Source organism: Colletes gigas, unplaced genomic scaffold (genome assembly GCF_013123115.1).
Source record: "Colletes gigas isolate AHSC1104 unplaced genomic scaffold, ASM1312311v1 Colletes_gigas_Sc00045, whole genome shotgun sequence".
Lineage (NCBI taxonomy): Eukaryota > Metazoa > Arthropoda > Insecta > Hymenoptera > Colletidae > Colletes > Colletes gigas.
Genome location: NW_025106674.1, coordinates 404,579 through 476,667, shown reverse-complemented (window position 1 = coordinate 476,667; position 72,089 = coordinate 404,579). Strand labels below are relative to the sequence as shown.

The following is a 72,089-nucleotide window of genomic DNA, read 5'->3' as shown; positions in this document are numbered from 1 at the left end:
TTAAATGCCTCGCCCATTATTTGTACATGGGGTTTATTATTGCCCCAGTTCTTAATGAGGGTGTCTATCCACTGTAACTCCCTCAGTTTTCGTTCTTCAAGGTTTTCATTGGCTTGAATAATCGGTAACTCTTGTGACGTTTCTAACTCCGTTACTGCTTCTTCTTCTCGATGCTGCTCTTCTTCCTCATCTTCTCCATGCCGTTCGTCTCCTCCTTCTATTTCTTCTTCTATGTCTGCTTCCCCTTCCTGTTCTGTAATATCCATGTTTTCCACTTGATCCAATAATAAAAAGAAATCGTTTAACAGTTCTTGATTAATTGGTTTGCCATTTATTGTATGGATTAGTTCGCTTATTTCCGAATCTATTGTTGTGTTCAATGCATCTTCCGAAGAATCCTCAGGGTCTTTTGTAAAAATTTTGTTCCAGCCATTCTTAATATCATTGCTGGTAACATCTTCCCAGGCATCGCGAACTAAAAATATACAATCTTTTATTGTGAATCTAGAATAGAATTCATTAAGTCCACCCGGAAATGTCAATACGTGGCGCAACATTTTGTGTCTGTAACGTTTTTTTAATTTTGCAATAATCCCTTGATCCATCGGTTGTATAATAGATGTAGTATTTGGAGGCAGAAAAACAATTTCAAACTGTTCCTCTTCATCGTCTAGTTCAATTATGTGGCCTTGACAATTATCAACCAGCAAAATTGTCTTCCTTTGACATTTATTCTCCAATTGATGCTGTTTGACACTTGATTTAAAGTGGTTCTCATACCAGTCTGCAAAAATTTGTGTATTGACCCAAGCCTGCTTTTGGAACGTATAGACTACTGGTAACGTGCCACAATTTTTTAAGGCTCTCGGATTTTGATATTTATAAATAAACAGTAGTGGCAATTTGTGTGTTCCAGTCGCATTAGCACAGAAGCCAATAGTGACGCGATCTTTTTTCATTTTTTTGCCTTCAATTTTGTGTTCTTCACCATGGACCAAAGTTTTCGAAGGAATAGCCTTCCACATTAAACCACTTTCGTCCATGTTATAAATATTGTGTTCCTCGATGCCTTCTTCCTCTACTTTCTTGGCAAAGTTAATTAAAAACCGTTCTGCACTTTCCTCATCTGCACTTCCTGCTTCCCCATGCACATGAAGTAGACGAATGTTGTGCCGTCTTTTAAATTTTGTCAGCCAGCCTCTACTTGCCGTAAACGACGACGTTCCACCAATTTCGTTGTAAAGCTCCATTGCCTTTTCCTGAAGCAGGAGGTCCGACAGTGGATCTCCTAACGTTCGTCTTTCAAGGAACCACTTATACAAACTGCTATCAAGGTCGTCATGTTTTGGTTTCCTCTGGTTTTTCCATTGTAATATTTGGGACCTCTGATCTGCAAAATTACGGATATTCGTTCCTTCCCTACGAATTCTCCGAACTGTGCTCTTATGAACACCATATTCTTGGGCCAAAAATTTAACCGAAGCACCAAATTCTAAATTTTCTAAAATGTCAGTTTTTTGTTTCAGAGACAAAAAGATTATCTTTTTGTCAGTTTTGTTGGCAGCCATTACCACTGACACGTCAATTCACTCACGCACCAGATAAACACAAAGATATATAAAAATTTGTGTGTTTCGGCCACGAACAAATATTCACAGGTTACAATCGTCAACTGCCTTCCCGTCCTCAATTTCCCCATAAGGAAACCTCGGTTTCCCCTGCCAAGGTGACAACGACGAACATTGTCTACCGGAGGGAGGATTGGTCAAGCCAATCCTCATCATCGTCACCTTGGCAGGGCGGTTCCTAACAATTTGCAACATTCCCGCCCACCCTGCCGTCCAGTATCCAGGTAAACCATGCAGGAGTGAGCGAGAACGCTGCATTATTATTAACTTTTGGGAAATGCCCAATGACCGCGAGACTCCGGTGGTCCGCAGCTGTGCGTCAACGCGGGTTTACGACACGTCAATCGCTATTGCGGCAAGGAAGAGCTCCAAGGATTCCAAGTCCCGTGTAGAGTTTGGAGGTTCCTTAATGACCGTATCCTAATTTATCAAATAAAAATGTCTTGAAGGCCTAATCCTCAAAAATAGCGGAGAAATCACGTCCATATCATAAACCCGCTCGCTGTACCGAGCCTGAACACAAAAATCGGTTTCGCCGAGCAACGAGCAAAAAATCCAGTTCTCGCTGCCCCATCCCCCTTGAGCGCTCGAGCGTGAAATCAAAGAAAGCTGAATAGACTACTCGTCTCTCAAGTTGCGTGCGCCCGGTCCCGACACGCGCGGCTATAGAGAGACAATACTGTACTCTTCTTCCGTCACACTTTGCTAACAATCATTGCAACCTAACTAATCCCGACCGACTTAACAGGGCGTAGGGATATCAGTACTTTTTATTATTCCGGGTGTCGAACTTATTCGAGACGAGGATTTACACACCGCAGACGCGTCTCATCCGCGAATTGTACAAATACATTGCATGCGGGAAACATACTTTTACGTTTTTCACAGTCTTCCACTGGAGTGCGGGTCATGTAAAAGTACGTATTTAGTAGATTTGTGCTAGAGAGCGGGTATTGTATAAATACGATGGGCATTGTACGTATGGTGTTTGTGTTACTAGGCAACGGTTTACATTGTTTCTTCCTAGAAATTTTGTTTGTTGAGTTACTCGGTCTTCTGTTGAATTACGAGCTCCAGAACGTACAAGTCGTGTTTTGTAAATTTGAAGATTGTTTTTTTTATTATTGATTACAACATTGATAAAATGAGCCATTGTGACGAAGATAGTGATCACGAAATATGTGCTGACGGATTATCGGACTTTTCGTATGATAGTAATTCTGAAAGTCAAGATAACGAAGAAAGTGACGATGATTACATTATTCCACGTTCTCGAGTATTCATCCGAAGAACTATTTCTAGTAGTTCTGAAACAAGTTCTGATGAAAAAGCAGATGAATGGTCATCGATTGACAATCCTCCAGTCCTTGAAGAGTTTTTGGGGTCATCCTGGGATAACTGATATGACTAATGTTCCTAAATCCACAGTTGATGCAGTAAAGTTATTTATAGGCAACGACTTTTTTGCATATTTAGTCACGGAATCAAACAGATATTATCATCAAAATATGAACCAGTTTAAAATATCCCAGAAAAGTACGAAATGGAAAGATGAAGAAATTTTTGGGGCTCATTATTTTCATGGGATAAGTTCGTAAAGATACACGAGATGATTATTGGTCAACTGATCCCTGCACAGATCAGACCGTCTTTTTCAAAAACTATGTCAAGGGATAGATTTCGACAAATATGAAAGGTTTGGCATTTCAATAACAATGAAGACATCACAGACGAATTTGGTCGATTATTCAAAGTCAGGCCTGTACTAAATTATTTTCTTGAAAAATTTAATAACATTTACAAACCAAAGCAACAAGTATCGTTAGATGAGGGCATAATACCTTAGAGGGGACGATTGAATTTTAGAGTTTACAATGCTGGAAAACTAATAGAGTACGGCATACTCATTCAATATTATCTGAAAATGACACAGGTTATATTTGCAATTTCATCAAGTTTATGCAGCTCCAGGATTATGGTTAATCGAAACGATACACACAGTAGTTTCGCCATATATGTACTGATGTTTGGCACCATTTGTATATGGGCAATTACTATAACAGTTTCTATAACACGGAAACCCTTTTATAAAAAACAAATACGAATTTGCGGAACCATTAGAAAGAATAGAGGTTTACCAAAGTATCTGAAAAAACTAATTTAAAAAAAGGGGAAACAATCTTTCGCAGAAAATATGATATATTGATACAAGTTTGGCAATCGAAGAAAGAAGTGAGTCTCATCTCTCCAATCCATTCCGCGGAAATGAAAGAAAGCCGTAATGTTAACCGTTCAACGAAACAAAAAATTATAAAGTCAAATGCTTTAATCGACTATAATAAGCACACGAAAGGAGTAGAGTGAAAACTCGATAAATGTCCTCAAGAGCTGTTCCATAAATGATACATTTTTATCCCCACCACTAGGGGGATCCCCCTTGAACCAGTGAGGCGAAGTGTAACCGGAGACGTAGCGGCTTTCTTTAAAAATCTTTATTGCCTTCGTCATCTTAGTTTAAATGTCCCTGTCAGTGTGACCACACTACTGTACAAGAAGAAAGGTTTTTATTTTTTACTTTTTTTTAATAAAAATTTTACTATCATGTGGGGAAGATTTTTCTAATTAAAATGAGACTAAACACGATATATATCGGCCAATATTTGTTACCATAATATTGAATTAAATATTGTGTACTCGTATCTTCGCAAGGTCAGTGGATTGGTACATTTATCGAACAGTGGTAGCTAACGAAACCCCCCTATTTCATAAGTGTTGCAGCTTTTGATCACTTACGAAACGGTGGAACCGTTCCGTTTGAAAATAGCTACCTCCCGTTCGATAAATGTAGCCAGCACCTCGATGCGTCGTTCTTTGATATTTCCGAACATAGAAAAGGACAGCACAAGAAGGATAAATAAAGAGAGAAAGACTCGCAAGTACAATATTTAATTCAATATTATGCTACCAAATATTGACCGATTTATATCGTGTTTAGCCTCATTTTAATCAGAGAAATCTCCCCAACATGATAGTGAAATTTTTATTAACAAAAAGTAAAAAATAAAAAACTTTCTTCTGTGCAGTAGTGTGGTCACACTGACGCGGATATTTAAACTGGGGCGATAAATCCAAGTTTCAGTCCCTCTTTCTTCTTTAGCTACTGACTCTTTCTACGTTCGAAGCGTCGGCAAACTACAATCAAATTCGAAAGACGATTCTCCTATTCCGTAAGTGTTGCTGACCGGACCCGGAGTAGCGACATTTATCGAGTTTTCACTGTATTGGGTTGGCAAGAAAGTGATTTCGGTTTACACCAGTAGATATCGTTATGTTTGTTTCGTTATTCTTTTGTCTATGTTAGAATTTTTTTCTTTTGAGATTTGGTAGTCGATACCTTTAGGTTGCTATAGAAACAAATTCCGTGTAATTTTGTTTACTGTCAGTTACTGTCAGTTTACGGTCAGTTTTAACATGGAGTGCAAAAATAAGCATTTTCAACACATTTTACCTTTTTATTTTCATAAAGGCAAAACAGTGGCTGAGGCTCACAAAGGGATATGTGAAGTTTATGGTGTTGATTGCTTAATAGAACGCACGTGTCAGAATTGATTTAAAAAATTTCGTTCTGGAAATTTCTCACTGAAACGTGACCAACGTTCTGATCGACCATCTGAAGTTGATGATGACAAAATGAAAGCCATAATTAAATTGAACCGTCATATAACTGTGCGAGAGATTGCAAAACAGTTAAATGTATCACACACAACAATTGAAAATCATATAAGACGTCTTGGACTTGTTAAGAAGCTCGATATTTGGGTTCCGCATGAATTGAAAGAAATTCACCTAACACAACGAATCAATATTTGTGACACGCATTTCAAACGTAGTGCTCTGAAACTAGCGCAAAACCCGACGTTCCACTCCCAGACCAAATATATAGACGTCTGGCACCATTTCATACGCGAGGCACTCGAAGACAAGAAGTTGGAGATTTCGCACGTTCCAACGGACGACATGGTAGCCGACGTCCTGACAAAGGTGCTGCCTGGTCCAAAATTCAAGCGGTGCATCGGACTGCTGAGTTTGAAAGGGACTTCGTCGCGGCTGCGGGACTTGTTCGCACCTCGAGGGAAAGTGTGAGCACTAGGTGTGTTTACACCACAGACTTCTATATGTTACATTAGACTGCTAACGTCCATAGCATAGCTTAGCGTAGGAAAAAGTGATGCGAACGGTGGGGTGTGGGGAGGATGTCCGCCATTTACAGTATAGGAAAAACCAGCAGAGTTTGTTGCAGTTAACGGGAGTTTTCGTATATCAATACATTTATTTTTAAATAAAGTGATTTATAATGTAGCGACCGGTCGTGCGCACATGGGAAAGTTTTTCTCTCGTGCAAACGGCCCACGTAATTTACGACTCTCGTTCGTCGAAGCTGTTTTTGAGGAAGATATTTTCCAGACTCGCGTATCGAATGCGTTTAGTAAATTCTTTTCCTAAGTCCCTCAACAGCAAATAGAGACCGTCGTAAATTAGGGATTTCCGGAGGACACTCGACGCGTACCCATCGGAGTTTCGCCAAGTGGGCCCAGCGCGGGTGGTCCGAAGGAAATCTTGCAGTGAGGGCGCAACGTCGTCCCCCTCAATCACCACGCCGTTTCGAAAACAAGCACGCCGTGGGCGTAAGAAATAGGCGGTGATTTGGGAAAAATAAACGGCCCTGATTGGAAAGGCCCAACGCGTGGGGTTAACCAGTCAGGGTTGTTTAACAATTTTGCCAGTGCGACCGAGGGGTCGACATGGAGACGAGCGAAGAATAACTTCACTTGGTTTTGCGCGCTCTAACCGAAAACAACCAGAAAAATAAAGAAAGTTTTGTCACCCCACAAGAAGTGTTTTCCTACAAACAACCTATCCCAACAATAAGTTAAAATTGTAAGAAGTGTACGTGTTTGGACCGTGGGACCGTTGGCGTCGATAATGTTTAGTCTAAGCTAGAGTAGGTATCGAGTGAGGTGTTTAGGTTTAAGCTGAAATTCGTTCGGGGGACTGCGCCTCGAAGACAGGCGCGGCTCCGAACGTGTTAAATGAACGACATCAACGTTGGATAGGCCGGGGCGTAACAATAAATTGGCCGGCAAGGTCACCAGACATTAATCCATTCGATTTCTACTTGTGGAGCCACGTTAAAGAGATCGCGTATGCAGAAACAAGTGCGAATTCTCTTCAGCTGAAGGAAAAAATAATAAATGCTTTTAATCAAATAAAATGTCGAAGTTCATTGGCATCAGTTCATGATTCACTAATAAGACGAGCAATAATATGTACGCGTCAACAAGGACAGCACTTTGAACAGTTTATTCAATAATGTTATGTAATTAACGTTAGTAATGTCAATAAAATTAATAAACATTAACATTTCTTATTTATAATACATATCTAAGCCTAGACGAGATACAGTGCATGCGTACTGGATAAAATTTTCAAACTCGATTTTCTCGAAAACGAAGCGTCAAACGAAAAATGTTATTCCTTTTTTTCGACTTATTTTTACACGTAGTATCACCCCCTGCTCGATTGTACCACCCGTCTGGTCACACCCTGTATATGTAGGTTACTGTGGTTATGGACTGGAATTAAGTTTAGAGGCATCTGATACTATAGCTATAGAAGCATTAGTTTTTATGTTAGTTGGGCTAAATGAAAAATGAAAATGCCCCATTAGTTATTTCTTAATCGCAAAAATTACTGCCACAATGCAAGCCGAACTAATTAAATCCGCACTGAGTTTAACATTTGATGCAGGTTTAAAAACATAGGCCATTGCTTGCATTGGAGCTGTTCCGTCCGGTCATCTCGGGGTTTTCTAGTAGCTGCATACCACGACGGTTAACAGGGCCTTACAACCCCTCAGGTTTGAAAAGAAAAACCACGCGACAACCTGGCCAGTACCGCTGCGACAGTACATTTCAGGAGCAATGGTCGATATTTCAACGTTGCAAATATTAGGCTGTAATATACAAGCAACTACATTTGAAAAAATTAAATGTTCCTTTAAACATCCTAATAAATATTACGATGTTTTTTGCAATTCTGGATCCGTGTCATATCTTAACACTTGCGAGAAACACATTGGCCGATACTAAATTTTTTAATCCTTAGTAACAAAGGAGTAATTCGTTGGAATTTTATAGTAAATTTATACCAAGTACAGAAGGAACTCTCTATAAAATTAAAAAATAAACTAAGTTCAAATTGTATACTGAGGCAAAATAATAAAATGAAAGTGAAATATGCTGCACAAACATTAAGTTCATCAGTAGTTAATGCTTTAGCATTTTTAAAAGGTGAGAGAATTGATGAATTTAAAGATTCTGCAGCCACCACTGAATTTATATTACACGCGGATTGAATTTTTGATTTTTCAAATTCACGAAATCCATTTGGTAAAGGTTTTAAAAAACCAGTAAAACTAAAGGACATTTCTTTTCTCCAAAAAGCCATGGCAGAAGAAATCAATTACTTATTTAACTTAAAGGATGTAAATAGTATGTACATATGTAATGGCCGCCGCGAAACATTTGTATGTGGTCTAGTACTGACTACAAAGTCGGTATTATTAGCAAGTGAACAAATTTTAACAGAAAATTTAAATTTAAAATGCACACTTACCTACAAGTTCTTACAAGATCACATTGAAATTCTTTTTTCCAAAATCAGAAACAGGTATCGTTTTAATAATAATCCAAATGTATTTCAATTTTCGGCAGCTATGAAGCAAATATTACTAAAAAATGCTATTTCTATTTAAACAACGGCTAATTGTATGGCACTTGATAACGATTGTGTAGGATCTATATGTAGGAGACGAGTGTTTTTTGTCGAGTGTTTTCCGTCGTTTCGCATCAATCGTGAAGAACGGCTGAGTGATCTGAATGTGTCGACCCTAATTGAATGATTGAATGTATGAGTGCGTTGACCATAGAGATGGAATGTTTGGAAATGTTAAGAACATTCAGGAAAGATTACTGGATGTGGAACTGGCAAGGATTGAATTGCGTGAATGTGTCGACCCTGAACGATTGCATGATTGCATGTATGAATATATGAAGCATGGTAACGAAACGTTGATGCGAAACGACGGGAATGTTTTGGAAGCTTCTCCGGATATGGAATCGGCGGATGTTCGGGACGAAAAGGGTTAAAAGGACGCGTCGAGAAGGCAACGGGGTCTTTGGCCGGCCGGTTCGGGGACGGTGCACGAAACGATTGTAACGTGACGGTGTGTTAACGATTACGATTACAACGATTAAGTGAATGTTATTTGTTTTGGTGTTTTTCTTGTGTTAATAAAGTTTCTTGTTCTCTGTTCTTAATTATAAATCATCAAGCGTCCTAGTTTCAATCGTTAGAGATCGACCACAGACGCGGGACGGTCCCACATCCATCTCTGATCCAGAAACATCAACCACATAGAAACAACCTTATCCTCTCCATCACCCTATCAGGTCGTGGAGACGCACTCGAGTCGTGGAGAGAAGATTTACAACCTTCGACGATCCGATCGGCCAACGTGACGGTCACTCCACCCTCAGTGCTGAACAACGATTAAGTGAATGTTATTTGTTTTGGTGTTTTTCTTGTGTTAATAAAGTTTCTTGTTCTCTGTTCTTAATTCGCGAGTTCTGTTTTAAGGATTAAATTTCAATTTTAATCCTACATTTGGGGGCTCGTCCGGGATAGACAACGATCAGAATTCGCAACGGTACGAATTAAGGAGCAGTAATTGAAGATTCAGAGTATTACGAAATGGAAGAAAAGGATTTACAAGATCTCACCACGGCACGTTTGAAGGAGATACTCAGAAAACAGTCTCTCTCTACGAGTGGAACAAAGAATGAGTTAATTACAAGATTACTTGATTATGGCATCGGCGCGGCAGCGGTCGTCAACGAGAGTGTAACGGACAAGGGCGACTTAGAAGGCCCACGAACTCATCGCGCTCCGGCTCAGCCCGCTGAGATAGAGCTCCTAAGGCTCCAGCTGGAGCTCGTGGAAAGAGAAAAGGAAGTGGCCATTCGAGAAGCAGATTAGGCAAGACGGGAGCTGCAAATTTTTTGAGCAACACCGAAGAGCAACGTGTCGCGGCCGACGAGCACGGTGTGACGACCGCCACACTTCTATTGCTTTCCCTTTTTGGGGTTTGCACATGGCCCGACGCCGGACCCTTTTTTTCGCCTTGTCGCCTACGCAACTCGAAGGACCTTTCTTCGCCCTTCGGGGGCCTGTATTTTGGAAGGATAGAAACCAGGAAATCTCCCAAGACGAGTCAGTCTTGCTTGTACCGTGAAACTACCCGCTACCCCGGCAGTTATACTGTAATACCGGAAACAATAATAAAACAATAAAAAGGAGTAAAAGAGTTGGGCTGCGGCTCAAACGTTGTTTTTTATCATAAGTATTCCTTTTTTACGTGACATTTTGGCGATCCTGCCAGGATTGTGAAAAGTGCTCGTTGGGAGAACAAGACATCCTACCTACGTGGACATAGGATCAACTTGGACTACGGTCATCCTGAACGACGAATTCGCAATCATCGAATCCTGAGAACACCTGTGAAATAAGGCCATCTACGGAAGTTGAATAACCAAGGTAAAACTGGATTCTTTTATTCAATATAGAACTAGACGTCCTAGCTTTGATAGTCAAGACTCAGACAAGATTTTATTATTTGGAAAAATGTCAAAAGACAAGGCATCAACTAGTAAAGAGGAGGTTAGTTTAAAACAAGTTTTGGATACAATAAATAGACAGAACGAATTACACGCACGAAGTATCACGGAAATCGAGCGTCAAATTCAATTATTAACTAAGCAAGCTAGTGAAGAGAATCAACGACGTGCTAGGGAAATAGAACTATTAGGAAGAGCAGTAGCAGAAATACGGTTAGGAATTGGAAGTCAGGGAACAATAGTAACCGAAGATTTCGAGTCAATTGCTGACATTGCAATGGATAATTCCGGGAGAACGATAAAACAGTGCCGAAATAACGTACCGACCGCGTCCGAAACAATAGATATCGAGAGCAACGAAGACCCCCAAGGTCAAGATAACGCCATGCGTCGACAATTGTTATCAGCTAAAGACGCGGTAAGATATATTCCAGTTTTGAATGGTGATGATGATATCGGAGTGGAGGATTTTATTAAAGAAATTAGCGGCATGAGAATAAGATGTTTTCAACAGGATTTATTATTAAAAGCCATTAAAGTCGATAAAATCGTAGGAAAAGCAGCACAAAGTATTCGGAACATACCCATTGATAATTACGCAGACTTATTTGATGCCTTACGATCAAATGTAGCCGTGCAGGTTACCTCGGACGAATATAGTGAACAACTACGAGACTTAAAACAAGGACGCGACGAATCAATACAATCATTCAATATTAGATTCCGACGCATTTTAAATAAATTAACATATGCTATCACTAATGAAAACCCACAGCTGCTCACAAGACGAATTATGATCGAAGCTACAATGAAGAAAGTAAGCCGAATTTATTTGAAAGGACTCCGACACGACATTGGACGAATCTTACTCTCGAATGAACCAACATCATTGAGTGAAACTGAAAAGAAAGCTGCTGACGTGGAGAGGTACCTGCGAGAAGAACAAAGAGAATGGAAAAGAGGGCCGACTCGACCAGTAACTCATTTCATTGAACGGCGGCCACAGACTACGAGTAGACCGGCACAACCAACAGGGAACATAGTAAGAAGAAACGATGTGTCAACATTCAGCAGAGTGGAACGTGCACCGTTGAACGAACGAATACAAGCAAAATGTTTTAAGTGTGGTAAAATTGGACACATTGCACCCCAATGCAGAAATTTTCAAATACCCAGCCAACGAAACCTACCGCCGCCAAGAGTGAACCAAATCGAGACGGAAACATCGGAAAGTACAGGGAGGATGGAGGAACAGGAGTATCAAGAGGATTATCAGGATTACCCAGAGTCAACACAACAACAGGAAGATTACTTACAATACAATTTAGAAGAGGAACCGAGAATATAATCCATTTGATTGATACTGGAGCCGGAATTAACTTGATGAAAGAAGACAAAATAAATTCACAAATCCATAAAATTAATAAACCCCGAGTATTTTATATGGGTCAAGATAAATACATAACTGATAAATTTGTTAATATCAATTTGTTCGGTAAAACTCATAAATTTTATGTAGTTCCAAAAGAATTCCCATTAGTTGAAGACGGAATAGTAGGGTTACCATGTTTAGAAAAATACCAATACGAAATTTCCAACGATAAACTGAAATTGGATGATAACACTTTGTATTTTCAGAAGCCTAAAACAGTTCAACCAGGAGAAAAACGAGTTCAAACTATCTACCTCGAAGGCAAACCAACGCGAGTATGCTTCTTCAATTCTGGTGAGACAAACCAAGAAATTTCTAATGAAATTGAAAATAGTAAAGACTTGGATCAGATTATTAAACTAAAAACCATAGTGAGAACAAATCATATAGAACCTGAATTTTGTAAACCCATTGAGAAAATTTTAGTTCATTACATTGATGTATTTAATTTAGAAACCGATCTCTTGCCTTGCACAAATTTAGCCAAACACACAATTACACTAAAGCAAAGTAAAATCATCAATACTAAATCGTACAGACCACCTGAATGCCATAAAGCGGAAATTGAGAGACAAATGAACGAAATGTTGAATAAAAATATTATTGAAGAATCAGATTCACCCTATAATTCGCCGGTTTGGGTAGTTCCTAAAAAACCAGATGCATCAGGAAAACAAAAATGGAGGATAGTCATAGATTTCAGAAAACTAAATGAATTAACAGATCAAGATGCATACCCATTACCCGATATTGAAGACATATTAAGTCAATTAGGAAATGCTAAATTTTTCTCAGCATTAGATTTATCATCAGGATTTCATCAAATTCCTATGGATCTTGAATCTAAAAAGTACACAGCATTTTCGACACCTCAAGGACATTTCCACTATAACAGAATGCCATTTGGTCTTAAGAACGCACCCGCTACATTTCAAAGAATGATGGATACAGCATTACGCGGACTAATTAACAAACATTGTTTCGTTTATTTAGACGACATAATAATCTTCGGAGACACAATTCAGAAACATAACGAGAACTTAGCTATAATTTTGCAAAGACTTAGAGAATTAGGACTCAAGATAGAACCGGATAAGTGTGAATTTTTGAAACCGGAGTTAGAATATTTAGGACATTTAGTTACATCTGAAGGAGTAAAACCCAACCCGAAGAAAATCACAGCAGTGAGGGATTTTAGGATTCCAAAGAACCCAACAGAAATCAAATCATTTTTAGGACTCGTAGGATATTACCGTAAATTTATTCGAAACTTTTCAAAAATAGCTAAACCAATGACAGATTTAATAAAGAAAGACATTAGCTTCCACTGAACTGACAAACAACAAGACAGTTTTGACACTTTGAAACAAAAACTATGCGAAGCACCAGTATTAGCATATCCAGATTTTTCTAAGAAATTTATATTAACTACTGACGCTAGTAACGAAGGGCTAGGAGCAGTATTATCTCAAGAAGAACATCCATGTTGTTTTATTTCAAGAACTTTGAATCCACCCGAAAAAAATTATACAACAACCGAAAAAGAATTACTAGCCATCGTGTTGCAGCGTAATAGTAAATTCATAAAGCCAGCGGATATAGAGTCACACCTTTTATAAACAATCAAGGCCTTTGCTTATAACCAAGTGCCCCTAAGGCGGCTATTTAAATAATAAAATCACTTAAAATCTGCATGGCCCTCCAAATCCAGTCGCTCTATGACTTTACTACCTGCAATAACATCGACAACCGGTGCCAGATGTTTTATGAGCAGCCTCAAGTACCGCGCAAAACATCTGGGCACCAAGCAGTGGCCCGAGCCCGTAGCCTCTCGCGGAAAAACCCGGGCACGCAAAAATTATTAAAAACCACCGTTATATGCCGCCTCCCACCGACCAACTTCGCCGCCAAAATGATTGGTCGGCGTATTTACAATAAAAACCAATCAGCAACTAATACCTCCTCCCATGGTCTTGGGTACGCCCATGGCGAGGTTAGCTCTTTGGGCGACCTTGGCCCAAAGAGCAGATTGAGTCCAAACATCAAACAAGCAACACCGAGAATAACACCGAACGATACCAAGCAGACCGAAGACTTCATCTGGCGGATATCATATATTGGAGCCTCCAAGCATATCCCCCTAAATAGTCGCACAATATTAAGTTGGCGTGCGACATTGTGCTACTGCGCAAAACACATCGTATGGGCAGTAAAACGACTAAGACAGTATCTATTAGGTAAAAAGTTTACAATTCGAACAGATCATCAGGCCCTAAAATGGTTAAACAATTGTAAAGATCCCTCATCCAGACTCATGAGATGGAGACTGAAGTTAGAAGAATATGATTATGAAATAGAATACGTTAAAGGTAAAGACAACCCAGTTGCCGATAGTTTATCCCGAATTCACGCTATTACTAAAGTAGAGATACCAGAATGTAACATAATTTTAGATTTCTCACAACATTTTAATGAATGGAAACAAAACGAAGACGCACCAAATCGACTCGACATGAAACCGAACGACAATTCATTTTATCAATTAACAAAGACAGAATTAGGTAATTTTGACGAATCTGAGTGGCTAAAGAAAATTCACGCGATACTACAGAAAAACACTAAGATAGGGATAGGGGACAGTACATTTTCCGAGTTAGAAAAGAATCAAATTAAACTAATACTTCTTTATTTTAATGACATTTATAAACCAATAACTTTTGCTTGGGAACCGGTACAAACATTGACAGACGATGAAATTGATCAAGTAATTCAGGAAAATCATAACGAGACAATAGGACATTTAGGAATACAGAAAACATATCAAAGAATTAAGGAACGTTTTAGAATCCCTAATCTCATGGAGAAAATAGAAAACTTCATCGGGAGTTGTGAAGTTTGTCAAAAGGAAAAATTAACTCGTATTAGACCTAAAGAAATGCCAGTAATTTCAGACACACCTTTACAACCGAATGATAAAATTGCAATGGACATAGTAGGACCAATGACAAAGACAAAACGAGGACATCAATTTATACTATCAATACACGACGAATTAACAAAATATTTGATATTGGTACCTTTGAAAACTCAACAAACAGAATCAATAATCAACGCCTTATTAGAACACTACATTTACATCTTCTCTGCACCAAAGACAATTTTAACTGATCAAGGACAGAATTTTATTAGTGACCTCATGATAAAATTCGATGAAGCGTTTAAAATCAAACATATTAAAACTACTAGTTTTCACCCTCAATCTAACGGCTCCCTAGAACGGACACATGCTGTAGTTAAAGATTTAATAAGAACAAGCTTATATAAAAATGATGACAAAGAATGGGATGAAGTGTTAAACTTTATTTGCCTAGGATATAACACAGCAGTACATGAAGGCACAGGATTTACGCCTTTCGAATTAACTTTTGGTAGAAAAGCAAACCTTCCTTCTGCGGTAGCAAAAACTACGAATTTAAGTTACAATGATATGTTTTCACTTTGGCAAAAGCAATTAAACAAATATTTGGAAATTGCAAGACAAACATTAATAAATAGTAAAAAGCGATACCTTCGAGATCAGAAACGAAAGATTGTTCGGACTCAAACGGTTTTTAAAGAAGGAGATTACGTTTTGATTCATAATGATCACAAGAGGGATAAGATGGATACTGAATGGTTAGGACCATACAGAATCCACAAGGTCAAAACGCCATATTATGAGTTAATGATTAACGACGTAAGTAAGAAAATACATGGTAATAGGTTAAAAAACTTATTATTTTTCAGGACGATCAGCGCGCTAAGCATTCTTAAAATGGTAGTAGGATTAGAAATAACTCCATTAGAAGGCAATGGTATATTTCATGAAAAAGTTAATCAAGCGTATTTATATTCTTCAGAAATTAATATCTTCGTAGGAATAGATATAGAAGAAGTATATCTTAAACTTAAGTTAGTTGAAGCAAATGTACACTTTATTAAGAAAATATGCGATACACATTGTAAATTTCAAAATGAGATCAACTCTTTAGAAAAGCGAATTGAGAAATTAAAAACATTAGCTCAACAATTAAGACTAATAACACATAATCATAGAATGGTTAAGCGAGGATTGTTGAACATAGTAGGATCTATTTCAAAGAGTTTGTTTGGAACATTAGATACCGATGATTTAGACTTAGTTAATGTTAACATTGATAAATTATTCCAAGAAGGAAGCGAATTAAAGACAATAGTTGGAAACCAAACTGCGTTAATTCGGCGAATCATTAGTTCAGACAGTATCAAACAAGTTGAAAAAGTACGTCAGAATTTGGACGAATTTAAGAAAAACATGAGTAAAGAAGACATAATTGTAGATTTAATAATTCGAACAGAAAGTGCAATATTCGACCTACATTTCCAATTCAATGAAATTTTTAATGCAATAAATATGGGTAAAGCAGGAATTTTAAACACTCAGTTAATCGACCACGTAGTTTTCATTGAAAATTATAGTAAAGCATTAGAACATCATATTTTAAATACTGTACTACAGCCGAAATATGAGAATTATCAATTTATCTTAGACATTTCAGAATTAACAGTATTCACTATCAAATCCAAAGTATTCTTCAAAATCACAGTTCCATTATTAACTGACACGGAATGGGATATAGTACGAGTATACCCCATACCGATCAAAAGGGGTAATGCATTTGTTGCACCAGTAGTTGAACATCCTATATTCTTAACTTATAATTTGGTATTGTTGCGCCGGGACGAGGTGTTTCGCGCACAACTCATATTAACACGGAACAGATCAACGTAGAACTGAGAACGTAAACCAACTAACAACAACAAGCTTTATTCAAACAGTGCACAATTCTAATACGTCCGCTCTCTATGAGATCTCACGTAGTTCTGATCTTTCGAATCGTTGCCGGTTCCTCTGGCAACCGGAAGGAACGGGCTCTCGCTTCCGCTCGTTCGGAGGAGCAGGTTTCACATCGTTGCGGAACAGTCTTCACGTTGCCGCAACGATGCATCTTCAGTCCGTCGCAACACTGCTCCCCCTCTTCAAAACGCGGACGTCCCGACCGCGGCAGATTCAGCTCGGACAGGCAACTTCAGTGTGTGCCTCCAACCTCCAAATCTGCCTCGAGTTTAAAACACCTCTGTCTGTAAAGTAAATAAACGAATAGATCGAACGTTTACCTGAGTGGCCTTTACCAGACAGTTAGCGCCTTGACATTCGTCCTCCGTCTCAAGGAAAACCACTCAAAAACCTTGAGCAAGACGCCGGTGCAACTTCCAAAATTCCTCTGCGAGAATGAAGAGAGCCCGACTGCTCCTCGCCCTTCCCCTTGAATACTTGCGACTTGCGCGCTTCTTTCTTGACGTCTTCTCGGATGTGAGTTCCCCCAACTAAACGGAACAGCCCCCCTAGAGATGTTCCCCAATCATCAAGGAGAATTTCCTCGATGAAATGGTTGTCCGGAACATACTACGACTTTGCAGTCCGGCCACCAGAACCCCATCCGGATGGAGCCCCGGCTGTGGGGTAACCCTCCCGGTGAGGATTACGCTTCCACGACCGTTTGCGACACGCAAAGAAGAGAGGCTGTCCGCCGCCAGCAAGTAACCCCCACCCTAGCCTTCTGCGACGAAACGTCCTCTTCTTGGGCGAAGATGTCGGCCATCCTCCTCGATCCTCATCTCCCTGTATCCTTACAGGAAACCTCCCGTGAATCGTACCGAGCGAGTCGATTCACATGTACGACCCTCGGTTTGGACTTCGGTGAACGAGCTATTCGATAAATCAACTCATTAAGCCGATTTTTTACCTCGTAGGGTCCCTCCCAGTCGTACTGGAGCTTCGGGCATCTTCCCTTCGTTCTTCGAGGATTGTACAACCACACCTTCTCTCCAGGAACAAAGGAAATTGATCTCGAGAACGAATCATACCACGTCTTCGTTCTCTCCGAACAAATTCGCATCCGCTGTCGAACGAATTTATGAACTTCTTCTATTCTTTTTCTGGTTTTCTCGATGTAACCATCTTCTTCTTTCCCCTTAGAAGAAACAGCTCCCCTTAGAAGATCCAGAGGAAGGCGCAGCTCCCGTCCCGTGAGGACCATCGACGGCGTATTCTGTGTCACTTCATGTTGCGAAGAACGATAAGCCAGCAAGAACGTTGGAATCCATTCGTCCCAGTCCTTTTGGTGTTCTGCAACAAACTGAGACAGATATCGCAACAAGGTTCTTATCATCCGCTCTACGAGCCCGTCCGACTGAGGGTGTAATGGAGTTGTCCTCGTCTTCTTGATTCCAAGTATCTTCATTAGCTCCTTGAAGATGCTTGACTCAAAACTCCGACCCTGATCGGAGTGCAGCTCGAGCGGAACTCCGTGTCGGCTTATCACTTCCTTCAGCAACGCTGTGGAAATTGTTGTCGCTCGCTGGTTAGGAAGTGGAATCACCTCTGGCCACTTCGAAAAATAATCCATCACAACCAGCGCAAATCTGTTCCCAGCGGAAGACCTCGGCAGGGGACCAACAACGTCGAGCGCTATCCTCTCAAAAGGTGCTCCTACGTTATAAACCTTCATGGTTCCTCTTCCCTTCTCCGCAGGTCCTTTCCTCGCGGAACAGCTATGGCACCGGCGACACCAATCCTCCACATCCCTTCGGTGGTTCGGCCAAAAGAAGCGTTGTCGAATTTTCGCCAAAGTTTTCCTCACCCCGAAGTGACCTCCAGAAGGCGTATCATGGCATTCCTGGAGGGCTTCGGTAATCTTACTCTTCGGTACCACCAATAGCCGACTGGCCTCCTCTCCGCCAGCAGATTCCCACCTCCGGAACAATAAACCATGATGTACCTCCAATGAATCCCAGGTCTTCCAGAAGTACTTCGCTTCAGGGGAAAGTGCTGAAATCTCTTGCCAAGTGGGTTTATTCTCTTCAATCTTCGACTGCCGAATAAATTGCAGATCCTCATCCTCTTCCTGGGCCTTAATCCAATCTTCCGTCTTCGCAGATATACAGATGGTTCTGAAGACAAGATGCTCCTCCTCGCGACCTTGCTCCAGACGAAAACAGCGCTTGCAATCCAAAACTTCACATGGTCTTCTAGAAAGGCTGTCTGCATTCCCGTGGTTCTTTCCCTCACGGTGTTTAATCTCGAAGTCGTACTGTTGAAGACGCTCTATCCATCTTGCAGTCTGTCCCTCAGGATTCTTAAAAGAGAGGAGCCACCTCAAAGAAGCATGATCCGTCCTCACCAAGAACTTCCGGCCATAGAGGTAGTGGTGGAAATGCTCTATGGATTTCACGATAGCTAACAGCTCCCTCCTTGTCACGCAATAATTTCTTTCCGCCTTTCCCAGCACCTTCGAGAAATACGCAATCACCTTCTCCTGGCCATCCTGAAACTGAGAAAGGACTGCTCCAATTGCATTGTTTGAAGCGTCAGTGTCCAGGATGAAATCCGCGTTAGGTAAGGGGTAAGCCAAAACAGGGGACTTCGCAAGATGCGTCTTCAAGTCTTCGAAAACCCCCTGGCATTCTTCTGTCCATTGAAAAGGAACTTTACTCTCCGTCAAGCGATACAAGGGCTTTGCAATTGCTGAAAAGTTTCGAACGAATTTCCTGTAGTAAGTGCAAAGTCCCAGGAAACTTCGCAGCTCCGTCTGATTCTTGGGAACCGGCCAGTCTCGTACCGCCGCTATCTTTTCGGGGTCCGTCCTGACGCCCCGCTCAGAGACCAAGTGACCGAGGTATTTAACCTCTCGGCAAAAGAAATTACATTTCTTCGGGCTCATGACCAATCTCGCCTTGCGCAGGCGGGTGAAAACTCTTCTCAAATTTCCAATCTCCTCTTCAAAACTCCTTCCAAAAATTATCACATCGTCCAGGTATACCAGACAGATTTTCCAATTCAAATCCGCTAAAACTGTCTCCATAAGACGTTCGAAGGTAGCAGGAGCATTGCATAGTCCAAACGGCATTACCTTGAATTGCCAAAGTCCGGCACCAACACAAAATGCAGTCTTCTCCTTATCCTCTTCATGTACTGCAATTTGCCAGTAACCGCTTTGCAAATCTATTGTCGAAAACCATGTTGCACCAGCCAGGGCATCCAACGTGTCCTCAATCCTGGGAAGCGGATAGGAGTCTTTCCTTGATACGTCGTTAAGACGACGATAGTCCACACAGAATCGGGTACTTCCATCCTTCTTCTTCACAAGTACAATCGGCGAAGACCACGGACTTCTCGATTCTCAATGACTCCCTGCCTTTCCATTTTTGCCAGTAGTTCTTCGACTTCTCCACGGCGATGCAGGGGCAGACGACGTGGTGGTTGTTTGATCGGGCGATTATCCCCGGTGTCAATTCTGTGCTGGACGACATCACAACTTCCCACCTGATCGGGATCCCTGGCGAAAACGTCTTGAAACTCACTCAACAATCCCCGGAATGCAGTCTTCTGCCGTTCGGAAAGATCAAGCGAGCAACGTCCGTACAGATCTTGAAGAAATCCCGGAGTAGAAGCTTCACTCTTCGCTTCCGCAAGCGGCAGAACTCGGTCTTCAAGATGATTCCTCTTCAAATCCATATCTTGATGTCCTCTGATCCGTAGTTTTTGCAAAATGAAATCCAATTGGCAGGAATGTTTACGGAGGAAGTTCGTTCCCAATATGCACTCCTCAACCATGTCGATTAAAAGGAAATCCTCCTCAGTTTCAAGGCTCCCAATAGATATAGGAAAACGTCGCTTTCCGAGAATTGGTAACTTCTCACCGGAAACTGAGCAAATGTTAACGTTTTCCTGTACCCCCGCCGCGCAAGTTTTGTCATTCTTATGAAACTTCATCAAGTTCACGCATGAGCCCGTGTCGATGACGAAATGGCACCTCCTTCCCTCGACGATTCCCTCGACGCTAACAGAATCTTCAGACAAATTTGCCTTCCTCACTACGGGGGTAAAAGAAAACGAAGCCGGAGTCTCCCCCTCTACGCCGACTTCTTCAGGTTTCCCTTCTTCACGCTCCTCTTGGGGCAGTCTCGCTGCATATGTCCTGACTCCTTGCAGCACCAACACTCCACAGACCTCCTGCTACCTCCCTCCTTCTCCACTGGTCTTCCTTCTCCGAATCTTCTTTTACGGGACTCCCCCTCCGAAAAAGGAAAAGGCTTGAGATACCGTTCGGGTCTAATGAACGGCGTCGACACCGCCTCGACGGCTTCGATCTCTAGAGCTCTCACAACTGCGGCTCGTAATGAGACGAAACCGCCGAGTCGCAACGTCCGCTTCATCTCCTCGTTGGCTAGCGCGGCAATGAACTGAGAGGCCGCGAGCTTGTCCCTAACTTCGACTGGGCAATCCCCAAACGCGGCCTGCGCTAACCTCTCAATTTCCGCCGCCAAATCGGAGATGGACTCCCCTCTCCGTTGTTTATAATTTTGAAACATGACATAGTTTAAATTAGCCAAATTTCTCATTCCAAAACGGAATTCCAAGGCCGAAATCAACGCGTCATAACTAAACCGTTTCTCAACGGGGAGAGTCGTCAAAATGCTTCGAGCCGGCCCCTCCAGCGATGAGACCAAGGCCAAAGCCATCCTTGGTCCATCCCAACGATTTGCCTCAGCGACCGTTTCAAATTGAATTTTATACTCCTCCCAACAAGATTTCCCATCATACATGGAGGGCTTCAGAGTGTAGCCCAAATCGGAAACACTCTGATTCCCCCTCTCCACACTCTGAGGAGCTGGCTGCGAAACCGAAAGGCCCGCGAGCCCGATAAAAGATACAGGCTCGCGCTCCCTTTCGCGGACCGGAGCTCCCGAAAGCCGGTCGAGAATTCGCGCGACATTCGAGGACAGGACCTGATACTGGCCCTCCACGGCTCCAATCCTCTCCTCGACCGCGGCATCCCTGACCGAAGCAGCAGCCCTCTCCGTCATACGCCGCTCCTCAGCTCGCTCGCGTTCCTCCACGAACATCCGCTGCTGCTCCTGGAACTGGGTGGCGATATTCCGCTGCAACCCCTCCAGAAGCGACTCCAGCGACGACTGAGCCTCCGCCCCGGCAGCAGAACGAGTCTCCATCCCACTTCTGACACCACTGTTGCGCCGGGACGAGGTGTTTCGCGCACAACTCATATTAACACGGAACAGATCAACGTAGAACTGAGAACGTAAACCAACTAACAACAACAAGCTTTATTCAAACAGTGCACAATTCTAATACGTCCGCTCTCTATGAGATCTCACGTAGTTCTGATCTTTCGAATCGTTGCCGGTTCCTCTGGCAACCGGAAGGAACGGGCTCTCGCTTCCGCTCGTTCGGAGGAGCAGGTTTCACATCGTTGCGGAACAGTCTTCACGTTGCCGCAACGATGCATCTTCAGTCCGTCGCAACAGTATATATAAATGTTGATAATGAATACTTAACTAAATATTGTAGAACTAAAATTGGAATAACAATGTGTTGACAAACACAGGCAGTTCATGATGGGAAGAATAAACACGATTGTTCATCTGAATTAATTAATTTTGGTAATACTATTGACTTATGTAAATTTGCAGTTTATAAAATTGAAGACATTACATTTATTCCATTAGAATCAGAGAACCAATATATTGCGATACCCAGAGAGGAAATCAAAATTCATGTTTTATGCGATAATGAACAAACCGAAGTTACAATTGACAAACCATCAATCTTAAAATCTCCACAAGAACAATGTAATTTAGTATTTAATGACAATCATATGAAAATAGGAAGATCTAAAGTAAATGTAACCTATGAGTATAGATTAAAAACCATACCTTTTGAATACAATGCAAACTTAGACTTATTACTTGATAAAATTGAGCATGCACCTAGAGTTTTCAGTCAAACCAATAGCTATCAAAATACAGTAGATCAAATCGCAGATCAAGTCAATCAATTAACATATTCTCATCGATTACAGTCCATCAAAACATGGGGACTCTCATTTTTACAGATTGCTGGTTACATTTCCTTAGGATTATTAGGAATTTATATATTAAATAAAACTGGAATATTTGACTGTATTAAGAAATGTTTACCGACGAAATTATGTTTTCACTTACTATGCTGTAAGACTAAAACAAATGTACAAAACTTCGCAATACCTGCGTCTAGACCTATAAATGTATATTCTGAAATTCCAAGTAACACACTAGCGATTCAGGATGTAGAAGAAGAAGATCGAGTTCTATTCAGACCAGCCAGCGTCCAGTTCCACAAGTCAATTTTAAAGAAACGCTAGATTTTGGAGGACCAAAATCATTCTAAGAAGGGGGATATGTGACAACCGCCACACTTCTATTGCTTTCCCTTTTTGGGGTTTGCACATGGCCCGACGCCGGACCCTTTTTTCGCCTTGTCGCCTACGCAACTCGAAGGACCTTTCTTCGCCCTTCGGGGGCCTGTATTTTGGAAGGATAGAAACCAGGAAATCTCCCAAGACGAGTCAGTCTTGCTTGTACCGTGAAACTACCCGCTACCCCGGCAGTTATACTGTAATACCGGAAACAATAATAAAACAATAAAAAGGAGTAATAGAGTTGGGCTGCGGCTCAAACGTTGTTTTTTATCATAAGTATTCCTTTTTTACGTGACAACGGAGACGGTGAGCACGACTGTTGAACCCCTCCGTATGGGAATCACAGCGATCGCGGAGCTACTGGGTCATTATAATGGTTCTGAGGGTACATTTGAGACGTGGGCAAGGCAGCTTTGGCTTTTACGCAGTGTTTACGGACTACAAGACGATGCGTGCCGTGTGCTTATGACGACCAGACTCCGCGGGAAGGTGCTTGAGTGGTTTCATTCACGGTCTGAATTTATGACGATGCCGTTTGAAACCTTACTGGAGCACATGGAGGCGATGTTTCACCAGCGACCTAATCGACTGGTAGCAAGACGGCGGTTCGAGGAGAGGATGTGGCGACGCGGGGAAACGTTCACCGATTACCTTCACCAGAAGATAATCCTTGCGAATCATATTTCCATCGACGAGGGGGAATTCATCGATTGTGTCATCGATGGAATACCCGATCCCATCCTCCAGGATCAGGCGCGTTTGCAACGGTTTAAGTCCAACGCCGATTTGCTGGAGGCATTCGGCAGGATTACACTCAGGTCGAGGGCGACCGGCGCATCATCAGGGGCAGTGTTTTCAATGTAATCTTTATGGTCACATTTCGCGCGAGTGCCTGACGAAAAAACAACCCGCGAAAACCGTCCTTGCTGTCGTGGAAGCTGCAGAATCGATGTTTAGGAAAAATGTATGCGTAAATGGGTGTGTCGCGGAAGCTGTCCTCGATACGGGCAGCAACGTATCTTTAATTCGGAAAAATGTGTACCTTGACATCGGGGCGCCGCGGTTGATAGCAGGGGAAATCCGGCTACGGGGTATAGGTCCGCGAGAATATCGTACGCTTGGAAAGTTTAACGCGGAGATTGAGATCGATGGGGAAATGCGCGGAACCACGTTGCACGTCGTAGAGGATCGGGTGCTAGGGCATGGTGTTTTGCTAGGGCGGGATTTTATAAATACCGCGGAGTGGTTAATAAGAGACGGAACAATGAGGTTGATGAAACAAGCGAGCGTGCAAAGCATCGCGCCCGAGATTCTATGCGTGGACCAGAAATACGAGCGCGACGTGGTCGACCTATCGCACGTTCGAGATACGAAGATACGGAAAGAAATAGAGGAGGCTGTGCGCAATTACAAACCCGTCGGAATCCGCGATGTCGGGGTGACGATGAAAATTGTCGCGAAGAGCAAGGAGCCGGTGTATCAGCGTCCGAGGAGGCTATCTCCCTCCGAGAGGGAGGAGGTTAATCGTCAGATCGGCGAGTGGATGCGCGATGGCATTGTGCAACCCTCTCTCTCGGAGTACGCGAGTCCGGTAGTGTTCGTTAAAAAGAAAGACGGTGGTATGCGCTTGTGCGTCAATTATCGCCTCTTGAACGCGGAAATCGTCCGTGACCGATACACTAATCGAAGATCAGCTGGATTGTTTACGCGATGCGATAGTTTACAGTACATTAGATTTACGAAACGCCTTTTTCCACGTGTCGATCGAATCAGAGAACAGGAAATATACCTCCTTTATTGTGCCTGATGGGCAATATGAATTTCTGAAAGTGCCTTTCGACTTATGTAATTCTCCCGCCGTTTTTCAGAGATTCATGAACGTCGCTTTTAAAAACCTCATCGCAGATAAGATCGTCTTAACGTACATTGACGACATAGTTGTGCCCGCGAAACATTATGAAAGCGCTGCTGAACGGTTAAAGGTCGTACTTAAGCGGGCAGCGGAGTGTGGTCTGGTCATTAATTGGTCCAAATGCGAGTTTCTTAAAACGCGGGTAGAGTACCTCGGGCATATAGTGGAGGGGGGGCACGGTATGTCCGTCCGAAAGCAAAACGTAGGCGGTGGCACAAGTCCCGACTCTGACAACAATAAAGCAAGTGCAGAGTTTTTTTGGGCTATCTGGTTATTTTCGGAAGTTTATTCAGGAATACGCGGCAATGGCACGCCCGCTAACACAGCTGTTAAAAGCTAATACGCCTTTCCGATTTGGGGAGGAGGAGCAGAATGCGTTTCAGTCGCTTAAGGAAGCTCTGCGCCGAAAGCCGGTTTTGCGAATATATCGGCCTGAAAAGGAAACAGAGCTTCACACCGACGTGTCTATGTACGGCTACGGGGCGATATTGCTACAGCGCGACAGCGAGGACGGCGCGTTTCACCCGGTATACTACGCAAGTGGGAAGACCACACCAGCAGAGCAACGATACCCGAGCTACGAGCTCGAGGTCCTGGCGATTGTGAGGGCCCTAAAGAAGTTTCGGGTCTATTTGTTGGGCATTCGATTCAAAATTATCACGGACTGCCGGGCGTTCGCGCTGACCATGAGGAAGAAAGACCTCTGCGTCCGGGTAGCGCGATGGGCACTTTTGCTGGAGGAATTCGAATATGCGATCGAGCACCGGCCGCGAAGCTCGATGAAACACGATGACGCGCTAAGCCGTAATCCGACGTCGAATTGTCTCGCGATTGAGAGTGAGGACAGCATCACAGCGCGAATTCGTAAAGCGCAGGAACGCGACGATGGCCTGCGGAAAATTATGCATACTGTTAGCGAGCGGGGAATCGACGGGATCATGACGAAGTGGGGGGCTCCTTCTTCGTGAGGTAGACGGCGAATGGCGTATCGTGGTGCCCAAGGACATGCAGACGCAGATTACGCGGAGAGCGCACGAAAACGGACACTTTTCCGTCGCCAAAACGGAGGCATTATTGCGTCGCGATTATTGGTTCCCCGCGATGCGGGAGAAAGCGGGGAAAATAGTCGATAATTGCGTGGACTGCATTCTTGCTGAACGTAAGAGGGGGCGGCAGGAGGAGCTGTTGCACACGATTGAGAAGAGGGATCGGCCCCTCGATACCTATCACGTTGACCACCTCGGCCCTCTTGCGTCCACCAAGAAGCGATACAGTCACATTCTGATTATGGTGGATGCATTTTCTAAGTTTGTATGGTTGTACGCCACGAAGTCGACGAATTCTGTAGAGGTTGTGGATCGGTTGAGAAAACAGGCGGAGATTTTCGGGAATCCGCGACGAATCATCTCGGATCGGGGCACAGCGTTTACAGCCCAGGTATTCGAAGATTACTGTGCCGACCAAAGAATCGAGCACGTTCTGATAGTCACGGGGGTGCCGCGGGGAAACGGGCAGGTTGAGCGAGTGAATCGCACGTTGATTCCGTTGCTCACAAAGTTGGCTGCGCCGCACCCCACGGAATGGTACAAGCACCTATCTAGAGTTCAGCAGTTCCTCAACGCCACCCCCCCCCCCCCCTCCACCATTTGAAGGACGACCCGCAGGTAAGGGAGTTGCTCGAGGCCGAATGGGCGGAAATGTTTCAGAGCGAGCGGGATGAGATGCGACAGCGGGCGAGAGAGCGGTTGCGGCACGTCCAGCAGGAGAATCGGAGGCAGTACAACAAGAGGCGAAAAAAGGCTCAAGTTTACCGAGAGGGCGACCTGGTGTCGATCCAGAGGACGCAGGCCGCGCCTGGATTGAAGCTGGCTGGGAAGTTCTTGGGACCATACGAGATAACGCGGGTGCTCCGAAACGATCGCTACCTGGCTGCAAAGATCGACGAACACGGGGGGCCGCGCACGACTTCGACGTCGGCAGACCATCTGAAGGCCTGGGTCGAAGGTGTTGACGAAACGGAGGAGGAAGATGGAACGGAGGTCGGAGAAGAAAGTGAAGAAAGCATCTGAGGCCATATGCCTCTTCAGGACGGCCGAATGTAGGAGACGAGTGTTTTTTGTCGAGTGTTTTCCGTCGTTTCGCATCAATCGTGAAGATCGGCTGAGTGATCTGAATGTGTCGACCCTAATTGAATGATTGAATGTATGAGTGCGTTGGCCATAGAGATGGAATGTTTGGAAATGTTAAGAACATTCGGGAAAGATTACCGGATGTATGAATGTATGAAGCATGGTAACGAAACGTTGTTGCGAAACGACGGGAATGTTCTGGAAGCTTCTCCGGATATGGAATCGGCGGATGTTCGGGACGAAAAGGGTTAAAAGGACGCGTCGAGAAGGCAACGGGGTCTTTGGCCGGCCGGTTCGGGGACGGTGCACGAAACGATTGTAACGTGACGGTGTGTTAACGATTACGATTAGAACGATTGTTTCGAGCCGGAGCAGTCTCCAACTTCGGTCGATGGCAAGACAAGTTATTATTTCCGGCCATATAAATTCACAGCCCAAGTGCATGCATCTTGAGCAAACAAATTCGTGCCTACGCATAAGTAAATTCCATTAGACACGCCACTTCTTAGCAAGGCGACGCGGTTTAAGGCCCTTCAGATAACGGGTCGCCATAAAACTATAAATCAGTTTCGAACCGGGAACAGTCCTCGCGCCAAGCGAGAGGGTTCTCTAGGAAAACAGGGTCCTATTGAAATCGGGACACTCGGCCCAAACCGAGGCCTCCCACATGGCACACTGGCCAACTACTTTACGAGCTTTCAAGGAGTGTCTCGAGTTACCAAACTCAGACGACTTTCTTCGCCAACAACAGGAACAGTTCCTTGCAGTCAAGGGCCAATATATCTTTCCTCAAAGAAGTTCCTCTCCTTAGCTACAATCTGTTTACCAGCCGATGCACATGTCCATGACTCCAATACATTCCGGCTGACAAAGGTCCTCGGTCGCACACACCGAGCGACCAATGCGATGCATTGGTCTTTAGGCCAAACCCATCAACAGACCAAATCACACCAGTGATTGGACCTCCAGATTCCTTCCAAAACTTAGTCGATCTTGGCATGCAAGGGGAGGTCTCGATAGTCCAATCGGTGTGCTCTAACGCGGCAGCGACCCCTGAGTGGTCCCCGTTGTTAGACACAGCCGCAACTCGACCACCCTCCCTAAGATCGACGGACCCAAATCACCCCAGTGATTGGGCCTCTCTATCAGTTACCACCTTTTGGCAATCTTGGCATGCAGGGGGAGGTCTCGATAGTTCAATCGGTGTGCTCTAACGCGGCAGCGACCCCTGAGTGGTCCCCGTTGTTAGACACAGCCGCAACTCGACCCCAAGATTGCATGTTGACCGGTGGGACAAATCTCGTCTGGTCTACAAAAGGATCTCTCTCGTGAAACACATAGCGAACAGACGAACCATCGTCATCAAGCGTCCTAGTTTCAATCGTTAGAGATCGACCACAGACGCGGGACGGTCCCACATCCATCTCTGATCCAGAAACATCAACCACATAGAAACAACCTTATCCTCTCCATCACCCTATCAGGTCGTGGAGACGCACTCGAGTCGTGGAGAGAAGATTTACAACCTTCGACGATCCGATCGGCCAACGTGACGGTCACTCCACCCTCAGTGCTGAACAACGATTAAGTGAATGTTATTTGTTTTGGTGTTTTTCTTGTGTTAATAAAGTTTCTTGTTCTCTGTTCTTAATTCGCAAGTTCTGTTTTAAGGATTAAATTTTAATTTTAATCCTACATATATTTCATATAAAAAGGTTAAAGAAACCGAAAACCATATTAACAGATGAAGACGATAGCATAAACAACATAGTACATCCCAATCCTGAATTTGAATCATTGCTCAGCCCACAAATGATGGAGTTAAAAAATAATATTTTGTATTATATAATTGGATATATTACAAAACAAATGATAAATACTTTAAATTGTACTTCTTGTGCAAATAATTTATTGTTAGACATGAATGTGGAGCACAATTATAGTGATAATTCCGAAGACTCCAAATTTGTAGATTTTTGCAATAGGGGGGGTTTACATACACCGTCAAAATACACATATAGAATTATTCTAAAAACAGAAAATGAAATTCATATACATACTAATAATTTATGAAAATTAAACACAGCCCACATTGGAAAATCTGTTATATTATCTGTAAAACGCAAATTTGCATTAGATGAAACAATATTTCCTACTCTGAATTGTGAAAATGTACATCTTTCTGAGAGGCCACATAAATTAGTATTAATTTCGTCTATTTGCAGAAAATTTATTGACATTCAATTATATTCGTATAGTACATTTGTTACGCAAGAAATTTGATTACCATCGCGAAGAAGATATCAATTGACGAAACGAATTTTATTTACGAATGAGTAGTGTATATATACATATATGTAAAAGAAATACGATAGAAGGTATGTAAATTTATCGTATTCCTTTCAAAAACCCATTTTGAATTAGATACGTAGAGCGCATGTCTGTAGAACAAGACGGCGGACTTCTGATAAGAGTAGAGAAAAGAAAGAAGTGCCACATATATAACAAAATCTAATTGATTAGGATTGTCTGAAGAAAGAGTCACTTTCTTACATAAATCTTTGTAGAATAATAGCTTTTAATGTCGTTTCTTGTGTTTACAGTGAAACTCAGTTTGTTTATTATTTTCTCAAGATAAATTAAAGATCAAAAGGATAAACCTATTATATATATAGTAATAAAATTGTTTGCAAATACATTTTTTTAGATTGGTATTTTTATAATAAAACTTTTTCCCACTGTAAAATATATTATACTTTAATTTTTTATATAACTCCATATAACTCTACAAGCCTCTTATATATATGTCGGAATTCATTAAAAAGTTTTTGTTCTCAACTTGAATGTTACTTCACGTTGTGTAAATAAAGTTATGTTGGCGCTAATCCATACAAAGAATGTCATCGGAAATGCAAACGTGCGTCTGGTTGGCGTTGACGTTTCGATGTGGCCTTAGAAGGTAGTCGAGTTGGTTGTCTGGCTACCGGAACGTTTGAAAAAAGAAGTATTCGAAAAAGAAAAGAACAGAATTAAAAGGGTTTCCAAACGGAACGGACGTGCGGGAAAATTAGAAAAAGAATCCCTGCAAAGGACTCATCCGTTTTCGTTGAATATTCTTGTTTGTTAGTAACGTGTGTGTTCCAGTTAATAGTTGATCGTTTATTTAGTTAAAAGTTTAAACAAAATGAAAAGTGACACGACAAAGGCTTGGTCGCTCGAGAGGACCCGAAAGAAATAGTCCACGAATAATTTCCGACAATGTTGTTTCTCCGACATCAGAAGTGGGATATCCTCGGGTACAAAGCGAGTCAGATGCGAATTGCGAACATCAGTCACATGAAAATATGCCAATTCAAGAGCATGATAGCGCGAATACGATGCCGCAGTCGGATGAGGATTTGCTTCGCACACTTCTGGAAGACCAAAACCAGAATTTGAGGAGTCTAATCAATGGAATTAAATCCTCTTCAAGTAAAGGACATATGTTTCTCTGCCAAATTTCGACCCCGACAAGCCTGATGCCGATCCGCGAGCGTGGTGTGCTACCGTGGAGCTGTGCTTAATCGGTCAAAACTTCCAAGGCGGAGCCCTGGTCATGGCAATTAGTCGTGCCATGAAGGGGAGTGCATCTACTTGGTTGTCCCAAGTTTCGTATGCTGAGATGACATGGTCACAATTTAAGCAACAATTTTTGGTACATTACGACTGTGTAGAAACTCCCGCAGCCACTCTCATCAACCTGTTCAATGATCGACCAAAGGAAGGAGAGTGTCTAGCTGCATATGCAGCACAGCTGATGACCATGCTCACCTTACGGCGGCAGAGTTTGTCTACAGAGCAATAGTACTGGCTCACACGGCTCAATTTGATGGATGACTTCAGAGATTAGCCTTTACAACGGGAATCAATTCAAGGGACAAGTTACATCGTGAGCTACAGGCATTTTCATTTTTGAAAAGGAAGGTAGCAGTAGCTTTACCGTCATTTACTAAGAATGGTCTGGCGGACAATAAGCATTTCAAACTCGCAAAATAGAAGCCCTAACAAAATTACCTCCTCCTAAGACTGTCTCTCAACATAGGCAGTTTATTAAACAAAATGAAAAGAATGATACGACAAAGGCTTGGTCACTAGGGTGGAACGAAAAAATGAAAATTGTGTGACTGTTTTCTAATAGTGAAAAAAAGTTGCCTTTAGGCTTTCAGATTAAGCCTGTAAAAGTTAGTTTCTGTCAAAACAATTTTTGAGGTGCCGCAAGGGGTTGGATTTTTTTCTTTTTCATTTTTAAACATATTTTTTAAAATTTATATCTATAAACTGTTTTTATAGGTTTAAAGTAAAAAATGATCCTTCACATTTCCTTTTATAACGGAATTCGTGTAAGGAGATAGTTAAAATTTTTAGTTCTTACATTTTTAAAAAAATTTCACCTTTTTTAATACTTTATAACATAATTTCATGGTATCATAAAGTGCCAGCGCAATTTGAAGTGACCTTGGGTGAAGTCATATATTATTGTCAGGAGCAAACCAATCGCATTAACATATTCGTTGCGGATTCGTAGGAAGGTACTTCAATATAGACAACACGTATTTTTTCAACCCAGTTACTGTAACATTGAATTTGCTGTTTAGATGTTATTCAGTTATTAAATTGAAAACGGCTATAAGTAATACCTGCGCTGAACCTTTGTTGTAAGTATCTACAGCAACACGTGCTGTTTCGCTACGTGCAGGACGGATTTTAACAAACGAAACATGAAACAAATGACGGTGTCAAAAGACATCATCCGCAGCGAATGTGTTAAGAGTGTAGGCATTATAAGCAAGCATGCCAATTGGTGTGGTCGTGCACCCATAATAATATAAATTGTACGTTAGATAGGTGTGAATTATCTGTTGTGTATCGCGAGGTGTGTGCTATAGAAAAATAATAATTCACTATTTCCGAGATCTTGTTGGCGAGTGTAAAAGAAAATGGAAACGCTAAAAAAAGTACAAACTAGACAAGCAGTTGAGTGTCCTATATTTGGCTGTACAAAGGACTTAAATGACAACGTTCTTCCCAGTTATGAAGATATTATGAAGTGTTACTTGTACATACGGCAGGAATTAAGAGCACTGAGCGAAAAGGAACCAACGGTAGGTGAACTTACTGACAAATTAGTTCCAAAAGTTGAACGAATATGGGTAAGAGCTTCTATTCCCATTGTCTCTCAAACTAGAGTATCACAGATGATAAAGTCATGTCATGAAAAATATAGAAATCTTTTAAAATCAAAGGGCAGAAAAGGAACTCAGAAGTATGACTCAAATTTAAACACCTTTAGAATAAATTCAAAGCAACTTTTTGATATAGCAGCCTGCAAATGTTCTGATTTTGCGAGGTGTGAATGTGAAAAAATTAAGAAAGTCCCTATTATTGAAAAAGCGTTTTTGCAAGACCAAAGATCACAGAGGCACATGGTCATATGTAGTGTTGACAAAGCCACTACTAAACAAATTGCACACAAGGAGATAAGGAAGCAAGAACAACATTGCAGAATTTTTAAGTATAGAGAAGAGAGATCGGATAATATACGAATGAAACTGGAAAGTTTAAAAAGTACAAAAGAAACCAATGAATTTGATTTAGACTCCAAGGAAGAATCCGAGGAAGAAGTTTCGCCAGTACGTCTACCATCATCGTCAGCGGTTGAGAATTCGCGTTTAGAACCATCAACCTTGCAGATGCAGATGCGTGTTAAATTGCCGTCGCTAGCATCTATCTGTGATAGAACTGAGGTTTCGGACAGAGCAGCGGCAGCCATTGCCAGTGCAGTACTTGAAGATGTTGGATTGATTACACCATTAGACAACACCAAAGTAATTGATAGGATGAAAGTAAGAAGAGAACGAAAAAGGAATCGAGAAAGGCTTACTGTGAAATCGGGTCATGAAACAGATGAGTTACAGAATCTTAGAATTAAAGGCTTCTACTTTGACGGAAGAAAAGATCATACTATTGTACAGGAAAAAAAAGGAACCAAATATTATCGTAGAACCATCTTAGAAGAACATATCTCTTTTGTAGAAGAACCTGAATCAAAATATTTAGGTCATGTTAGTCCGGAATCAAGTACTGCACTTAACATTAAAACCAGTATTGGTTCTTTCTTGCAGAAAAAGCAAATCAATATTTCAAATATCACAATAATAGGATGCGATGGTACTGCTACAAATACAGGGAGTACTAATGGAATTATTTCCCTGCTTGAAAAAGAAATGGGAAGACCCCTGCAATGGATAGTTTGCCTCTTTCATGCAAATGAACTCCCTTTTCGTCACCTCTGCAGATTTTTAAGCGTCAAATCTACAGAGCCAGCGAGATATGCAGGAGATATAGGCGACAAGATTGGTAATTGCGAAGAACTTCCGCTCGTTAACTTTAAACCAATCGAAGGATATCTGCCGGATATACTAATTGTATTAAAAGATTTGAGCACTGATCAAAAGTACCTTTTGGAAATATGCCAGGCAATTTCTAGTGGTATATGTTCTCCTGATATAGCAAAAAGGAACCCAGGTAAACTTTGTCATTCACGATGGCTCACAACTGCAAACCGCATTCTCCGTCTGTACATTGGTAGTGAAAATCCTTCAGAAGAACTCTACATCTTGACTGAATATGTAATGAAAGTTTACGCTCCCGTCTGGTTTAATATTAAGCTCAAACCGTCTTGCGTTCATGGTTCTCAGCATCTATGGAGACTGATCAAATTGTCGCGATACCTTCCACGGCATCTTTGGATATTATTGACCCAGTGATCCAGAGGAATGGCTATTTTGCTGCTCCTGAAAATCTTCTTTTAGGGCTGCTTACAGATAAACGCAAAAATATTCGAGAATTGGCACTTCGACGAATCTTGAAGGCAAGAACCATTCACAATGAAGGCATTAGGAAGTTTAAAATTCCTGTAATCAACTTCAACGCTAATGACTACGTCGATCTAATTTCATGGCATAATTATGAAATCACTGAGCCTCCGATGATACAACAATTTGAAGAAGATGAACTACGACATCTGGTAGAAATAACTTCAGAAAACTGTACGGAAAAAGATCTGCCAATCAAGTTTTCACAGTTTCCTTGTCATACACAAGCGGCAGAGAGGATGGTGAAACGCGTAACTGAAGCTTCATCTGCTGTCTGTGGAGAAACTGCAAGGGATGGATTCATAATGGCTAAGATCGAATCGCAAAAATTGATGTCTTCTTTTGAAACGAAGAAACAGTTTAAATTAAAGACATATCAATAAAAAATTTCATGTTTAATGATCTAATTACATCTAACATTTTCATTAAAATCAATTTTTTCATTATTATTTTGTGAATGAGAAAATAAAGAAATCTTTTGAAATGATACTTTTTATTAGCTACTGCCAATCCTTCTCATCTAAGATTATCGTTAAAATGTATTAAGAAAAATTATCTGGTGGAAACAAATGGCAAATTACTGTAAATTACTGAAAAAATCACGAAAACCGCACACAATCAGTTAATATTAATTTTTGAAAGGCTTGCGGCACCTCAAAAAATTTGTTGATCACGTTCAAACTTTGGCAGCTTAAATATCATTTTAAAAGACAACTTTTGCCCACTATTAGAAGCCATGAACAATAAAAAAATATTTTGCCCCTATATTTCGTTCCACCCTATATGGTCACCCGAGGGGACCCGAAAGAAATAGTCCACGAATAATTTCCGACAATGTTGTTTCTCCGACATATATAGTGACTCTCAAAAATATTCGGACACTAAGTGTGGTTAACTTTATGGCTCAATATTTCGGTTGTGTATAAATCAATCACCCTGGTTAATTTTTCTAATAATAAGTCATTTATTAATGATGATAAACATATACCATTTATCTACGAAATTCACATACATGTGGTGAATGAGCGGCGTGGCGCGTGAGTGTGACCGTGCGACGCGAGGATAATGTAAACAGGTGTTAGTTTTTAAGACGGGGACCCGGTTGGAGAGGCAGTCATCGCCCTGCACCGAAGCCGAGCACTTATAAACGTCAGTCAATAAACCTATCTTTTTTGTTGTTAAACATCTGCTCCTGCCATTTTATTCTATCATCAGGGATTCCCTTGTATATCCCCAATCCGCAAGGGCAAGAATCCCACATACATTGTAATGCAGAAATTTTCTAAGAAAATAATGCCGTATTTTCTGCTCACAAAAATATTCGAACACGTATTATATTTCTCTGCTTATGTCCTTCTGGTAACGCGCTACTCCAATGGAGCAAAAACATGTGTTTACAAACAGCATTTAGAAGTACCTTAGAAGTCCTTGTACTCCTCACTACTCAGTAGCAAATGTGACTTTGCCCAGAATGAGTCGCAAAGGAAAAAATACGACATTTGATATGCGACAATTTGTTATTTTCCATCGGGGAAAGGGAAAAACTTATTGAGAAATTGCAGCCATGCTTCGTATGAGCAAGAGTACAGTTGCGGATATCTGTCGACAATTTCATATCGAGAATCGCATCGAGTCTATCCCGCAAATTGGCAGACCAAATCTTCTAAGTACTAGGGAGAAAAATAGAATTATTAGAAAGGTGAAGAAAAATCCGCAAATAAGTGCTCCAAAAATAGTTAGTGAGCTATTAGAAGAAAGTTCTAAGGAAGTGTCGGCCGAAACAATTCGCAGAACGCTTCGGCAAGCTGGTTACAACGGCAGAGTAGCTAGGAAAAAACCGTTTATTAATGAGATTAATAGGAAAAAACGAATAAGCTTTGCAAAGGAGCTAATTTCCAAGGATGAGTCATTGTAGAAGGGTGTAATATTTGCCGACGAAAGCAAATTCAATATCTATAATTCCGACGGAAGAGCTATGGTGTGGCGAAAACCGAATCAGGAATTCCATTTCAAAAACACAAGAGGTACGGTGAAACACGGAGGAGGTAGTGTAATGGTTTGGGGTTGTATTTCGTCATATGAAGTTGGAAGTTTGGCGTTTATTGACAACATTATGGGTAAAAACGTTTACTTAAATATACTTAAAAACAATTTAGCTCAAAGTGCTGCAAAAATGGGAATTAATAATACATTTAAGTTCTACCAGGACAACGATCCCAAGCACAGGGCACGCATTGTACAAGAGTTCTTATTGTATAAATGTCCCAAAATTCTTCATCCTCCACCACAATCACCGGACCTTAATCCTATCGAAAATTTATGGGATGAATTGAATAGGAAAATTCGGAAAACACCGATTTTTTCAGAAAATGAATTAAAACAAAGACTCGAACATGAATGGGCGTGTATAACTACAGAATATTAAAAAAAAATTATAAATAATATGTCAAACAGGCTAAAACTTATTTTAAAGCAAAATGGTTTCGCCGCGAAATATTAAAATTATGCTATAATATTAAATAAGGGATAAAAATGAAAAGTGTCCGAATATTTTTATGAACCAAAAATGCAACAAAAATTTATTTCTTGCCGTCGTATTTGTTTGAAAAATTGCTATATGTATTTAGAGCGGAGGAAGTACTTGGGTTTTGTAAATGTCGCGATGAAGATGGCAGAGGTGTTGTAATTAAAGTCTCTGTGGTATAGTCATTTTTATTAGATAATTCCTGTAATTCTAGTTCTGAAACTATTGCGAAAGTCCGGGCCTTGGCTATTGCTTGATTATACGGAGTTAATTTATTTACTGTTGCTGCTAAACTTTTAAAAAATAGTTCGTTACTGTCATCGATATTTCTATTTTGTACAGCATAATTCATTACTGTTTCGGATGCCATATCTGATTTTCTTTTTTTATTATTTTTAGATTTATTGGCTATTGCGTGTATATTGTCTGGGTTGGGTGATGAAATTTCGTTGGAGGTTAAATCAGTAGTTTCCTGTGCAATATCATTTACTTCTACACTTAAATTACAGGCTATATCTAGTGATGTAATGCATTCCCTCTCTTTGAAATATGGAATTAAAAAAGACATTTCGTCCTCGAATTTCCATTTTTTTATTTTTGTCGAGGCCTGCCCGCTGCTGGTGTCCCTCCTTTTTTTTAGGGCTCTACGAAAACAGTCTCGTAACAATGTCCATTGCTTCTTGCAATCTTTAGCTGGAAAGATGAAATAAAATTAATAATTACCACGCATATAAGTATTGCAAACTTAATATATGTATATAGTGTTTTTCAGATTTTTAGTAACTAGAGACTCATACAGAACAATAGCATTCAATTATCGATTAGGTCATACGACTGTATCACGTATTGTAATTGAAGATTGTGATGCAATAATTACACATCTCATGCCAGAATGTATGAGTGTACTCAGTCGAGAAAAATGACTTGAAATAGCGGATGAATTTTGGAAAACGTGGAATTTTCCTAATTGTATTGGTGCGGTGTGGCAAACATGTACATATTTTTGAACCACCTAACAGCGGTTCTCTGTACTACAATTATAAGAAAACATTTTCTATTGTATTATTGGTTTTGGTAGATGCCTATTATAAATTTATAGCAGATGATATTTGGTCAAACGGAAAGAATAACAATGGCGGTATATTGAGTAACTCAAAATTAGGAAAGTGTCTTGCACTGAATAAGCTCAATACGTATATCAGAAGATAAAAAATTACCAAATACTGATATTGTGATGCCTCGTGTCATTGTTGGCGATGAAGTCTTCCCCTTAAAAAAATTCCCCTTATTAAGACCGTATCCCAAACCGCAAATTCATGATCCCGCTAAACAGTACTATAATCGTCGACACTCACGAGCGAAACGAGTGTCGGAAAATTCATTCGGAATTTTAACACAAAAATTCCGAATATATCTACGAACAATTCAATTACACCCGCAAAATGTTGACAAAATTATTTTAACGACCTGTATTTAACATAATTATATTTTATCTTCCCGCGATTTTCGACCATCGGATATCGGCATGGAACCTTTAGAAACAACCATGCAAAATCTCCTTCTGCAAAGTGGTAGCAATACTTCAACCGCATTTTATATAAGGGAAGTATTTAAAGATTTTGTTAAGAATGTATGTTTTGTGTTTAAACTCCGCCGTACAAGGCGCACGCAATATTCAATTGTCTTGTGGGGTCGAGACTTATGGTCTCGTCCGCACGAGAATATATGGGAGCATTTTCCCGACAAGTTGCGAATCCGCCGTAAGGCTGCGCGCGCAGCGCAGCAGGGCGAAAGCGCGTCCTCCCGAAAAAGCAAGGACGCTCAGGACACTGCTTTGTGAGAACTCCGCGAAGAAGCACCCCAAAAAGAGAAAGATTTAGACTCCTGGTTTTCACGACAAAGACTTGTACGCCTTGCGTCTAATAAAGTACTAATAGTTATTGTTATTGTTACGTACAACGTGTTCAGTTATTTTGAATATCCATGTCCGTAGTCGTAGGGGTGGGCCTACGTACGCACGCACATAATTCGTGGAAACGAACCACGTGCATTAAATAAGAAGTAACCCACAACTGGTGACGCCGACGAGTCTTTACCGTCGAATTGTCGAGCAACTGAACGAGCCAGATCAAGGATCCAGAGGATCCAGAGCAGGAGGGTGCAACTGACGCCATGGGACGCACGTGTTGCTGGATCAGCGTTCCACATCGTGGGGACACCTCGGCGTGCAGCGCAGAGGATAACGTGGACCAGGACACGGGGAACGAGTTCCGGCCAAACGGCAAAAGGAAGCAGAGGGCTGCGTGGAGCGTCAGGAAAAGCGTGAGCAAGGTGAGCTAAGGGTATCAAGATGGCGGTGAACAACGCCACAAGCGACGGCCATCTTGGAAGCGTCGATTCGTACCGCGTCCCCAAGATCCCGAAATTTTTTCGCGACGATCCGATGCTATGGTTCTTACAAGTAGAGGCTACATTCAATACCGCGCGGATAACGGATGCGAGAATGCGGGTAGATTACCTAGTCGCGGCGTTAGATCCGGAGGTCGTATGCTCCATTAGGGATTTGCTAACAGGGCCACGATCGGACGAGATATACGATCTTGTAAAAGCGCGTATTATGTCTGCGTACGCGGCATCGGCGGAAAGCCGGCTCCGGCAGTTATTGAGGGGGCAGGTTACGACAGAAGGGAAACCGTCGCAAATATTATATCGGTTGCGTGCCCTGGACGACGGTCGATGCGATGACGAGGTGATGCGCTCTATTTTCTTGGAGCAAATGCCAGAAATGGTGAAAACCATTTTAGTAGCGACAAAAGTAGCGAAGTTACAAGATCTCGCGGAACTTGCGGATTAAATATTCGAGTCCACTGCACAAAGCAGTCACGTCGTCGCATCGGTCGATGTGAGGGATCGGTCGAACCGCGATTCGATGGAGGCGAAGCTCGACAAACTGACCGACGCGGTATTAAAGATGTCGGCCAGCTTCGAGCGCCTTGAGAAAGCGATGTCACGGTCGCAGTCGAAGTCACGGAAACGCGGGTTTGCCGGTCGTTCGAGCGAGCGAAATCGAACGGCTCCGACGCTAACCCCCGCGGTGTGCTGGGCCCATAGTAAATTCGGGGCCGAGGCATACGCGTACAAGGACCCCCAAAATTGTACGTGGCCGAAACCGTCACCGCGGACGGAAAACTAGAGATACCTTCCCCCGCGGGGACGGGGTGTGAGAGTAGTAAGTCAGTATTAAATTCAAAACGTCTCCACGTCCAGGACAGAATTTCGGGACAAATATTCTTAATAGATACGGGTACAGACATCTCTCTTTTGCCTGTAGCCAGGAATTGCAAGCCCGTGGCCAGCGGTCTGCGGCTCTATGCCGCGAACAATACGCGTGTCGACACGTATGGCGATTCGACACGCACCATTCAAATCGGTCTACGACGACCGATCACATGGAACTTTTGCGTGGCAGACGTGCCATACCCGATCGTAGGTGCTGATTTGTTGACGCACTTGAGAGGGCGTAAAATAATAGATTCGCTGACCAAATTGCAAATTCGGTGCACGACAAAGAACGTGAACCACGTCTCGACGCACACCGTTGATCGCTCATCGGGAATCACGGGCATATTACTCGAATTTCCGGAAGCGACGGGAATATCCCAAGCAGTTCCGCTACAGGAACGTGGGGTATTCCATTACATTCAGACCAAAGGGCATCCGGTTGCCTCGCGCGCTAGGCGCCTCGCACCAGACAAACTCAGAGCAGCTAAGCTGGAGTTTCGACGTCTGATGGAGGCTGGGGTGTGTAGGCCATCAAGCAGCCCGTGGGCCAGCCCCATACACATGGTCCCCAAAAAAGATGGGGAATAGAGAGTGTGCGGGGATTATCGCGCGTTAAACAACATTACAGTTCCGGATAGGCATCCCTTACCGCACATTCACGATTTTTCAGTAAATTTACACAAAAAAACAGTATTTTCTTGCTTGGATATTCATCAAGCCTACCAGCAGATCCCGGTAGCGCCGGAGGACGTTCCTAAAACCGCCGTGATTACACCGTTCGGCTTGTTCGAATATTTGGCAATGCCGTTCGGGTTACGTAACGCCGGTCAAACGTTCCAACGGTACATGAATCGCGCCCTCGGCGACTTGGAATTTGCATTCGTATATGTAGACGACATACTTATTGCTTCCGCGTCGAGGGAAGAACATATCGCGCACACGCGGACAGTCCTTGAGAGACTTAACAAGTTTCATTTGAAAATTAACGTCGAAAAATGTCAATTCGGGGTACCAGAATTGACGTTTTTAGGCCATCTAATTAATAGAGAGGGTTACAAACCGACACCCGGAAAAATTGACGCGATTCAGAATTTTGTGAAACCCAAGACAATCGTCGAGTTGCGTCGATTTCTTGGAATAATAAATTTTTATAGACGGAGTATACCTCATGCCGCCACTCTCCAAGCACCCTTAAACGCGTACCTTACGCAGTCGCGGCGAAAGGATAAAACGAAAATTAATTGGTCGGTAGAGACCGAAGAGTCCTTTTGGAAAGTCAAGGAAAGCCTTGTAAACGCGACCTTGATAGCGCATCCCTCGGGGGACGCCGAGACGCGGGTGGTCACAGACGCATCCGAATTTGCAATGGGGGCAGTGTTAGAACAGAAACTAGAGGATACGTGGAAACCTCTGGCATTTTATTCAAAGAAATTCAATCCCGCTCAACAGAGGTACAGTACCTACGATCGGGAGTTGACAGCAGCTTATTCTGCTGTGAAACAATTTGAGAATTTCCTGGAAGGACGCGAGTTTAAAATCGTGACGGATCATAAACCGCTTATATATGCATTTATGCAGCGCGCTGATAAGGCCGATCCACGTCAGGTGCGCATGCTGTTGTATATAAGTCAGTTTACGACCCAGATCGAATTCCTTCCAGGGGTCGACAACATCGTGGCCGATTCAATGTCGCGCATAGAGTCCATAAGACTGCCCACGGACATTGAGCTGTGCGAACTGGCGTAGGCACAAGAGAGTGACGACGAGTTGGAGAGGATTCGAGACGATGTCAACCATCCTCTCAAACTCGTGCGGCTTATGTGGGATCCGGCCCACACGCGATTGTATTGTGAACAGTCCGGCGAAACTGTGCGCCCTTACATACCCGGTGCCCTAAGGAAAAAAGTTTTCCATTTGTTTCACGCGCTGGCACATCCGAGCGCGAAGGTAACGGACAGGATAATTCGGCAAAGATACGTATGGCCGAATATGTGTCGCGACGTGACGAGCTGGTGCAAAAATTGCATTCCGTGCCAAACATCGAAGGTCACACGCCACGTGCGGAACAATCCGGCACCGTTCGTGGCACCCGATGGTCGAAACGACCAAATCCACGTGGATATAGTAGGGCCATTGCGGGAATCGGTCGGATATCGGTATATATTGACCGTGCTATTCACGTGCCGTTACGTGAAATAGGGGCGCCAACGGTGGCGAAAGCATTTTTTGATACCTGGGTGTCTCGTTACTTAGCCCCCAAGGTAGTGACAACTGACCAGGGGACACAGTTTGAGTCCCAATTCTTTGCGTCGTTACTGTCGCTCATCGAGTGCCAACGAACGAGAACGAACGCATATCACCCGGCATCCAACGGGATGATCGAGCGGTGGCACCGAGACCTAAAAGCGGCGTTCATGTGCCACGCGTGTGAGACAAATTGGTCACGGCAACTTCCGACGGTATTGCTAGGGTTGCGTTCGCGGGTACGGTTAGATACCAACGCGTCGCCCGCGGAATTCATGTTCGGTACGACTATGCGCATCCCGGGGGAATTCGTCTTACAAGTAACACTACCCAACTGATACTCACCGATTTGAATAAAATTTAAAATACTTATTACACTCCGAAAAATATTAAATACGTGTTTTTTTGTTTCGGCTAAATACGCTTTTTAGGGGTAGAAGGCACCCCTCAACCTCTGGAGATGGAAACGTTTGTGGCTAATTATTTCTTAAAGGATACAGTTTCTGAAACAAGTACTAGATCCAGAGTTGTATAGTTCAGAGTTATGCACTTGATGGTGTCCTTGAAATTGACCTTCAAGTCGATTTTCAAGGTCAATTAAATTTGGAAATAATAAGTCGGACTGACCGGATTTAGCAGTTGCCGGACCTTGAACGCATCCTGTATTTATAATCAGTAATTTTATGCGATGACTCTAATCTGTCTTCAGAATTGATTTGTTGCGTTATTTTCCCAAAAAAGGAACAATCAGACGGTATGGGTAAATAGGCTCAAATTTATAGAAAAAATATGAAGGAGAAAAAAAGTTTTGTAAGTAACTTCGGAATAGAAGTAAAGATAAGAAAACATGAAATGTCACTCGAATTGTAAATTGAACGTTACATTCATGCTATATTAGAAATTTTCATTTTTTTTTAACAGACTTCGAAAAGGGGGAGGTTACCATACAGGGTGTTCGGCCATCTATAGTAAAAATTTTAATGAGCGATAGTAGAGGCCAAAATAAGACGAAAATCAAGAATACCAATTTGTTTATGGAGGCTTCGTTAAAAAGTTATTAACGTTTAAAGTTCCGCTCGTACTGAATTTTTTTCTCGAAAATGCGCAAGATTTCGGGGATATGTCCATTTACCAAAAATTATTGTAATTGATCCCCGCAACCGAAAATAATTTTTCCAGAATGATTTGAAATTTTTAAATTTAATTGTTAATAACTTTTTAACGAAGCCTCCATCAACTAATTGGTATTCTTGATGTTCGTCTTATTTTGGCCTCTAGTGTCGCTCATGTAAATTTTTCCTAGGGGTGGCCGAACACCCTGTATATATTTTTTTTTATTTTTATTTTTATCTTTATTTTTTTTATGCATGCATGTATGTATGTACGTATGTCCGGCGGTTACGGCGAAACGGCTGGACCGATCGGAACGAAACGCATTGCATCTTGTAGAGTATGTCTCCCAGTTGGTCCCCCATAAAAAACACTTTGCATTTTTCACTCCATCAGATCTACTAAGTTCTCTTCCAATTTGTCTCATTGATTGTCCGCGACCGTACATTTCCCATGCACGGTTCTGCTCCTCCACGGATAATTTCGCACCACTTCCCATTATTGTAGAATCAGAACTACGAGTGACGATATCGCAACGACAAAAGACGAGTGACGATATTGTAACGACAAAAGACGTTCGTCTATTTCCAGTCTGATTCTACAACAATGTTTTATTAAATGCGTGTTTTCGTTCCATCATTTTCACGACTATTTTTTGTGTTATTTGCATTTAGGCTTACAATCATAAACTCTACTTTCTACGAATTTACTTTGGATCTCTATTATTATATTATCGAAGCATTGTTAATCTGTAAAATTTCATAATGTCATTAAACCCAAAAAATATTTTAAAGTTATTATGCCTCACTTTCGAGGACCCAATGTACAATATAGAATCTAAAATAACAGATGAAGAAAGATCATTCGCTTCTCAACTTGCAGATTTGATCAAAGACGCTATTAATTTTGATATTGTATGTAAAGAGACTTATGATACTTTGAATTATACTGATGTTAGTGTGATTCCTGATGCTGTTTCAGTTGAAGATAATACAGAAGATGTTTCGGAAGTTATGCAAGACGATACAAAATTTCGAGAAATTGTAGACATTAATTATAAGAAGAGGGTAATTGAATTTTGGCGATCTGGACAAAAGAAAAGAAGGAATATAGAATCAGTTAAAAACCGATTTAAGAAAGTTATAAATGTAACACAATTGTACCGATGGGAAGCACAAGTTGCTGAGGGTGGGTCAAGAACAGATAAATTGTTATATATCTCTCAATACGTTCTAGAACAATTTAACAATGCATCTGATCGAAGCCTACCCATTCACGATTTAGATTTAAAGAGATGGGCCTTGAAAGCAAGAGAGGTAGTTCATTTGCCTTCTCAATTATTCACGGCTTCATCAAAATGGATATACAACTTTAAAATACAACATGGAATTGTTTCAAGAAAAATAAATAAATTCGTGACACAAACGCATATTTTAAATAAAGCAGAATTATTGGAACAATCTACCAATTATGTGAGTCAAGTTAAACTTGCGATAGGCTTGCTAGGGACAGCAAACGTTTACAATTCAGATCAGTCAGGGTTCAATTTGGAAACACATGCTGGTCGTACATTAGCCTCAAAGGGTTCTTTGAAAGTGGAGTGTCTTGCTCAATCTTTGAACTCCTTGACTCACAGTTATACAATACAACCTTTAATATCTGCCGATGGTACCCTGAAATCCCCGTTATTAATAGTTCTACAAGAAACAAGCTGCCGTTTCGGACCGATAATACAAAAGTCAATGTACAAAGCAGATAATATCCTCGTCTTCGCCACAAAATCTGGAAAATTGACATCCGACATTGTTATTAAATGGTTTGAAGATGTCTTCTTGCCTAATACTGGCAAGAAGTCTATTTTGTGTTTGGATTCTTGGTCAGGACAAACAGAAAAGAAATTTGAAAATATAGACAAGGATAATAAAGAAGTAAAAATCCTTACAATTCCTGCGGGAACAACTGGCTTCATTCAACCATTGGATGTCTACGTATTCAGACCGTGGAAAAAATTCCTGAAACAATTTTCGGACTTAATTCTCTTATACAATTATAATAGTAACCTACATTTGAGGAATAACATCCTCAAAATTCAATCATTAATCCACACTCAATTTTCGTCACCCTGATTCCAAAACATGATTAAATATGCCTGGTGGAAAAGTGGATATATTCAAGAAAAACCAGATAGATGTGAAACGCCTGTCGATTTCTGTTTAAAGAATTGCGGTACAGTCTGCAAAATCTGCAATAACATTGCAGTAATAAAATGTGCGTGGTGTACTAACTCTCTGTGTATGGAGCATTTTTTTGCCATAGAAGATACAGCTATTCCTCATTATTGTCATGAATATAAAGAATAATGCCAATTACCATGGAATTTATATTCATAGACATATGTGAAAAGAAATTATGAAATCGCCTTCACTGGCTGGATCTCGATCACACATCTTACCTTATTTGAATGAATAATCAACTTTTAATTTCTTTATTGATCGAATTATTACTACTCTTGCCTTAATTGGTTGCATCAATAAACAATTTTGAATTACAGAAGCTTGTTTCATTTACAAACCACCAACGCTCTGGCAATGAATGTAAAATTTTACGCTCTATCGATTCTCGGGATGAAAAGCAAAATACTCCCTTTGATAAACGAAATGATTTTCAAATGACCTTGAAAATCGACCTCAAGGTCGATTTCAAGGACGCCATCAAGTGTATCACTTTAAACTGTACAACTCTGGATCTAGTACTTTTTACAGAAACTGTAACCTTTAAGAAATAATTAGCCACAAACGTTTCCATCTCCAGAGGTTGCGGGGTACTTTCTACCCCTAAAAAGCGTATTTAGCCGAAACAAAAAAACACGTATTTAATATTTTTCAGTGTTTAATAAGTACGTCAAATTTCATTCAAATCAGTGAGTATCAGTTGGGTAGGTTTACTTGTTAGAGGGCGATTTCACCCCAAACCCGGAGATGTTCCTCGGGGAATTCAGAGAGTACATGCGAGCTGTAAGGCCAGTACCAGTGGTACATAGAAATAGAAAACGTGTATTTAGATTTAAAGAACTACGTGATTGTACACATGTATTTTTACGCGTGGGCGCGGTAAAACAGCCGCTAGAACGACCGTATACCGGGCCACACAGAGTTTTAGAAAAGATATCGGACCAAGTTTACCAAATAGAGATAAACGGGGTGGCGCAGAATGTATCTGTAGAGCGGTTAAAACCCGCGTTTTTCACGCCCGAAAATATTGAAGTACAACCGCCCACAGTAACCGAAAGGTTACAAGTAGAGTCCGCGCCTTCCGCGAGTACGCCAAATAAATTAAGGACGTACATCAATAAGAAACGCGTGCAATTTAATAAATAAGTAGATCTAAGTAGATGTAAGTAAATTGTAAACCAAATACTGTAACCAAACCAAATAAAGAAACCAAAGAGCGCTGTTACTCGGGGGGGAGTACTGTGGGGTAGAGACTTATGGTCTCGTCCGCACGAGAATATATGGGAGCATTTTCCCGACAAGTTGCGAATCCGCCGTTAGGCTGCGCGCGCAGCGCAGCAGGGCGAAAGCGCGTCCTCCCGAAAAAGCAAGGACGCTCATGACACTGCTTTGTGAAAACTCCGCGAAGAAGCACCCCAAAAAGAGAAAGATTTAGACTCCTGGTTTTCACGACAAAGACTTGTACGCCTTGCGTCTAATAAAGTACTAATAGTTATTGTTATTGTTACGTACAACGTGTTCAGTTATTTTGAATATCCATATCCGTAGTCGTAGGGGTGGGCCTACGTACGCACGCACATAATTCGTGGAAACGAACCACGTGCATTAAATAAGAAGTAACCCACAGTCTCCGGTATGGCGCGACACCTGTGTCATGTACTTTTCTCTAACCGCGTGATTCTTCCTTCTGGCTCGAGCACGCACAGCGATCGGACGTACCAGCGATGTTCCAGGAGCGATCATACAGTTACATATTGTGAGAGATCTCGTGCAATATTATATTATATATATATATATATATATTATTCAACAGATTTTTTTAATACTACACGAAATTAACTACGTAAAAATATGTATCCTCATAAAGAAAAATAAAATATATGTAATTATATGTCACTTACCGGTTAAATTTATAATTTTCCCAATGTCTCTCCAAGCAGCTTCCTTTTTCTCACTGTCGCTGTATCCTCTTTCTTCCTGATTGTATAAAAAACTATGTTGTCGCACCAACTCTATTAATTTCTCGTCTCTCATACTTTGCGATTCCGTTGCGCCCGTGTTTGACGTATTCATTTTTAACTGAGAAATTGTGTTTTTCGAGGGTGTTCGCGGTTTATATAAGTTCTATTACGTTGCTATTGGTTAAAAATGTTGGAGATGGGGCCCTTGACTTCGAGGTCGCCCAAATCCAAACATTCTGTTAAAGAATACTGATCTTTACCTGTCCGTACACGCAACGTGCCTGAACGTGCCGTAACATAAGATATAAACACTCGTATTCCAATACCCGGAATAATGTCTGCCCGAACTAGAGATGCTGTAAACGTTACGTGCTTGAACGGATGATGTGCACGTTCGAAACGTAACGTGCCGAAACGGATCCGCAACGATACGTATAAATACTCGTATCTTAGCAGCTTGAAAGAATGTTTGACCGAACCGTGCCGTGCCGTACCATGCCGTGGCATGCCGTGGAGTGCCAGTCGTAGCGTGTCGTGGAGTGCCAGCCGTGGCGTGCCGTGCCGTGCCGTGCCATGCCATACCGTAAACGGATGCTATAAATCGACCTTCATCGATTTGTTCGATTGACATACACTAGGCGAGTATTTTCTGGAGCGCTTTAGCGAAAGCTTTCTTGGCATAGCCAAACAGTAATATCGTGCTATGCAAGAACCTACACAAACACGCTTTGTCGTTAAGGTTTAGTGAGTACGGTATTAGTATTTCAAAATACATAATATTAGTTTGAATAGTAGACTTATCAACTGTAAAGTTGGGCTGATAGAGGTAGGAAGTTTAGAGCTTAGAGTTTTTGTTTATTGAAATTAGGATATAGTTTGTATTTTACGCTTAATATATTTGTAAGTTTAGTATCTATAGAACATAGCAGTATGCCTCCTAAAGGTAAAAGGACACCGAACAAGGCATCCGTCACGAGCGAGGATAGCTCCGAAGCATCTCCTACAAAGAAAACGGCCATGAGAAAACTAATGGTAATAGAAGAAAGAGGCGAGCCGAATTGCTCGGGTGAACGTCAGGTCAGAATTTCGAGTCCCATAATTATTCATAAGGCTATAAGCTGGGGCATTACTGCTGAATGCTTGTTTTACGAAACACACAGTAAGCCGGGTATCAACAGCATAAAACTAGGCAGAGGTTTCCTTAGCTGGGAGTGGTAGAACAGCGCGTTGTGCATATATGTATGCTTCGTTCAGCGTCGTTCAGCCTCCTCAGTGGGCCAAGAACATAGTATATGGAGATGTATTTGTCGCCACTCATAGGAACCCTATGTCAAAGCCGCAGGATAACTCCAGCCTGTCGGCCGATCAAATTGTGGTTTCTAAAGTCTCTAAACCCATACGAGGTGAAGAGGTTTTAAGCACTGACTATTATCGAGGCGCAGTCTTAGTAAACCAAAGCGAACATTTTTACGTCATGCATGGGCTAGCCGGAAGCAATGAGCTTCAAGTAGAAGCCCCGTTGTCTCCGCTTAAACCCAATGTCTGTACCGTTAGATGTAGTAGCTGTGGTTTGCAGCAAATGGAAGACGTAGACGAAACTACGCTGCATGAAGAATTAATGACTCCTGAATCTGTGCATGAGTTTAGCGCAATGGAAGAGACTGGCCCATTCTATTCGAGTGTGCCACTCCCTAGCTTTGAAGGGGTACCAGCGATAAACGAATGGAAAGACTACTGAGGGTGGCCTACAACAAATATGTCTACGGTAATTACCAGTTTATCAAATGTTGCCAGACACAATTGTATGCGAAGCATACACTTCAAGAAGACATCAGTCGAAAGATTTACTTAGACACGACAAGAGACTCTATACACTTGGCCTGTTCTTCGAGGCCAGGTGATTGTCTATACACCCATTCAGACACAGGGCGAGGGTTCATTCCAGAAGATAAACAAATTTTCGTCATTCTGATAAATAAAGTTGCCTATGTATGCCACGCACAAATAATTTCGACCAAGGTAAAACTGTTGAGCGGCCAGTGCATATACTACTGGACCGCAAGATAGTGCCCATATAGAAAAGATAATGTGCGAGTGGCTACAGTAGTTACGTTAAAGAGGAAAATTGGCAACACATATTACTACGTTGTGATGAACGGCAATGCTCATATACAGTGAGGGGACAAAAGTATTCGTCCACTTGGAATATAGAAATAAAAGCAACAATATTTTCTATATTATTAATTATATTCAAACATATGTTGCTGTATATCATACATAACACTTATAACAACAAATGAGTAAAAAAATAAAGGCAATAATATCATTTAGTAACTTAATATGGATTGAAATTCACACGACGGTCAGAATTCGCTGGGACAAAAGTATTCATACATTATCATTTATGTTGATAAATACGATAGTTACGATGAAATCAGGACATCCCGATCAATGTTAATATTACATTAGTAGATTTCACGTTGTTCTGGGTTAGTACTAGTCCTGACGGGTAAACGTTAATATCAGATATTTGCAATATGGAGGAAAAGTAGTGAAACAACGTTAGAAGAAAGAAACCTTGTTATTCGGTTATACCAAGAAGGGAAATCATATAAAAATATATCAGAAATATTAAAAAGAAGTCGATCCACCATACAAAGTATAATAAATAAATATAAAAAAGAAGGAACATTACGGAATGAAGAAAGAACTGGTAGACCCCGAAAACTAAGTACTAGAGAAGAGCGTAAAATTGTTCGAATTATTAATCAAAATCCAAATACCAATGCATCGGAAATTGCATCAAACCTTCAGCAATATACGCACAAGGAAGTACATCGGAAAACTGTATGAAGAGTGCTGCATCGGGCAGGATACAAGAGTAGAGTTGCGAGGAGGAAACCCCTTATTAGTAAAGTAAATAAAAAAAAGAGATTAGAATTTGCAAAAGTATATATAAACGCTAGTGACGACTTCTGGAAGAATATAATATTTTCCGACGAGTCAAAATTTAATATTTTTGAGTCGGATGGTAACAAAAAAGTGTGGCGGAGAACTAATACGGAATTGGATCCCAAAAATATGCAACCGACGACGAAATACGAAGGTGGACGTGTGATGTTGTGGGGATGTATTGCTGCTTCTGGGGTCGGTAAATTAGTGATAATAGATAGGATAATGGATAAACATTTATATTTAAACATTTTAAATGAAAATTTACAAGAAAGTGCAGACAAATTAAGTATTGGCAGATCATTTTACTTTCAGCAAGACTGCGACCCGAAACATACAGCGTATATAGTGCGTCAGTGGTTGTTATACAATACTCCCCACATGTTAATAACTCCTCCACAATCGCCTGATTTAAATCCCATCGAGCACGTATGAGCGAAACTTGAAAAAAATATACGAAAACACGATATAACAAGTAAAGAAAGAAATATTAAAAAAAGAATGGTATAATATAGAACTAGACTGCGTAAAAAATTTAGTGTTGTCAATGCCTAATAGATTACAAGAAGTAAGTCGCCAGAAGGGCTACCCTACAAAATATTAATTTAAAAAATTAAATGTATGAATACTTTTGTCCCAGCGATTTCTGACCGTCGTGTGAATTTCAATCCATATTAAGTTACTAAATGATGTTATTGCCTTTATTTTTTACTCATTTGTTGTTATAAGTGTTATGTATGATATACAGCAACATATGTTTGAATATAATTAATAATATAGAAAATATTGTTGCTTTTATTTCTATATTCCAAGTGTATGAATACTTTTGTCCCCCACTGTATATAAGTTCAATCTGTCTAGTCTCAGGCGTATTGACAAGATTGCTTATCAACGCGAGCGTATCTGCGAAAGCAGAGCCAAAACTATCAAGTATGTTGAGTCATGCTCATTCAATCACGGAAGACTGTATAGGCTGCTCAGCCCTGAGATAAAAGTCATGTGGAATTGGACGGTGTCGAGCGGGTTAGAATACGACCCTTTTGAGTATGAATATTTCGCTGCGAGAGTAATTAAGTACAATCCGATCATACGCGGTGCGAGCGAAGAGATGGTTTCCGACGTTGTCAAAGCCGGTGGCTTACTGAGTTGGTTCCGTTCGTTAGAGCAGAGTATGATCAATGAGATGGTACTTGAGCAAAGGCCAGTACCTACGATCATACCAATGCTGAGTTTTTCGGGAATACGAAAAACAAACGATAATACTATACGTACCAGACTCGTAAATGGTAGCCCGGAAACATTGAGAGAACTGGGCGGACTCTTGATGCTTAGATGTGATGCTATGAGAGTGTCTGACTACATGAGATGTATTAACACTGTTTTGTAGCGCATGGGCATACAGGTGATGACTTATTATGAGTAGTTAAGTTTGATTTATGACAACAAAACCCGTGACCTGGAGCAAATATTTCGCGGTTACAACGAAGTGGACATCCCACTCTTGCTGTTCTGTAGTGGCGACTCTAATTCCTTGCTAAAGACCAAGTTGGCTTTGATTAAAGCCAATGAATTAGCCGGCAATTCATTCTGATTGGAGCACTGGCACCGCTAGGAGAGACAATAAATTTAAAATATCCTGAAATCAATGTTTTTTTTTACCTATACCGCTCCCGGAATTAATAATTTTTTGCATTGAAGCTTGTTTAAAGATTGCATAATGCCGAGCGATTAGCCTCGGCCGCAATTACCGTTAATCCTGTTAACGTACAATAACCAAGAGATTATCTCTAATTGGATTTGTATAGCGAACGGTGATTGAAAAACGCGTTTATTATTAGTTTTTCTGGCATCGGTAACGGCTCATTACCTTTCGATTCGAGTGTGCTAACGGTGTTAGTGACGTCAGTACCGTGAGAGAGTAGTGGGCCAATAATGTGACAAGGAGAGACCGCCGAAATTCAGACAGCGCCACGGAACGACCAGTAAGAGTACCGCGGCAACGTTTTCGGCTGTCAATCCGTATCATTCTTACGGCGACTTCTGACCGAGAAGCATCGGCTCCCGATCATATTTCGATCAGAAGTTAATCGCGATTGAAGAGGGAAAATCCTCTTGCGAGAAAGCCATAAAGACTGCTGTTTCAAAGGGTGTAGCGAGCTTTGCTCGAAAAGGTCGGAAATTCATTCCCACCTTGCTTGGAAAACACGATTCGCATCTCGATTCGTGCAAGTTCACCTGATTCTCGTTCGAGCAAATCTCGATCGAGTTTAATTAGTTTAAATTTACTGCATATTTTGGAGGGCTCGAGAATACACCAATAGGGTGTTCGACCCCTCCTGTGCGGAATTTAAAGGTCGATTCCAACGTATACACGTTGAATCATACAGAAGTCGGCGGTACCGTCCATACTTCTGTGTGATTGCCCTTCGGCTTAGGAGACACCAAAAGGGAGGCACCTACGTGGTGTACCTCCTGGTGGGCTCACTGTAGTCAGGTCCACGTCCATTTTGGACGTGTGATTTTCGGTCTTCGCCTCCTTATTTCTACAGATCCCGCCGGTGTAACGTTTAGAGGAGCACCAGTGCGGAGAAGTAACGGAGTCGTGGGTCAGGCCCCCGCGTAGTTCAAAATACTGCAACGTATCACGTCGAGTAGTGTATTCGTGCAGTGAACAACGTGTTGTCGGGCTTCGCAGTGTAACTCTCGGCCAAATAAGTCATCTGTTGGAACGTGTTAAGAGAAGCCGCAGATTGACGGTCGTGCAGTGCACTGCAGTGCGACTCGACGCACAGACTCAGTGTGCATACTCACGGGAACAGTGCATTAGGAGCCTTACAACCTCCTCTTGCATCCCCGTCCACTGGGCAATCGACCACTGAATCGGCGAAGAAAAGAAGCTTAATTCTTTTCCTAGCCAAAATACAGTCCACTTATATTTCGTAATTTACGACGAGTTTACAATTCTCCGCTCCGGTGCGTTCGAATTACGAAGCCAGGAGCGCGAGCAAACGAGCGCGACGAAGATACGTATAACGTGTACGTGTGTCTAACACATAGTCGTGTTTTTCTGTTCATAGGAATCTTGGCCTACCTCAAGCCTGCGAGTTCGGCGACCCAGCATCGCGAAACGGCGAAACGAGGCCAAATTGATATTCTATTGTACAGTCTCGTTAATTTTTATTATAATGTTCATTGGTTTTTCTTTTGTTTTTATGTTATTTTTGTAATAAAAGGTCGTTCTTAAAGGCCGACGAAAAGAAAACCATTTGTGTCCGATTCACTTCCCCTATAAAACTCCCACACCTCTATCCGGACTCACACGTTAAAAGTATATATTCATTACTTTTTAACAAAGCTCTTAATCTAATAAAGAAGCACGCGAGATATGTCGTCTGTAGCATTACACGAACGGTATCGCGTCGCGGGATAAGTCGTCTGTGACCTGTACAAACAGTATCGGCGTAGCGTCATAACACGTATGTGACCTTATACGAAGTTCGTATATTATTAGTAAATTAAAATTAATACAAGCAGTAGATACTCGTTGGAATTCCACATTTGAAATGTTACAACGGTTCGTTGAAATGCCCAAAGAAGTTGGTTCAGTCTTACTAAATAGGCCTGACTCGCCGCCGATTTTGACAGCAGTGGAAATTCAGATAGTAAACGAAATGATTGAAACATTACAGCCGTTAGAAAGAGTGACGAAAGAATTATGTGCGGAACATTACGTTACAGCGAGTAAAGTGATTCTATTAATAAACTGCTTAAAAAAGAAAATACAAATTTTAAAACATAATATAAAAACGTCTACAGCAGTTACTATAGTAGATCGTTTAAATGATGCCTTAACGTCAAGGTTTAGCCAAATTGAAAATAATTCTATAATGGCCACTTCGACCATTCTAGACCCACGGTTCAAGAAAATTCATTTTAATCAACCGATCAGCTATTCCAATGCAATCAATCGCATTGCCAGGTGGGTGAAAGACCATGAAACATCTGATGTACCTGATGAATCTCATGTAGAAGTGGCTGAAGAAACGGATGATGACTTGTGGTCGTTTCACAATAATTTGCTAAAAACATCAAATCTTAGGTCAAAGCAAGCCAGGGATGAGATACCAACGAATTTAAAACATTATTTGAATCAACCGCTGTTGGATCGCAAAGCAAAACCAATAAATTATTGGTTTCATTACGAAACAATTTATCCAACTTTAAGTATAATGGCAAAAAAATATTTGCCAATTATAGCAACATCTCTGCCATCAGAACGTGTGTTCTCCAAAGCCGGAAATATTTTAAGTGAGCTCAGAAACAGATTAAACCCGGAACGTTTGCAACAACTATTATTCTTAAATTCATTCTCCATGAAACAGTGGCAGTTACATCGTTAATAAAATATTTCTTTTCTTCAATAACTATCAATGCCCTTCAACAACTCTCCTAAGTAGTTCCTTATAAGATCAGTTTTTATATCGATTTCTATATGCTCTAATTTTGTGAAAAAAGCTATGTGGCCAGTTTTATAAATTCTCTTTTTATATCGACTTTTTGGTTTCGAATTTTTGAAAGTGGTGCAAGTCCATTTTAAAAAAAAATGAGATATCACGTAATTTATGATTAATTCGGTGTAAATTTTTTATTTATAACTAGTTAGTATTTAATTTCTTAAAGAATGCCCATACTTTGTCTAGTTTAAAATTTGCCGGTAAAAGAAATTGCGTAACCATTGATTATGAAAGTGGTGTAAGTCCAATTTGCATACACGGGCGTCAGGATCAATAGCCTTGACACCTGTGTATGCAAACAGTAGTCATACTGTTTTATATTTGTTTTATTTCACGTGTTGAGTGTACTACTTTAGGTTACTTATTTTATTTTCCTCCTAAAACGGATAATTTCATAGTAACGTCAGATAGCGATATAGGTAAGAGAAAATGGTAAATCAATATTATTTTATAACAATATCAATATCAATATTACTTTGTTTTGAATTAATCTACATAGAAATAAAACCCATGAATATAAACAAAAGAAAAATCTTAGAATCGGAGGATGAAGATAATTCCACTATGAAAAATAAATTAATGAAACGTAAAAAGAGAAGAAGAATTATAGAGGTAGAATCTTCATCAGATGAGGACATTGTTACTGAGAACTTAAATTCTGCAGATGAAAATAAAGGAAAATATATGCAACGGATAAACAAAATTAAGCGAAATGCCGGACAAGATTACTATACAAAAAAAGGAAAATTCATTCCAGCAAAAAAATTTGAATCCAAAAATTGTAACTACTCGAAGAAATGTATAGAACGTGTTAATGAATCAAAGCGTAAAACAATTTTTGATAAGTTCTGGAATATAGGTGATTTTAATGAGCAAAACGTATTTCTCTATTGTAATGTTCATCGTGAAATTGTATATAGAAAAAGGTCAAGACATTAACCGGGTACTCCAAGGGTATATGCTTATAAATTGTACCTGGTCACTTGTGGTGGAAACATTTTAGTATGTAAGAAGTTTTTCATTAATACTTCCAAAATATTTACTGGACGAATTGATCGTGTCTTAAAAGCGCATGAAAATATTCCGAAAGACGTGCGTGGAAAAATGGATGGCTCTTGCAGAAGAACTAGTGAACTATTGACAGATACAGTGACAAAATACATACAAAGCTTTCCGGCATTTGAAAGTCATTATATTCGATCCCAAAATCCAGAACGGATGTTTCTGAATCCTGAATTAAACATAAGAAAAATGTATAATTTGTACTTGAAAAAATCTAAGGAAAATAACTTGAGTTCAGTTAATGAATGGACATACAGGAAAATCTTTAAAAGAGATTTCAAGTTACATTTCCATTTGCCACGTAAAGATATCTGTGCAAGGTGCGATTTCTTTGATATGAAAATTAAGACAACAACTGATGACGAAGAAAAGGCAATTCTTGTTTAAAGACATGATGCTCACTTGAAAGATTCTGAATGAGCAAGAAAAGCATTAGAAGAAGACAAAGTTCTGGCATCAAAAAATGGCGATAATAATACTTTGCCTTTTCTTTTGACTTACAAAAAGCCTTAACCTTGTTGAAATGAGAGTAAAGGGTATAGCCGAATAAGGGGGTCAAATGTGCCCTTGAACCAAATTTGACATACGATGGATCCATCGATAGAGCATCAAGAAAAAACGTTCTGTGCCAAATTTTAACCCTCTATCTTGTTTGGAAGGGTAGTTATTGAGAAAATTCGGATTAACGAATCTCTGCCTATTTCCCCTATTTAATCGTGTACAAAAATTATGAAAAAAATCTGGTGCATTGCGACTATTGAGATACGTGTTTGAGAATTTTTTCCGATTTTTCGATTTCAAATCCTAGGTGTGAAAAATTAAAAACGCAAAAAAACGCAGAAAAATACCGATTTCGTATTGAAGCTTTCGAGACACTAGATTTATATAATTACTGTAAATGCATATTGTTATTGGTTATGTCCCTGAATTTTTTCAGATTTTTTGGCAGGGTGCGCCGTAGTAGCAAAAATGAAAAACCGATTTTTTCGGCGTTTTTCGCGTGAAAAAGCAACTTATACTTTGAATTTTTGTATTCCCTTTAATAGATAACTATATTCTGTGGTTTTAAACATTTTCATGTTGAGTAAAACAGTGTATACAAGAAGAAAAGCAAAAATAAGTCAAGAAAAAAAACGTGCTATGCGCGTTGTATTCAGAAGTATCAGCATTATTTCCAAGAGCTGCGATGGTGCAGTGAGTAAGATGCTTGGCTGCGAGACTGCTGCAAACTTTTTGACGCGCGTTCGCGCCCTGCTACGGTACATTTTTTTTTATTATATTAATTTTTTTTTTTTCAATTTCTAACTAAACGACAATGAAAAACTATTAGTTTATTAATATTTAAAAAATATTTTTACCTAAAATATACGCAAAAACAATTATGGAGCAGTTCCTATTCCATCATTTCTCTAGTCGTATATTTGCTTAAATACCCTACTGTTTCATTTTTTCTACGTTAAATGAATATACGTACTTAGTTTTAAAATCGCATACCTTTAATAACTTTGAATAGTGGAAGAAGATTTCTTCAATAAAAAGAATATAAGCAGCCTTTGTCGAATGGGAAGGAAATTCCTATGTATATTGAGGTAATAAGACACTAAACGCGTATCTGTCGACAAAGCGAAAATATATATTGCAGGAAAGCAATTTTTAACGCTTTAATCCCTCGTACAAGTAAGGTGATCAGAGCAAAAATAGAGCATACCTGGCGACCGTATCATAAACCCAGTTTTTAAAATCCAGTGATTGTGTGCTAAGTTGGATGAGTGTGCTTAAGACTAAGCAGTCTTCGCGGCAGAGGTCGGCTAATGACCATTTATTTTATTACTTATGTTTAGCGTCGATGCAGTCCCTAGGTAATTATTTGTACGGTCGGTGACTACCTGCTAAAGCGTGGTCTTTCGAGGGCGATCATACAACTGAACTCGACCTTTTCAATCAACCAATAAAAACAGGACAATATTCCATCCACGAATAGCAGTTTACATTTTTGAAATACCCCAAACTCTCCCCCGGTTGTGAAATGACTTCTTCCAAGGAAAGGGACGTAGAAATGAATCAGTCTTGGACGAAATTCCAAACAGCACGGAAAGCAATCAGCTAGCTACTATTTTACTATTTTTTGTTTGCCTATATTCGTCGTGTTCTCAACATGTCAAGTAGAGGCTTTGAATTTATTGACAGGAAAACTGTCCGCGTTAGATGTATTAATTGTAATAAATTGATACGCAAATCATGTGGACAGAAAAAGAGGATTAATACAGAGGCTGATTCCACGATGTTTTCAAGAATTCTAAGCAAAGTGGTTACTGCTGGTGATGTGTTGTGCAATACGTGTCGTATTTTTGTATACAAAAATACAAAACGTGTGCGCGAGGTGAATTTCGAAACACCAGTTGACCAATTTTCACAACGTGAGGAATCTTCGCATGAAACATCTTCAATCAGAACACCCTCTATCGAAACTTCCGCAGCCGGGATCTTTTTGGACGAAACGATTGTACCTGGAACATCTGCAACTGGAGAATGTTCATCTGACGCATGTGCACAGAAACCACCTTCACCCGAAGAACCAAGCGACAAATCATCTTTTGAGTCAAATCCATCAACTTCTTCAATGGGAGATCCGTCGTTTACGTTAGATACAAGTGATCATCCAGAATCAAATATTACATGCATCGAAATGCCATTTTCAAGGATCATTGCCACTCATGGATATTGTTTCGTCTGTGGGTCCAAAACGAATATAATTAATGTACCACCTGAGACAAGGAAGCAGGTATTTATTAGGCGGAGATTATATGTTCCCCAAGGAAATAGGTGCTGCTCTATACATTTATTAAAAAAACGGTTGTTCGAAGACGTTATATTGAACTTACGCGTACATTCAAATACCAGTTTTATCGATGTTAACGAACTTAGAGATTATTTCGAATACCTTGCAGTTAGTAGTGATTCTAGTATTAAAGATAAAATAGGTGATTTTACATTATCAGAAGAACGTCTTAAAATATTCACGGGATTAACTTGGGAAAATCTAATTGTTTAAATAACGCGTTAATTCATTATTAAGAAACGGCGGTTAAATTGTCGCGTGATCTATAGAAAAAAGGGGACATTTCTTAGACGGTGTTGTCCTCAGTGTTCGCGACATTCCAGAGCCTTCTCTGCGTCGTAACCTGCTTCGGGAGCAATACCGTGTAGAAAAAATCCAAAGGGTATAGCCGAATAAGGGGGTCAAATGTGCCCCCAAACCGAATGGAACGAGCCACGGGTCATTCGATAGCAAAAAAAAAATAACCCCTGTGTGCAAATTTTTAACTTGAAATCTCGTCCGTGGGGGTAGTAATGGGGTGAAAACGAAAATCATGTTTTTGAATTATTTCTCTTGACCTATTGAGTAAAAAAATGTAAAAAAATTCAGAGACATTTCGGGTACCGGGGCACATACTTTGGGAGATTTTCAGATTTTTTGATTGAAGAACCAGGTAGTGAAAAATAAAAAACAGCAAAAAATGCCGAAAAATGCCGATTACGTATTGAAGGAGGCCCGGAACTACTTTTATACTTTTACAGTAAACAGGTATTACTATTACTATTACTCTCAATTTTTTTCAGATTTTTCATTTTGGTGCGCCGCAGTGAAAAAAAATAAAAACCGAGTTTTTCCTCATTTTCTGCGTATTAGAGTAACTTACACGTTGAATTTTTATGCATCCTTCAATATATAAGTGTTTTGTAGACTGTTTAATGTTTCTACACTAAGCAGAATTACATAACAATTGAAACAAATAAAATAAAGCCAACCGTTGAGCGCAATATATCCTAGAAAATCAACGATATTTTCAACGGCGTCGATGGCGCAGCGTTAGAGTGTCCGACTGCTGAACCGCTGCAAGTTTTTTTTACCATAGGTTCGAGTCTCTCTTCTGGACTTAGGATTTTTTTTTCTTCATTATTTTTTTTTCAAATTCTAACTATATACCAATGCTTTATATTTATTTATAAATGTTCTGAAAGCATTTTACAAATATTTTAACCTGAAATATATATAAATATAGTTTTGGAGTGTTTTTTGCGTTTTTATTTTTTTTGTCAACCACGATTATTGTTTAACATCTCTTACACTGAAATTAATGTGAAATGTTAGTTTTCAAATCTCTTACCTTTGACTATTGTGAATGGATCGAAGCAGAAGATTGTATATTAGCTTACTATTACTTCTTCTCGCCCTTCGATCAAGCAGATCTTTCCTTCTTTTTCTCTTTCTGTGATAAATATGAATGTTTGCTACGGCTTCAGTATCTAACGTAGACATGTAAGGGCCATTCCACGCCAAATCTATTAACCCACTCTCTGCCAATGATACTTTTTTCTAATAAACCCACTTTTAAGTACCAGTTTGATCGTTTCATGCTTATTTTTGAATGAAGTATCATTGCTCGATGGAAACCACGGGGGAAAAATTCTATTTACGGGAACATACCAATTATCACAAGCCATATCTTACTTAGCAGAAGTTATGGATGAAGATAATAATATAATTGTTCGTTGCCTTAAGCAGACAAAAAATATTATTAAATGTGAAGTGAGATCGCATCACATCAATAGTAAAACATATAGATGTTACATTAACTACGTACCAAATTCAATTGGTTACTCCGGGATTAAACGCTATTGTTGCGAATGTGCGAATGGTAACCGTACTGTCGGTTGCTGTTCACATGTCGCAGCAATAATTTATTATTTATCACATGCTCGGTACCTTTCACCAATTGTACGTCCTGCAGAAATTCTGAATAACTTATTTAATATCGAACATGTAAATCCCGTAATTAACGTCGACAGCGACCAAGATTGAGCCATGCTTTTTTTTATTTCCAACACTTATGTCCGCCATTTACTCTCATCCGATCCATGTAATCACTTCTAACCCATCCTTCGCCTCTCCTGATGGAAAAAGCTCACCACCTTCCCGTGGTTTCCATCGAGCAATGATACTTCATTCAAAAATAAGCATGAAACGATCAAACTGGTACTTAAAAATGGGTTTATTAGAAAAAAGTATCATTGGCAGAGAGTGGGTTAATAGATTTGGCGTGGAATGGCCCTTACATGTCTACGTTAGATACTGAAGCCGTAGCAAACATTCATATTTATCACAGAAAGAGAAAAAGAAGGAAAGATCTGCTTGATCGAAGGGCGAGAAGAAGTAATAGTAAGCTAATATACAATCTTCTGCTTCGATCCATTCACAATAGTCAAAGGTAAGAGATTTGAAAACTAACATTTCACATTAATTTCAGTGTAAGAGATGTTAAACAATAATCGTGGTTGACAAAAAAAATAAAAACGCAAAAAACACTCCAAAACTATATTTATACATATTTCAGGTTAAAATATTTGTAAAATGCTTTCAGAACATTTATAAATAAATATAAAGCATTGTTATATAGTTAGAATTTGAAAAAAAAATAATGAAGAAAAAAAAATACTAAGTCCAGAAGAGAGACTCGAACCTATGGTAAAAAAACTTGCAGCGGTTCAGCAGTCTGACACTCTAACGCTGCGCCATCGACGCCGTTGAAAATATCGTTGATTTTCTAGGATATATTGCGCTCAACGGTTGGCTTTATTTTATTTGTTTCAATTGTTATGTAATTCTGCTTAGTGTAGAAACATTAAACAGTCTACAAAACACTTATATATTGAAGGATGCATAAAAATTCAACGTGTAAGTTACTCTAATACGCAGAAAATGAGGAAAAACTCGGTTTTTATTTTTTTTCACTGCGGCGCACCAAAATGAAAAATCTGAAAAAAATTGAGAGTAATAGTAATAGTAATACCTGTTTACTGTAAAAGTATAAAAGTAGTTCCGGGCCTCCTTCAATACGTAATCGGCATTTTTCGGCATTTTTTGCTGTTTTTTATTTTTCACTACCTGGTTCTTCAATCAAAAAATCTGAAAATCTCCCAAAGTATGTGCCCCGGTACCCGAAATGTCTCTGAATTTTTTTACATTTTTTTACTCAATAAGTCAAGAGAAATAATTCAAAAACATGATTTTCGTTTTCACCCCATTACTACCCCCACGGACGAGATTTCAAGTTAAAAATTTGCACACAGGGGTTATTTTTTTTTGCTATCGAATGACCCGTGGCTCGTTCCATTCGGTTTGGGGGCACATTTGACCCCCTTATTCGGCTATACCCTTTACCTTCGATAATAGTCACGCGATCGGCCCAGTAACGGTTCCATGAGAACCGGTGTTACTACGCCGAAATAACAGAGAGGATTCAAAATTAATACGAGACAGACAATTTCCCCTCTCGCGATCGCGGATAAGAGGGTCTGTCTCGACAATCACTTGCTATCTGGTTCTCGACGAGTTCGCATCGTCCAAGCCGACCTCGTCCAACACCGCGATCACGATATACGCGCAATTAAATCCGTTTAATTGTATAGTTGCACCACAGAACCGAAGCATTGAAACAATTTACAGTTAAACAACCGGTGGCTGATCATAATCGTTCTTGCACTTCAATAGTGTTCGATTATAGCCACCGTTGCGTCAATTGTTTCAAAGCATAAGCGATTTCCCACATTAACAACCGGTGGCTGATAACAATCATCGTAACACTTAAATTGTGTTCGATTGTCGCCATCGTTGTGTGGAAGGCACGTACCGCTGTAATCAGCTGTCGTGCAACGAGAACCGAGAAAAACTTCTCGGTTTTCCTTGAATTTTTGTGCGATTCAAACACTCTGATAGGGGCCTTTTGGCGTATACCCTGAGTGGGATCGTCGTTTCCGAGGATCGAAATTTCAGTTTGAGTACCACCCCCATAGGGGCCTTATTTGGCGTATTCCCTGGGTGCTCTCGGCTGAATTCGATTGGCTCGAACGTCGGTCACTAATCACCAGTGTGTACGGACACTCGGTGTAGAGCGACGTTCAAAGGGCACCGTGGTGTAAGCACCTTAACCTTCAGACGCTTCTAGCGCAGTTAAGGGCTTGCATCACACCAGTCCACAGTGGTCTGGAGAGCGGCGTTTCGTGGCCAAAATTCAAATAATACTTATATCGATTTCTTTCCACATATATTTTGATCTATTACGACTATTTATACTAATTGTGATGTAATACGATTATTTAGAGTGAATTATTAAAAGAAAAGTAATTGTTACTGTGCACAAAAGAATGAAATATCACGGCAAAATTCTAGACATGTTTATGGCTATTTTGTAAGACAAAATTAATTGCTTTTATAATAAAATTCGATTACATTTAGTTAAGTTAGCATTTTTGGAAAAGTAGACAATATTAAAAAGATGAAAAAAGAACGTAAAACGAAAGTACGAGTAAACAAGTAAGACGAAAACTGATTGATAAATATAGCTGAAATATACATATAAATACCTGATTATTATACGTCTTCTGAATCCAATTCTACATTATTTAAATGCCTAAATATGGGCAATGTTTCTTCATTATCTTCATCTGAATCCTCATCATCGTCAGTCGTTTCTTCGATAGATGGAGAACACAGCAACAATAAAACTTCCGGAGGCAATTTGAGTTTTTTGAGCTGCTGTTTATAGATCCTGCTCTTTAAACTAATATTAGATATAAATGGATCGGAGGTTTCCATAGCCCTGTTAAATATATCTTCTAGATTACTTTTTCGGCTAGATTTTCGAGCATGGAACTGTCTATCGTGTTTGTAACATTTATTTTTGGATTCCGCGGCTTCTTCCGATAAATATCCTGGAGGTAAAATACATTTTTCTAAAATTTGTTTCCCATGTACTAAAACTTTATGGACTGTTGGCGGCATTGGATACCATGGGTATCTTTCTTTAAATATGCGTGCAGTTTGAAAACAAAATGCTTCAAATTTCTCTAAATTAATGGCATATTGACACGATATTGTGATTAAAATTATTTTGAAATTTTGAAGAAGGGAATTATCTAAACCTGTTATCTCGCTTAATATTTCCGTTTTTTGGAAAGCTCGACGAGCTGTGTTGCCGTCGTTTGTATTGCCACTTCCTCCTGGTTTAAGTTTATCTATGTTCAATGCTAAACGTTCCCAAAATAAATTTTGAACTTCTATTTTCCGTGATGCAAATATTTCTTTATCTTCCTTTCGTTTTATCTGCTATTTTCTTATTTTAATTCTGTAGGATATGTGTATAACGCATTCGAAAAATCGAATCCAGGCATGTAGAGGGCTGACTCCATAATATAACCTTTCCTCTTCTTTCGGTGCAAACTCTATTGCGCGAAGATCCACAATTTTCAAAATTTGTTTAGGCCCTGCACCACAAATAGGACAGCGTTGAAACGATTTCGTTTTTGTTAACATATTCAACACCTTGCCGTCAATTAACGCCATAATTAATTTGAATTTTATCTTCAAAGTCTTGTCTTTGTGTGGCAAATTTAAATCTGATAAATTACTGATTTCATGATCAATATTTTGTTTTTCTTTAAGAATATGTTCTGCGGTTTCTTTAATGTACTCAAGTTTCACTGGCCTACAAAATCTTATAGAGTGCGGAGTGTCATTGTCCCATAAAATAATATTATTGCTTGTTACAAATTTTAGCGGTATTATTAGCTGAAAATAATTTCACATTGAATGACATCATCACTGCTATTTGAAACAATACTGTCGATTACTTCTGTTTGTAACAACACAATTCTTTGTACAGTATGCTCTACAAGATTTTGCAATTGAACTTGTGCAGTTCTTTCCGTGACGATAATTCCGGGTGGTCTACAATTTTTCTTTGATTCCAATATAGCGTCATATTTAGGATATATGTCACAATGTCGCTGTTTACTTTCTAATCTAATATTGACATATTGTCGTTTACTTAGATTATTATCGTAAAGAAAAGCTACAGCTTCCTCAATGGAAAATGGTATTGGCTCTTGTTTATTATAAAAAAGCAATTTCCTCATTTTTTGGCGCGGTTAGGACTTCTCACTGTTTCATTTAGAACTACAGCTACATTTACACGTTTCCTCTTTTACATACGTGCTGCCATACTTGTTGCATGTACAACTAAACCCAATTCTTCATTCATTTCTTCCGAAAGTTCTGCTGCTTCCCGTCTTTGTGATCGTGACGATTTTTCTTCATATGATAAACGAGGCCGTCCTACAGATGTTGAAGCTTCTGAATTAATGTTACTATATTTTTCAAAAGTGAAATGCCCCTGTAACCATTCCTGATGCTTCGATTTAAATTTGTATAATATTCGGTGAGAACATTTCCATTTATTAGACAAATTACTGCAGAACACGCGCACTTTATCTTTAACTGATTTTTTGTAACTGTCAGAAATATCAGTCTGTTTTATTCCGTCGAATATAAAGGCGGAAACGGCAGTTATCTTTTTATTTAAATTACTTTCATTGTGCCATGCGTTGAAAAGGTCTTCATTCTTGAAGTAGTACTGGTCTACAAAAATAAAAACTTTTGTGTGCCCTTTGTACGGAAAAACATGTTCGATGCAATATAGAAGTGAAACATACCTGAAGAATCTTGCGACATTATTATATGTATAAAGTCTTTGATATAATTATAACAAAAGTCCACAATATACACTACAACACTGTACACTATACACTGTTTTACTTTAAACTATGAAACTTATGAATAAAACTATAATACATGTAAAATATAACTATAATATACATATATAACTAAATTTTAATTTAGAGAATTTATACTGTAATATATAAAATTAAATGAAAACTTCAAACTGCAAGAGATGGTTCACTGTGCGCATTCGGTAAAACACTAATCCGAGGAGGCAGAAAAACACTTCGAACGAGCCAATATCCAGTGTTTATACGAATTAATACTAACAGAAGATAAGGTCCACGCAATGAAAGCGTTTCAGATTTTCCTCAATCTCCTCAGGCGCCTTTCAAGCGGTTGCATAGGGACACGCGTTCAGAACGCCAAAACTCCTCGCGCGACGGATTTTAAAATCCCTATAGAGCCAAAGGTTGCAGGAAGTTGCACTTAAAATTTACATGATCTGAACAGCAATTGTCTAAGCTTTCATATAAAATAGGTCCGATGTGTATCACTTCTACAGTGCGTAACAAAAAGTTGTACGCACCCACTTTTTTTCGATTATCTAAGGAACGAGTTGTGATCCATGGATGAAACTTTTATACAATAAAGAGCATCTAAAAACACACATTCTTATTATTTGTATCATCCAAATTGGAGCACACGTTCCCGAGTTGTGCAGTCGGAACAGTTTTCGGCTGGAACGAAAAGTTGTACGCACTTAATAAAACATTGTTGTAGAATCAGACTGGAAATAGACGAACGTCTTTTGTCGTTACAATATCGTCACTCGTCTTTTGTCGTTGCGATATCGACGCTCGTAGTTCTGATTCTACAACAATGGGAAGTGGTGCGAAATTATCCGTGGAGGAGCAGAACCGTGCATGGGAAATGTACGGTCGCGGACAGTCAATGAGACAAATTGGAAGAGAACTTGGTAGATCTGATGGAGTAATTAGAAACCTCATCAGATTACGTGAAAATTATGGAAAGAAGAAGTCTCCAGGGCGTCCAAGAAAGTTGGATGAGCGATCACTTCGGAGGATCAAGAAGCTGGCCACGGACGGGAAGATGTCTACACGCCGGATTTCCGCGGAACTGAAGAACGAGGTATCCCATACAACTATTAGAAGAAGATTAGTTGAAGATCCCAATATCAAATATCGGAAAATCACTAGAAAACCAAGAATGAAACCGCATCATAAAGAAGCCAGGTTGGTGTTCGCAAGGAAATACCATGCGTGGACGTCCGAATGGAATAATGTGTGGTGGTCCGATGAAAAGAAGTTCAATCTTGATGGGCCTGATAGATGGGATTACTGCTGGCAGGATACCAGGAAGGAACAACCCCGGAAGGTCAGACGGCAAGCCGGCGGAGGAAGTGTTATGATTTGGGCCGCGTTCAAGCTCGGGAAGAAATCGCGGATGGCATTTCTAAGCGGTCGACAGGCTTCGAAGGACTACATTCGCACTCTTGAAGTATTCCTTTTGCCTCATATGGATGATGGAGATACTTTTCAGCAAGATAATGCCGCTATTCACCGTTCGAAAGAGACACAAAAGTTTTTCGCGGACCGGAATATCGCGGTTTTGGAGTGGCCGGCTATAAGTCCGGACCTGAATATTATTGAGAATGTTTGGGGAATTATAGCCAGAGATGTGTATAAGGATCATCGACAATTCGAAACCATTGCTGGCCTACAGGACGCAATAATCGACGCTTGGAACGAGATCACACCGGAAGTCCTCAAAAAACTGATCCAAAGTGTTCCGAGGAGACTCCTTTTAGTATTAGAAAATAAAGCAGGTCCCATTAATTATTAAAACACTGTATCCATCAATAAAATGCGTCTTATATATTACTAAATTAATTTTTTATTAAGTGCGTACAACTTTTCGTTCCAGCCGAAAACTGTTCCGGCTGCACAACTCGGGAACGTGTGCTCCAATTCGGATGATACAAATAATAAGAATAGGTGTTTTTAGATGCTCTTTATTGTATAAAAGTTTCATCCATGGATCACAACTCGTTCGTTAGATAATCGAAAAAAAGTGGGTGCGTACAACTTTTTGTTACGCACTGTAATCATTTTTTTATAAGCCTTCTCAAAGTGTAAATAGTTATAAATTTTACATTGTTTATACACGCATTAAGAAATGCTTATAACCCATATAAATAACTAAAATATATTTACTTACCTACATACTGGTGTAATACAAACCTATATTTTATTGTTCTATAATGAGTAATTGCAACAATTAGTTTCACTTAAAATTTCATGATTTACACTTTATAACACTATATCTGATTATAGAATTGCCTGAAATATATAATATGATTGGAGTTTGAAGGTTTCGAGGGTTATCAATACATAGGGGAAAAAAATTTCTGTAAACATTGAAGTTGAAAAATTGACTTTTGGCCACAAAACGCCGCTTCCCAGACCACTGTGCAGCCCCGTACGGACCAGGAAACGACGCTGAATCACGGAGTGGACAATTTTTGGAACCTTACAACCTCCAACTGTTGTCACCTCCAGCAAAAATTCAAGCCAGCAGCAGTGGGAAGATCGAGATCCACATCTTGTCTTCCCCATCTGCTATTAAAAGTTTCCAGAACTGCAGTCGAACGTTTCTCGATCACACGAGAAATGTTTAAGAATACAGTCCACTAACACAGTTGCGTATCGCTGTGAAGGAATCCCGCTCCTGTTTATCATAAACAGAGACAGGAGCGTGTGGATTGACGCGAGTCAGACAACGCGACGAGCGTTGTCACATATTTTCAACCAAATTTCGGTCTCTTTTGTTGCAGAAGACCGAGACGAGAGCCGTAGTGGCCTGAGGCGCGGCCCGGTTTCTTTTGGTGGTGGTTTATTTTTTTAAAATATAAATTTCTTATTTTTGTTTATTTAATTTTGGTTTTTTTTATTAAATTTCACATTTTTAAATAAACGGCCTAGTCACTTGACTAGGCGAAAGAAATTTGCAAGTGTACCATTCACTTTCCCACACATTCCCACTCCCTCGTAATTCGGACACCTCGTTAAAGGGTGAGAGCGACAATAACTCGCACCTATTTTAACACTAATTCAACTTAGAGAAATGATGAAGTCCATGAGAAATACGGAAAAACGAGCTGTGACACAGGCTATTGTTGTCTTTTTATTTAAATTGCGTATTGGAAATTCGAATAGTATGATAGCTTCAATTTTTGGGTTAGAGTGCGAACAACAGGTATCCGATTTTTGTAAAGCAGTTAGGAACTCGTTTGAAAAAGATATTTTACCATATCATTTCGGAGTCGCGGCTTTTTCTCGTCAACATTTAATAGAAAATGAAACGTCCATTATTGCTAAACAGTTATATAATATAACAGACCAGCTAGCACTTATTTTTGACGGTACATATATTCGCCACCAAAAAAGTTCTAACAACGAATACCAACGGAAATCATACTCTGGCCAAAAAAAAGTACCACTCTGCAAACCTTTTACTGTTTGCACGACAAACGGTTACATTATTGATATGCTCGGACCTTTCTATGCAAATCAAAATGATGCAGAAATAATGAAAATTGCACTTCAAGATCTGAATGGCTTACAGAGATTAATAAAACGAGGAGATATCTGTATAGTTGATCGAGGTTTCCGTGATGTACGATCATATTTAGAAGAATCTGGGTATAAAGTGCTCATGCCTGCTTTAAAAGGAAAACGCAATCAATTGACAACTGCAGAATCCAATGCTTCACGCCAAGTAACGAAAGTTCGCTGGGTTGTGGAAGCGATTCACGGCATCATTGGACAGAAATATAAATTACTGCACCACCAAATGGACAATAAGTTACTCCCCACAGTCGGGTTATATTGCAGAATAGCATGTTTTTTAAATAATACATTTGGAAAACGATTAAATTCAGACGTTGGACTCCGTGATGAAATAGTAAATAGAATGTCAAATCAACAACATATAGAAAATACATTGGCAATAGAAGTAGAGACAAACCACTGGAACAGAAAAAAAATACCATTTAATATGATATCTGCGACGGATCTTCTTGATTTCCCAGAAATGACAGAGAGAGACCTCAAAATTCTATTTACCGGATCGTATCAATTATCACAAGCAGTTTCATATTTAGCAGAAATAATGGACGAAGACAACAATATTCATATACATTCTTTAAAAGAAAATAACAATATAATTAAATTCCAAGTAAAATCACGCCATATTAATAGTAAAATGTATCGATGTTACATAGAATATATACCAAATTCAATTGGCTATTCCGGAGTGAAACGGTACTGTTGCGAATGCGCGAATGGTAATCGCACTATCGGGTGTTGTTCCCATATTGCAGCTATTATTTATTATTTGTCACATGCTCGATTCTTGTCGACAATTATAAGGCCTGCAGAGATACTTAGTAGAATGTTTAACGAGGAGCAAGTGGCACCTGTTATTAATGAAGACAGCGATGACGATTAAAAACATAAGATATGACTTTATTCAAGTTACCTAATGATCATGCAGATGAGTATTATTACAACAAAATTCATATATGTATTAAGTGTCAAATAATATAAAAAATTGTATTATTAATAGGGGTACTAAGAAGAGATGAACGATGAAAGCTAAGGACACCAGACATGAATTTTTATTAAATTCACCAAACAATCATGCAGATAAGTATTACTACAAAAAAGTCCATATATATATTAAGTATCGAAAAATATAAAGAATTGTATTATTAATAGGAATCCTCAGATGAGATACTGCGAAGAAGCAATGAAGCCACCTGAGTCTTGGGTTAAGCATTATGCATCACATTTGTTGAAATGTGGACATGTGTAATGGAAATGGATAATAAGAGAACAATTTCTCGTCTAAAATAAGTAATTTAGACTGCCAATAGACGTAAACATTCATAAACCTTGCACATCATAAATCTTGTCATCATGATATCCGTAACTATATGCAAAGACTGCTAATGTTCTTTTTATTGAGGAAATCTTCTTCCACTATTCAAAGTTATTAAAGGTATGCGATTTTAAAACTAAGTACAGTGGTCCGCTGACTTGAAGTCCCGCGAGACGGCACAGGGGCAAGGGGAGTCGGACCGCCCATTTATCTGTCTCGCTCCCTTGCTCTCAGGCAGTCCACATGTGTGTGTAACTGCCGCGACGAATAGCGAGCTAGAGACCAATGTGTGCGTGGGAATACGTGTGCCCCTTCTACTTCTCCCGCATTCCTTCCGCAGGACTTCAAGTGAGCGGAGGACAGTACTGTGGCGCTGCTTTTGCCGCGGGTAGAGGATCTCGTGAGAATTCCGTAGGAGGGCAGAAAAGGAAAGGAGGGGGCGCGTTTCGTTCGGGCCTGCCAGTGGACTCATCAGTAAGGCTTTCTAGCAGGCCCTGCCTTAGACGACTGGGATATTGGGAAGTCGTTCGAGGAGTGTATATATAGCAACGGAGGGGTCGGTCGAGCACTTGTGAGAGCGCGACCCCTCTGGTGGCGAGCATGGGAGGCGACGCCACAGTACGTATATTCATTTAACGTAGAAAAAATGAAACAGTAGGGTATTTAAGCAAATATACGACTAGAGAAATGATGGAATAGAAACTGCTCCATAATTGTTTTTGCGTATATTAGGTAAAAATATTTTTTAAATATTAATAAACTAATAGTTTTTCATTGTCGTTTAGTTAGAAATTGAAAAAAAAATTAATATAATAAAAAAAAATGTACCTTAGTAAGGTGCGAACGCGCGTCAAAAAGTTTGCCGCAGTCTCGCAGCCAAGCATCTTTCACTGCACCATCGCAGCTCTTGGAAATAATGCTGATACTTCTGAATACAACGCGCATAGCACGTTTTTTTTCTTGACTTATTTTTGCTTTTCTTCTTGTATACACTGTTTTACTCAACATGGAAATGTTTAAAACCACAGAATATAGTTATCTATTAAAGGGAATACAAAAATTCAAAGTACAGTGGTGCCTCGCATAAAGAACGCCTCGCACAGCGAACGCTGCACACAGCGAACTTCCTATTCGTTCATTTCATGATTCATACAACGAACTTCGCTTCACACAACGAAGTCGCCCGAGCTTCCACGATCGCTGCCGATGTATTGCATCCTCCCGCGCAGGCACTGCAGTCGTTAGTCACTGCGCTTGACTTACGCACGTATCGCGGCAGTCGTCCTTTTAAGTTAAACTCAATATTTTTTTTATATCATGGGTTCTAAAAAAAGCAGGAAGGTGATTTCTGTTGAAATGAAACAGGAAATAATTAGAAAGAGTGAATGTGGAGTAAAACAGTGTGACCTCGTCAAAGAGTTTGGCCTAAGCAAGACCACCATTTTCACCATTTTGACAAATAAGGATGCAATCAAATCAGCCAAAGTAGCCAAAGGAGTATCAAAACTATTTAATGAAAAACATAGGTCTTCAATCCACGAGGAATTGGAGAAGCTATTAGCGATTTGGATTAAGGACAGGCAGGTGAAAGGTGAC

At 40.2% G+C, this 72,089-nt stretch overlaps 3 protein-coding genes across 3 annotated transcripts in view; 1 reads left to right on the top strand and 2 right to left on the bottom strand.

The window, feature by feature from the left end:
• The window catches only part of LOC122403163 (jerky protein homolog-like), a 1,605-nt gene extending 37 nt beyond the window's left edge, over nt 1-1,568 (bottom strand). The window contains exon 1 of the mRNA XM_043406517.1: nt 1-1,568. This exon is cut by the window's left edge and continues 37 nt beyond it. Within this exon, the coding sequence (XP_043262452.1) occupies nt 1-1,568 (1,568 nt within the window).
• Nucleotides 1,569-36,363: 34,795 nt separating this feature from the next.
• LOC122403162 lies at nt 36,364-47,514 on the bottom strand. The gene is made up of 3 exons (XM_043406516.1): nt 47,382-47,514; nt 36,731-37,306; nt 36,364-36,395 (listed from the first exon to the last, which is right to left on the bottom strand). The coding sequence occupies exons 1-3, from the start codon at nt 47,512-47,514 to the stop codon at nt 36,364-36,366; spliced, it is 741 nt and encodes a 246-aa protein (XP_043262451.1).
• A 24,335-nt stretch (nt 47,515-71,849) lies between these two features.
• LOC122403161 (tigger transposable element-derived protein 1-like) overlaps nt 71,850-72,089 on the top strand; it is a 1,677-nt gene continuing 1,437 nt past the window's right edge. The window contains exon 1 of the mRNA XM_043406515.1: nt 71,850-72,089. This exon is cut by the window's right edge and continues 1,437 nt beyond it. Coding sequence (XP_043262450.1) covers nt 71,850-72,089 — 240 coding nt within the window.

What these genes read in the sequence shown, in the direction of transcription:
- LOC122403162 (XM_043406516.1), bottom strand. Translation starts at nt 47,514, where the DNA reads ATGAGAGACGAGAAATTAATAGAGTTGGTGCGACAACATAGTTTTTTA. An exon ending in GAAAATTATAAATTTAACCG is followed by an intron (nt 37,307 to 47,381) that starts GTAAGTGACATA and finishes TCATCTTTCCAG; the next exon opens with CTAAAGATTGCAAGAAGCAA. An exon ending in GCGACATTTACAAAACCCAA is followed by an intron (nt 36,396 to 36,730) that starts GTACTTCCTCCG and finishes AATTTTCGATAG; the next exon opens with GATTAAGGTCCGGTGATTGT.